A 70,721-nucleotide genomic window follows, 5' to 3' on the forward strand; every position below is an offset into this window, starting at 1 on the left:
TTTAGATCGGCCTGAAAGGCCTGGGTTCGACGGAGATACACACCGAAGCTTTCCCAGCTCCGGACGACTGCAACCAAAGGTCCAAAGCTCTAATCTACACACCAAAATGAAGTACAGAGAGAGAGAAAAAGGTTAGTACCCTTGGTTCGCCGTAGAACAGTCGAAGGTGACCGAAAAATCCTCTGACACTCACGAGTTCGCCGGAAAGATAGGTTTATCACACCCAAATTGATTTCGTTCCAAAACCTTGTTAAAAAGAAGATGAAACCCATCAAACTACATGCATGCATCGTCAACAACGATTAAAATGAGATCTAAAACTTACCCAACCAGAAAATTTAGGAAAAACTCGTCAGAGGTCCTTTTTCCTGGGTTTGCAGATCTCGTTACGATGGGAGAGAGAGACAAGAATGAGGTTTGATGATGATGATGGTTGATTTCCTTGTGCAGGCACGCAGTTGGGTGTGTGTGTGTGTTTGTTTCTAAGGGAAAATAGGAGAGAGTTGCAGATAGTTTCGAAGAAAGAGAGATATACAGGATAGGGAAGAAGGAGAGGGAGAGATAGAGAAGGAAAGAGGGGTCATGGGGTGGGGGAACCGAAAGAGAGAAAAGGGAGGTGAGTTAGGATGTTGCCACGTGGTAGTTTGGGGTAAAACCACATATAATATGAATAATTGGGGGGTGGTTGTAACAGATTAGGACGATAAGATTTACCTATGTTATAACACATGAATTTTAAAGGATATTACTTGTGTTTTTCAGTTGCTCATGAGGTATCTTCATCGTAAAAAATAGGGGTGTGATATCCACACATCCCATTTTACTTCTCCCACACATTTTTGGTTTTCGGCCGTCGGATCAGATGAATTGAAGAAGATCAACGGACAGAAATTAACAAGGGGTGTGTGAGAAGTAAAAAAGGGTGTGTGGGTAGCACACCCCAAAAAATATTATAATCAAAATTGTTCAATATCTTAGTCTTCATTTGAAGTTCATTCCCAAAAAAATCATTCGACTCGGAGTTCATTTGGTCATCTAAATGTATCAAATAAATAGATACTTCATCATGAATATGATACTTGGTGCCTTTTGGAACAAAAAAAAAAAATCACAATCCCATAGTGCCTACACCGTTGATTTATTTGAAAAACTTGGATGACTAAACGAACCCGATTCAAATTATTTTTTTGAATGGTTCTAATTATGAAACGTTTACAATGAAGATACGTTATTTGCAAATAGATGAATGAGTTTATCTCCCAAAAGGAGAATGCAAGCATTATCCAATTTTATATTAGTATTTTATCTTAAGATATAAATTCGTTGTTCACATAACTTTTATGACATTCTTATTTATATTAAAATGAGGCAAATCGTGAAAAAAGAAGAAAATTTTCAGTGTGCTCGAAACACGAGGCAAAATACTATATGTTATTAGACAATTAGAGGTGTACTTGAAAAAAAAAACTTTCATCTAATTGTTTAATGACATGTTGTGCTTTGTGGAGCCAAAAATATTCACAAGGCGACACGTGAATTTTTGACAAAAGAAGACAAAACTACCCTTGAGGCATACGGGGATTCTCACGCGCAAGCAGCATGCAATTATCCCGCAACCAAGTCAAAAGTGCCCAAAATATGTATCAACTTAAAACCTAATTTATTCATATATTTCCTATTTCATTATTTAGCTAATCAATTAGCTAAATATTATACCTATTCCATAATTCCTAAAACATTCCTTCTAAAATAATGATAATTAGCTAATTATTCCCTTAATTAGCATTTAGACCATTCACTTTACCCTAACTCCCACAAAAAGGCCGGCCACCTTTCATCCTTCTACCTTTTTTCCTTTATATGACAAATAATTAGCCAAGTTAATTAGGGAGTTATTGGCTAATTATTTTGTAACTCCTAATTAAACCCAAAAAACCCTAGCCACCTCCTATCCCTATAAATATACTCTCATTCTCACCAAAAAGAGGAGAAAAATTCCAACACTTGGGCAAAAATCCCAAAATTCTCTAAACACTCTTTCTCTCTAAATTCTAACTTTGGCATCGGAGGTTCTTTGGCCAAAGCCTCCCCATTCATCGTGAGCGCATAAGGCTCTTGGCCTTAACCTATGGTGTTAATTGTTTTGTAGGTGCAAAATTGTCCAAGATCAAGGAGGAAGAAATTTGCATCCACAAATTGGTGCTTTCATTGAGAGTTGAAATCCATACTCGTAAAAGACTCTCGCACAAAAAAGTTTTTTCTTTATTTTCTAGTCCATTTGAATATTTTTCATACGTTCTTATTATTAGAATTTTTTACTTGCAAAGGTTCTTTGATAAAGCGTATAAGCAAAATATAATGGCTAGAAATTTAGAAAATTCCACAAGTGAAAATTCTAATGTTCAAGAAATGGGATTGCGGAGATCCGTGAGGCTAAATGCCACAATAAGTGGAGCAGCACCACTACCACGAGTTTCCATCATGGGAACCACCACGGTGGCTACGTCGGTAGCCACCCGTGGCGAGGTCCATGGTGCCTTCACCACGGCCCAAGCCGTGTCATCCAAGGCTCACGGCACCAAGGCCACGGCCTAAGCCATGCCATCCAAGCTTGCACGTGTCCGAGCCCAAGCCGTGCCATCCAAGCTTGCACGTGTCTAAGCCCAAGCCTCGCATTTGCATGCATCACGCGCTGAGCAGCCTGCTCTCATGGCCCAACCTGCTCCCGCCAAGCAGCCTACTCTCATGACCCAGCCTGTTCCCGACGAGCAGCCCACTTCGGTGGTCCAGCCTGCTCCCGACGAACAACCCACTCTCGCAGCCCAGCCTGCTCTCATAGCCCAACCTGCTCTCGTGGCCCAGCCTGTTTTCGACAGGCAGCCCACTCCCGTGGTCCAGTCTGCTCTCACCGAGCAGCCCATTCTCGTAGCCTAGCCTGCTCTCATGGCCCAGCCTGCTTCCGCGGCCCAGTCTGCTCCTGTGGATTTCCAAGCAGCCCAAGTTGGCCCAAGACTATCTCAACTATCCGGACCTACCATTGAGCCGGGGGTATTCTTACCACATTTTTTCACGGATTTGACATTTCCCAACTCAAATCTCTCGCCCGGAGTCTACCACCCTTCCACTGCCCAAGGAGGCGCATTCATTCCAAGCTCTTCCAATCCAAATGGCGAACAACACTGTCTCAACAAGTCATAGAGTTGACGAGCGCCCTTGCACAACAGACAACCTTGGTGAATCAACTTTTGCAACGCATCGGGATCCAACGTGCCCCGGACGAGGTATCCCGAAGTAGGACAATGGCAGACGAACCTTTCCAGCAGCATCCCGACCAGCCACGAGCCGAGCGTTCGGGCAGTGTACATTCCTGATTGGGCCCTTGAGATAACGTATACTCCCGTCTTAGCGCGCGGATGAGCGTGCACTCTCGACTAGGTCCATGGATGAGCATACATTCACGGTTGGGGTTACACTCCGATAGTCAACATGAGCAACCTTCTGGGCAAAGTGTTCATTCGTGGCTAAGCCCGTAAGGAGCATCCTCCACCTCACATCAGAGTAGGCAGCACGACGGACGGAGAGAAACAGTCACTCAATCCAGCTCATGTTCAACCAGCAGCCTGCGAAAAACTCGCTTGCCTGCTAAGAACGCACCACATGCACTGCATCTACGGTATAAATAAGCCAAACACATGGAAGAGCAGCCTAGACCAGCAAGTCATGGCTGGGGGCAGCCGAGAGCTCCGCTACCCCAACAAAGGTAAATTCAGGAAGAAGTAGAGAGACTCTTGACCAAGCGATTGCACGATTTCCAATGCAATGAGGTCACCGACGAGGCACTATGACGGAACATGACCAACATAAGCAGGTCACCCTTCACGGATGAGATCGATCTGGAATCCATCCGGAATTTCTACAAACTTTCTTTGGTTTTCACCAAAGAATATTCATCCTATCACTAGATCAAAAAAAAAAAGTCTGACCATTTGTTCGACGTCAAGAAGAACCCAAAAGAGTCGCTTCGCGACTATGTGATGAGGTTCAAAGTAGAGATGGCAAGGATAGTCGGATGCAACGACTCGATAGCTAGAGCAGCCTTCTAAAAATGACTTCTAGCAGACCACCGGCTATTCGGAAAATTGAACATGAAAGAAGATCTAACTCTGGCAGACTTTTTCGCTCTGGCAGAGAAACATGCACTTTGGGACGAGGCTCGCCAATGCACATTCAAAGACTTGAAGAAGTACCCGATGTCACATCCCTACTATCTAAATCGGAAGTAGCGGAGGATTTATTCACGTGTTTGATGGTATCTAGACCAGCAATAAGCTCTATCATCATGCGAGAATAGCTGGGGGCCCAACTACCTGTATTCTACAGTTTAAAAGCTTTCTTTCATGCTATTAGAAATTCAAAAGTTAACTTTGGCAATATTTGTTGTAACCTGAAAGCTCAAGTTTTACCTTCAAACACACACAGTCATCATCATGACGCACTATTCCGCCGAATCCAGACACACGACAATAAAGGCGTAGACCTTGGCGGATGCAAAGTTTTCTGACGAACACAACAACTCGACCCAAAAGACACGCCAAGGGCAGACGAACACTAGAAGGAACACTCATAAGCAAGTTTTATCATTGTCGCCCCAGAAAATTCAACATAAGAGCAACATGTACCGGCAATTGAACACTACCTCCTGCTGCGTGTCACACGGCCTTAGCCGACCCTTGCTCAATTATTCAGCTCTAGAATGGCCCAATACCGGCAATTGAGCATCTACTGCCACATGTAACATGGCTCTAGTTCCATGGCTCCCTACCGCGCATTCACGCCTAGCCTTGACAACATAACAGAACGGCCCAATGACGCCCCGAAGGTAGCTGAGCACACTTCAGCTGTGCTTGCTCCACCCGATTAAGACTTCTGGCATTTGCATGTCAACAGTGCATCCAACTACAAAGGTTCAGAGCAGACGTGGTCTTTGTCACCCCAGGCAGTTTGATGCCCGAGCAGGCGATCATTCTAGGTTTCAAAGCATCTAACAACGAAGCAGAGTACGAAGCCCCACTAGCAGGCATTTGAATGACAAAAGACTTGGTGGTGAAAAACTTTCAATTCATTTCGATTCCCAGCTAATCACCAGCCAGACTACTAGGGGCAAATGCATGATGATCGTGGCAGCCGACTACTTCACCAAATAGGTAGAAGCAGAGCCCATGACGACCATGATTCAGACGGACATAGAGCGCTTCATATGGAGGAACATCATTTACCGATTTGGCATCCCTTAATCCATCGTCACCAACAACGGCCCGCAATTCGTGGGCAAAGATTTGGCGAAGTTCTTCAAAAAATATGGCATCAAGCAGCACATGTCTACACCAAGATATTCTCAAGGCAATAAGCAGGCCAAAGTATCCACCAAGATGATCCTCGACTGCCACAAGAAATCCCCCACCAGTAAGAAAAGAAAATGGCCGGACGAACTCCCTGGATGTCTATGGGCATATCGCACCACCAAAAGACGAGCAACCAAAAAGAGATGGCCACAAGCTTAAATCTGGCAGAGGAGAAGTGCGAGCAGACTATCACCCTCATCGCAACTTACCAGTAGTAATTCCTTTCCAGCTACAACAAAAGGGCCAAGATCTGGCAGTTCCAGCCTAAAGATCTAGTCTTAAGAAAAGCCTTCATCATTGCCCACAAAGAAGGCTCCAAAAAGATGGATCTCATCTGGGAAGGTCCGTACAAGATCAGCAGAATAAGCGGCAAGAGTAATTACACCCTCGCCACCATGAAACGATAAAAAGATCAAAAAGTAGTGGAGCTCCTACAATCTGAAGAAGTACCATGTGTGACCTCCCACTACATCAAAGCCCGAAGACTCAAGAAGCTCGGCGGGCAACCCCTCACAAGTCGAGGACTATCCAATTGTTATGCAGTTCTTACCTTACAGCTAAGTTCTCGTTCGTTTCACTCATTTTTCAATGAGGAATTCAGAAGTAATCACAACTTGGCTCGGTTGCATGCTTACAACAACTGATCACTCTGGCACTTCAAAAGAAGACTGCGCCCTTCTTAGGGACCCATCGCAAGAATTACGCCCCCCGAGGGACCAACCATGCTCTCCAGTGTGAGAGGGTAAACTAATTGCTCTTCAGTGGGAGAGGGTAAACCAATTCCCCGACACCCATATAGGTCAGCTCTCCAAGACGAGAGGATAAACTTTACACTCCGAATATCCAGACGTGGATGAGTCTGGCTGCCCTAGTATAACTAGATGCATGATGGCTTACGCCGGGATTCCCAGAATTAGCCATAATGGTCTTTTTCAAGGCTTAGCTAACTGAAGGATTTTGGGTCTCTTGGCCTAATCCGCAGAGAATCGGGCCCTAAAGACAGAGGGGGCACATTACGCAGTACACCCTATAGACGGCTGCCCTGGAACCCTAAAGCTGCTACCGAGTGCACTAAGGTAGCCTACAGATTCTGGAAGACTGCCTACAGCTTGCCCTTCGAGCAGTAAAGCCGTGCTAGACTTATACAACCGCACATTCTTGTGAAAGGTTAAACAAGCTAGCGCGCATATACGAAGTTTTATCCACTGCCGACATGCTACGTAGTCGATAAGCTTCACCTCTGCCAAGCGCGGAACAACCTACACCAAGTCCTAAAGTGTTGTGATACTTGCTACGCAACCTACGGAATTGAAGAAAGTCAAGGTTAACAGCCTAGTGGTTACGCGGACTTGTCTGCTTCTATAAGTAAGGCATCCGGCTGACAACCCTATGGCTAACAACTTTGCAAAGTTCTACACCAACACCTACGGCTGCATAGGCTACGCAAGCTTGTCTGCTTATAAAAAAGTAACATGTCTGCCACTGGTCTATCAAGTCTAAAGGTTAGGGCATGAACAAAAGAAGAGAAGATGAAGAAAAACGAAGGAAAACATGTTTATAAACAACTAGCAAAGGCCGAATGAGTTCAAGCAAAACAAGAGCTACAAGGAAAAACAAAAGGCTACCTAGAATACTACACTACAGTAGCTTGGACATCCCACGACTACTCGGTCGCCACACCTTCAGCAGCCGTAACGCTCTTAGCAGCGGCATCATCCTGCGATTCACCCCAAGCTACCCCAGCCTGGGCATTAACTTCTCGAACTACTTCACCAATGGAAGCCTAAAAAATAAAAGCAAGCAAGTTTTCCAGAGAAATAGAGAAGGTCTTGAAACCTCAAGCCCATCCTTCTTACTCTTCAGCTGCTCATTTTTCTTAAGCAGACTAACACGGACGCGTTACAGCTCATCCACTCCCTTCTTAGCATAAACAGCAAGTAACTTTTCATCATTTGCATAAGCAGCGAAATGAAGCTTAGAAATTGCAAACTCAAAATCTTGAATCTGAGGTATTGTAACATTCAATCTCCTTCTTTGTATTTTCATACTTAACTTGGATCGCATCAAGCCTAGTCTTCAAGTCAACGATCTCGTGGCGAGCGGTCTCAAGCTGTAGAGAAGTGAGGGCAGAAATATTAGACCCTTTCAAAGCAACGAGCTCAGAATCTGCCATAGTATTTGTCATCTCCTTAGCAGCCTTGCTATATCTGCATCATAGCAAGCAGAGCAGTCCTTCTATATTGGGTCGTATGCTTCACAAACGAGCTTGGGTAAACACCTTTTTGACGCCATTAACAAACGTGGCACAAGCGTCCATGTTTTCAAGAGATCTGGTTTCAAAAGCACATAGATCTCAACAGCCTCCCCAGAAGCAGGCTCAGTAAATTTCTCACAGCTGCCTACGCGAGCAGTTTCCTCATTCCCAGCAGGCGAATCAGTCTCAACAGCATAAGGAATGGGCCTTGGTGCCACTTTAACAGCAGAGTCCACCTTATCGCTCTTCATAATAGCAAGCCTCTCCAAAGGTGAACCGGACTTAGCTCCCAATAGACGTCTTTGTGCAAAATTCGGCACTAGGGACATGACAGGACCTTTATGCCGAACAATCCTATCAGCAATCGTACTAGCCATTCTTGACATGGCAGGCGCCACATGCTCAGATCTAGTAGCCTCATTTTTTGTCACCTTGGAAAAAGTCAAGTCAATCACAAGCCTGGAGGCAGTCAACGAACCCGCGCGAGCGAAAGAAATCTTTGGTTTTTTCTCAGCCGGCATCTCTTGAGCAGGCAGGGAATATCCATTTTCCCACTTTCACTTGCAGCAGAATCCACAACAGTGATTAGACGAGCCAATGCATCCACCTTGATCCTATTCACCTCCTCTTTTGGGAGCAGCCCACGTTTTTCCTGATGAATAGAGTTAAAGTAACCAACGCCATTCGTGGTACCTAGCAAGGGAGTTCAACCCAACATTCCAGCAGCTCATGAGGCCCGCAACCTCTTCATTTCTCTCAATCACCCGCCTAGCTCGCATCGTGTCCAAAAGCCTAAAAGGACATGAACCATGTGACTCACCTAGTACTGCGCCCTAGCACCACAATCTGCGGCCCCAGCCACACAAGCTGCCCTTGGTTCTAGCCAAGTCAAGCAGCTTAAAACAGTAGTCCCTGCCACAATACCTCATCGGCCTATGCCAGCCAACGTGCCGCACCACTCCGACGGCTGCCCCACGGTAGCACCATTCAAGAAGAAGACAAGGAAAATTAATTTTTTCTTACATCAGTGCGGCACGAAGAAGACGAAGAAAGCAACGAAAGACGGTCCTTTGCACGGGCAAGATGTAGAAGATTGCTAGAGGAGGGGGAACAAATATCCTCTAAGCTATCTCTCTCTTGTAGGGTAGAATAAATCGCTCTCCAAAGTTGATTTAATAACTACTTAAGGTGGACTTAAATAGGCTTTGAGAGAAATTTATTTCCCTTTCCTAGAAGGATCTAATTTCATATTAAAGAGAGAATCTACATCAAAATAGGAAGCAGTCCTAAGTTTCCTAAAGCAAGAAGATTTCTACACCTGCTGCCTTTTTCTGCGAGCAGCCTAACAGGTGTGAGGGCATTTGTGGAGCCAAAAATATTCACAAGGCGACACGTGGATTTTTGACAAAAGAAGACAAAACTACCCTTGGGGCATACCGGGATTCCCACGTGCAAACAGCAGGCAATTATCCCTCAACCAAGTCAAAAGTGCCCAAAATAGGTATCAACTTAAAACCTAATTTATTCATATATTTCCTATTTCATTATTTAGCTAATCAATAAGCTAAATATTATACCTATTCCATAATTCCTAAAACATTCCTTCTAAAATAATGATAATTAGCTAATTATTCCCTTAATTAGCATTTAGACCATTCACTTTACCCTAACTCCCACAAAAAGGCCGGCCACCTTTCATCCTTCTACCTTTTTTCCTTTATATGACAAATAATTAGCCAAGTTAATTAGGGAGTTATTGGCTAATTATTTTGTAACTCCTAATTAAACCCAAAAAAACCCTAGCCACCTCATATCCCTATAAATATACTCCCATTCTCATCAAAAAGAGGAGAAAAATTCCAACACTAGGGCAAAAATCCCAAAATTCTCTAAACACTATTTCTCTCTAAATTCTAACTTTGGCATCGGAGGTTCTTCGGCCAAAGCCCCTCCCATTCATCGTGGGCGCGTGAGGCTCTTAGCCTTAACCTATGGTGTTAATTGTTTCGTAGGTGCAAAATTGTCAAAGATCAAGGAAGGAGAAATTTGCATCCACATGTTTCATCTTGCATTCCAAACACATTGAGAAACCTCTCTTAAAAAAACAATACTTGGTTGATCAGATACTTTATTTTTATGAATCCACCCATTTTTTTAATTTCTTACATACTAATAAATGTAAGACATATTCGAAATGAACACGGTACTCAACCTTAGTACGTATTCCGTGAAGTAAACATTTGAAAGGAAAATAGAAAAAGAGTATTAAGGAATATAAAAATAGGTCCAAAGTGAATTTGAAAGAAGCATTTAGAGAAGACTTAAGAAGGATAAGGGCTTTTGGGCTTAAAAACTAAACTAATCAAAGTCGTACGAGCACGTAACGCCACCAAATGCCATTAAACCCACCAGAAAACCACCACGCGTCCTCTTCCCGCTTTTTACAGTTCTTGTGGGTTGGGACTGGGGACTTGAGAACCGAAAATTTATAACCCAACACGAAGTTTGGATTTTTCCTGGAACATTGGCGGAGAAATCTCTAGTTTCTGTCCGTTCTTCAAGAAGATCTGGAAATTCAATTCGAATTCTCATCTGTCGTCGCCATTTCCTCTTTTGGTTCAACCCTTTTGATCGATTTCAAAGCTTTGATGAAATTATTGGTCTTTTTGGAGTTTGTTTTTGGTGAAAAGCATCGAAATTGATACATAAATTTGATGTCTTTGGTTGAAAAGGAGATATCAAGCGTTGTTGGCTGCAGTGGTGGTGGTGGCTGTGTGGTGGGCGATGATGGCGACGACGATGACGAGGAATGCGGCGGCAGTGGTAGTGGTAGTGGTGGGTCGCACGGAAGATGCAGATGCAGTGAGGAGAAGGCAAAGAAGCAGAGAGGGTTTAGTGGTGGTGGGTTGTCAAGAAATTTCCGAAAGGCGAAGCAGGTGGTCCTGCATCCGTTTGGAAGATCCAAAAAGCAGCTTCCCAGAAAAGCCAAGCCAAGGGCTTCCGCTTCTGGTTCTGCTTCTGGATCTTCCTATTTTGCGCCGTCTTGTGCTTTTTCTTCAGGTAAGAGGTTTGGAGGAGGTGGCGGTGATGGTGGTGGTAATAAAGGTTGTTACTTTTGTTTCACGCAATCCCCAACTCTGGATTCCCCAAGGGGGTCTCAGACCAGTGACCCTGAGCACCCAAATTTTACTTTTGGGATGTTGAGAGCTTTTGTTGAGAGCAATGGATTTTATTCCAAAGATTGCAATCCCCACTTAGATATTGATGTTTCCTCATATAAAATGGATTGAATTTGAAGGATATTATTATCAATTTTTGCACTTTTTTGGTGTTTTTGCTGTGTGGAAGTGATGATCATTAAGAATTTTCTCGAACTGAACTGGGGAGGATTCCGAATTTTGATACCGATGGCAAGGGTGTTTGAATTTTTTTTTAAATTAAAAGCCTTTTGATCTCGGTGTCATGATAGTTTCCGTGCTTTTTGGCGGTTTTGATGGTGCACATTGGTTTTAAGAATATATGCTTTTAGGACAGCTTCTATGCAGCAGATGGAGAAACCAAGCTTTGATTTGATTTCAAGAACATATTCTTGTCTTTTTGTCGTGTGATTACAAATCTAAGCCTATAGTACATATGGGAAACCGCATTCGTCTTGCATTGCTTCCTGAAGAAATGGGGTGTACATTTGAAAGACGAGGAGTTTATTTTGATCAACTGTAGTAGTGGAAGAGGTTGAATTCTTTGAATTTGTAGTTTTTCGTTCATACATTGTGTTTTTATATAGTACTTTTTTTTTCTCTTTCTGTTATTGTGTAGATTGTAGAATGTAAAGTTTAAAACTTTGTCAACCCAATGACTGAGTCCGGGGGTGCCTCATTTACAGGCGTCTTGGATGAGATATTGCGGTCATGCTGTTGAGCATCTACGGTGTGCCCTTTTCTACCTTTATTCCGTTTTCACTGGACTTTGGTCATCTGAGTGGAATTCTTGTATTCTGTTTTGAGAATCTCTTTTTTTTTTTTTTTTTTTCCGGTGTAACGATGAGGTGTTGAGCCAGATGTTTTACAAGTTCATGCATTATTTTGCTATAATCTTTTCAGAATACCTAGATGTTTTTACATACAAATTAGGCTAGCAGCTGCCAATTTGTTGTAGATAATTGTCTGGAAAGGAAACCAGTATAATCTCTGCTTTTGCTTCTTAATTATCTTATAGATCATGCATTTTATGTTGAACATCATCAAAATAGATACACAGTTAACTAATGCCTCGTTTGGTGTCTAAGATTGGATTCGTTTTGGATAAATCATTATGATTAAATGTATATATGAAGGTGGACGTAGATGATTTTTCTTTTTGAGGGGATTAGATTAGAAGGGATAATTTCCCTTCGGGACTAATACGTTTTCTTCCTTCAAAGTTGGACAAAATTTCATTATTTCTTCCTTCAACTTCAATATAGTGAGTTATCTAGTTCAATCCTAGGCACCAAACGAGCCCTGAATTTTGGGCACTATCAGGGTTCGAAACTCTGGACGTAGCCTACTCCTACCCATCTCCTTGTTAATGGACAGAATCGGAAATTTGCTTCGACAAAGGCTCACCATAAAGAAACTTGATTCCTATAATCTTTGCGTGTGTCTCTGGCAGGAGCAGCTTACGGATACAATTTGTTTGATGCATCACTAGATTTTCAGTCCTTAAGCTCAAGAGAGCAGGATTAAGTTGTGTTTTCTGGGGTTGGTTATGATGGATGAACGATACCAATTGCTTTTGTTGGCCAGCATCAATTGGTGACCGTGGCAAGGTGGTGAGGGTAGTTGTGAGAATGTATATTGTTGTGATTTTTTTCTCTAAGCCTCCAATTGTCTTAGGATTTTTAGACACTATGAAGCTTAAAATTCAGGATTCATGACATCCAGATTGCATGGATTTTTTATTCACATTGGATTTTAAATTTTATGTTTATAAACCCGAATAAAGAAATTAGTACATTTTAGTTTGAAAGTGATTACTTTTGTGAAACTTTCAAACAGGGGTATACTTGCACTCCCATCTCAACATCAATAACTTACGTCGCAAGGAACCCGGTGGTTGATAACATTTACATGTAAGCGCTAAACAGTAGAAAAAGAGAAAAAAGTTTTATACTGTTTTTCCTTTTTTAGGTTTGTGAAGCAGGTCAGTGTGATAGGCTAATGGAGTCCGCAAGATTTAAATTGAGTAGTTAGGATTTCTTGGTCCGTCGGTTCAGACATAGAGATCGGGAGCAGATCTCAATTCAGGTGAAAAGGTTTGCATTCAACAATATCTTGGAGACTTGAACGGAGATGAAATGTGATCAAAATCCAAAATCCGATTTTGTCCCCACCCATTACCATTTCACAGAATCTGCAAAAGTAGCCCAAAACTTTATTTTCTGCATTTGGCAGATGATGACAAAGGAAAAGGAAGACAACCACGGGGATGGAGTCTGGACCACGCACAAGGATGGGCCAAATCTCGTGGTTCCCCCTCTAGTGCCAGTTACTAGGAGATTCACCCTCGAGCAGAGGGACGGGCCAACACCCAAAGAGACTAAGGTCATCTCCAACCGAAGGGTCTAGAAGATCGAAAATAGTTTTAAAATCGTTTCTAACTGAGGCCAAGCCAAAGGGCTTGTGGGATCCACTGGACAAAAAAGGGCCAAAGGGCCAACTGGCCGACCCAAATGAGCCAGTCAGCCGGTCCCAAGTCGAGCTGGAATTCAAATGCAACGGTTAGCTAGCCGTTATTTTTGAATTTTTATATTTATTTTATTTTTTACAAAATTTGTTTAAAACATTTTAAAAACTCTTTTTTTTTTCCTATACCTTCCTAAACCATTAAACATTACATAACATTAAGTAACATGAAACAATATTAAACAACGTTAAATAACATTAAACAACATAAAAAAAAACATTTAACAATATGAAACTTAAACAACATTTTTAAAAACATTTAACAACATAAAACTTAAACGTCTACTTCATGCTATTTTTGGCCCAAAGATGTGGAACAAGATCCTGTTGTAGATACTTGTTTGTGGCACGGGAACGTATCATTCTATAGCGTCTCATGTACTCATTTATAAAGATACTACTAGCTCTTGGATTGAAAGGCAAATTAGGCCCATCATATATTTTTGCACGAGCCATTCTTGACCTATTTGAATTGTCTTGGTAGTCATCAGACTCTCCATCAATATACCCATTTCGCTCATCCTCCACAATCATATTGTGTAATATGATGCAAGACATCATGATAGAGTCCAAATTTTCTCAACTCCACCCTCTTGCCGGTTCGCTAATGATCTGTCATCGTGCTTGTAGAATACCAAAAGCTCTCTCAACATCTTTCCGGCATGCCTCTTGGTGTAAGGTAAACAACTTTTCGGCATCATTCATAGGGTTTGGAATTGCTTGGACAAGTGTTGCCCACTTTAGGTAGATGCCATCTGCCAAATGATATCCCATATTGTACTGACGACCGTTAATGTAGTAGTTAAGTTGAGGTGCTTTACCTTTCGTTAGGGTATTGAAGAAGGGTGAATGCCTAAGAACTGTAATGTCATTTTGGGATCCAGAGACTCCAAATAAAGCATGCCAGATTCATATGTCATACGAGACAACCGTCTCTGACACAACAATTGGCTTTCTCGACCTTCCGTAGAAGCCTCATTGCCATCTGGTGGGACAGTTCTTCCAATCCCAATGTATGCAGTATAATGACCCTATCATGCCTGGAAACCCACGGTCTTCAGTTTTGTGAATGAGCCGATCCCGATCTTCTTGATTTGGCTTACGGAGGTACTCATCTTTGTAAAGCTGAATAATTATGTTATAAAATCCAGCAAGAGTATCAAGGCATGTAGACTCAGACATACCATGGGTTTCATCCATCGAATCAGGCCATCATTCAGAGTGCAATAGTAACCTTCTGATAAGGTGAGAAACCAGGGCAGCCTGTTTTGTCCCATTTTTGTCGAAAGTATGGATTGACCTTCGAATGGAGGATTTGACCATTACGCAAGAAGAGATACAAGCACATGTCCAGAACACCACAATGGATCAATACGTGCAATATCATATGAGCAAAGTTACAAAATTTAAGTAAAAAAACATACTTACGACTCGATAGTACAACGTTGAGTGTGAGAGCACATGGCATGCGTATCCTCCATCACCAAAAATATTATAATACCATCCAAAATCCGATGTTGTACAGCCAATCGGATTGGGTTACTGCACGTGATCCTCATAAGCCCCCCCTGCTCATCTTTTGTTTTCATCACATTGAAAAACTGAAGTTCCAAATGCCAAAGCCCACGCCCTTCCCATTATTCTTCCTTTATCCCAGATCCTAGAAAATCCCAACCCTCCCCCTCTTACTTCCCCACTCTCTGGAAACCTAACTTTCCCATTAGTTCATGAAGTAATCATGGAGCAGCTTAACTGCGCCATTGATGACAATACTTTAACCTGTATATTCTGCCCAATGGGTTGCTTTCTCTTTCCAATTTTCAGTTGGGAACCGCCAGATTTCCATGGATTGATTGGAAGGGGAAGTGAGAGATGATGGTCTTTGCTAATTATGGCTGTCAACAACTAACTCCATTTACCCATTTGGAAAGGGTACCTAAAACCCTCATCCAATCCCTCCCCACCAAATTTGGTAGCTTTTTCCTGCTGCAAAAACCCATCTCCATTGTTTTGTGTTTTTGGAGTGGACCCATCTCATAGTTTTTGCTTTTCTTAAATTTGTACTCTTTTTTTATTTTATTGTTATTTTACTAAAGGCGGTTCCTTTGTTTACTAACAGTCCAGGGACAGATGAGGATGGGATTGAAGGTTCGAGACTTCAGTGGACAATTTTTTAATTCAATAACAATTTTGTAGTAATCCCAAGTTTTTGTCTGCCAGTTTGGTTTTTCTATAAGTAGGGTTTGCACCTGAGAGACTTAGTTGAGCTCTGCTTGCTTGTACTGCAGCTGAAGAAAGGTTAGGCTGTACGCAATTATTTTCTTGCCTAATTTATTTATTTTTTAATTTTTTGTTTAGTAGCAAATATCTGGTTCTGATCACTTTTAGGAAGATGGCTGTTTTTCTTTTTGATGCTAGAATTGTTGTTGACTCCTAGTTTTTGATTTTTCTGATACAAGCGAATGAATAAACGATGTTCTACTTTAAACTAATCCAACTTGAAGGGAATTTGAACTCGGGCTCATAGGGAATTTAAACTCATAGTCTTGATTTAGTTACTTTGGCTGCTTGAATTACTAGTTGTTTCTACGTTTTTCTTACCTGTGTTTGCTTTAATGAAGTAATTGGTTCTTAGATAATTGTTCAAGATATCAGATCAACTTGAAGTTCAGTAATTGCTCTACATTCACTAAAGTTTCTGTAGTAATTAGTTTCACTTGTTTCTGTCAGTTTTTGTAAACGCTAAGGATCTTTGTGTTTATACTGTTTTGAGAAGAAAGAGGTCTGTTGATGCAGTCGTGTAAAAGTTTTGGTATTTTCAGCATCATTAAAGCTTATTAGTAAAAAATCCTGAGCTCTGCTACTGATTTTTTTCGTCCAGTATTCCAATGATCCGAACGGCGATTGATATGATGAAAATAAACTCAATGATTACTAGAATCAGCCTATACTGTTTTATGGATCAATGCTAGCAATATCTTCAGAAGGGTTTCCAACTTTTCGTGTTACCATGCTTCTTATATCTTTCTGATTAGTTTGTTTTCTGTTCGCAGTTTGTGCGAGAATGTCTTCTTCTAGACCTAGTAACTCATCAAGCAATCCAGGGCGGTCTAGACACAGCTCTAGAATCATTGCTCAGACAACTGTTGATGCAAAGATTCATGCCGATTTTGAGGAATCGGGTGGTTCCTTTGACTACTCGAACTCAGTCCGTGTTGGCAGTTCAGTTGGTGGAGATCAACAACCTAGGTCCGACAAAGTGACCACTGCTTATCTCCATAACATACAGAAAGGCAAGACGATCCAACCGTTTGGATGCTTGCTAGCCTTGGATGAGAAGACTTTCAAGGTCATTGCATACAGTGCGAATGCCCCTGAAATGCTGACGACAGTCAATCATGCAGTCCCAAGCGTCGGGGAATCCCCTGTTCTTGGCATAGGAACAGATATAAGAACAATTTTTACCGCCCCTAGTGCCTCTGCACTGCATAAGGCCCTCGGATTTGGAGAGGTTTCTCTCTTAAATCCCATCTTAGTTCATTGCAAGACCTCTGGCAAGCCTTTCTATGCAATAACTCATCGAGTAACGGGCAGTTTGATCATTGACTTTGAGCCCGTGAAGCCATATGAAGTGCCTATGACTGCTGCTGGGGCGCTGCAATCGTACAAGCTTGCTGCCAAAGCAATTGCCAGATTGCAGTCTTTGCCTAGCGGGAGCATGGAGAGGCTTTGTGATACAATGGTCCAAGAGGTTTTTGAACTCACCGGTTATGACAGGGTGATGACTTATAAATTTCATGATGATGATCACGGAGAAGTGGTCTCTGAGCTTACGAAGCCTGGCCTGGAGCCATATCTAGGGTTGCATTATCCATCCACTGACATACCTCAGGCTGCACGGTTCCTATTTATGAAGAATAAGGTCCGCATGATTGTCGATTGTCGTGCGAAACTTGTGAAGGTGTTTCAAGATGAGAAGCTTCCGCTGGATCTCACATTGTGCGGTTCAACTCTGAGAGCCCCACACAGTTGCCATTTAGAATATATGAAGAATATGAATTCCATCGCATCTCTTGTTATGGCAGTAGTTGTTAATGAGGGGGATGACGAGGTGAGAGATCCTGATTCTGTTCCGCCTCAAAAAAGAAAGAGACTTTGGGGTTTGGTAGTATGCCATAATACTAGTCCAAGATTTGTTGCTTTCCCTCTCAGGTATGCCTGTGAGTTTTTAACTCAAGTGTTTGCAATACATGTCAATAAGGAGATAGAGATGGAAGATCAGATGGTTGAGAAGAACATCCTGCGCACCCAAACGCTGTTGTGTGATATGTTATTACGAGATGCACCCCTAGGTATTATGTCACAGAGCCCTAATGTTATGGATCTAGTGAAATGTGATGGAGCTGCCCTATTGTACAAGAACAAGGTATGGAGACTTGGAATGACTCCGAGTGACTTTCAGCTTCATGACATAGCTTCATGGCTCTCCGAGTACCATATGGATTCTACGGGTTTGAGTACAGATAGCTTGTATGATGCAGGATTCCCTGGGGCTCTTGCTCTTGGTGATGTAGTATGTGGAATGGCAGCTGTGTGGATAACTTCCAAGGACGTGCTCTTTTGGCTTCGATCCCACACTGCTGCAGAAATTCGATGGGGTGGTGCAAAACATGAAACAGGTGAGAAAGATGATGGTTCTAAAATGCACCCTAGATCATCATTCAAGGCTTTCCTTGAAGTTGTCAAGACGAGGAGCTTGCCTTGGAAGGACTATGAAATGGATGCAATTCATTCTTTGCAGCTTATTCTGAGGAATGCTTTCAAAGATGTTGAAACTACCTTGGAAGCAAACACCAAAGCAATCAATGTAAGGCTTAGTGACCTCAAACTTGAAGGGATGGAAGAACTGGAAGCTGTGACAAGTGAGATGGTCCGTTTAATTGAAACAGCCACGGTTCCAATTTTGGCTGTTGATGTTGATGGGCTGGTTAATGGGTGGAATACAAAAATCAATGAGTTAACTGGTCTTCCTGTTGATGAAGCAATCGGAAAGCATTTGCTCACACTCGTGGAGGATTCTTCGACTAGCGTGGTGAAGAAAATGTTGGACTCGGCATTGCATGGTATGTCACTCATTTACCCTATTTGACAGTTTAGGCATTTTAGATTTTCAATTATTACTGGAAATAGCTATATGCTTGTATGGATATGTATTAGGTTTTCAATTATAGTCCTCTGTTTGTATTAAACTCATCCTTTTTTTTCCTGGTCAGGCAAAGAGGAACAAAACATCCAATTCGAGATAAAAACACATGGTTCTAGGGCTGATCTTGGTCCCATCAGCTTAGTTGTGAATGCTTGTGCAAGTAGAGACATTCGGGAAAATGTTGTGGGTGTGTGTTTTGTGGCACAGGATATCACTGGTCAGAAGAATGTGATGGACAAATTCACCCGGATCGAGGGTGATTACAAAGCGATTGTACAAAACCCTAGCCCCTTGATTCCCCCAATATTTGGTACAGATGAATTTGGCTGGTGTTCTGAGTGGAATTCAGCAATGACAAAGTTAACAGGGTGGAAACGAGAGGAGGTAATGGATAAAATGCTTCTGGGAGAGGTTTTTGGGATCAACATGGCATGTTGTCCTCTCAAGAGCCAAGAATCTTTCGTAAATCTTGGTGTTGTACTTAACCATGCCATGACAGGCCAGGTGTCCGAAAAGCTTCCCTTTGGTTTCTGTGCTCGTAGTGGAAAACACATAGAATGCCTGCTGTGCGTGAGTAAGAAATTGAACAGTGAGGGCTCAGTCACTGGGGTCTTTTGCTTCTTGCAGCTTGCTAGCCCAGAGCTGCAACAAGCACTTCATGTCCAACGCTTATCAGAACAAACTGCTGTGAAGAGATTGAAGGAATTGTCTTATATTAGAAGGCAGATCCGGAATCCTTTAGCCGGTATAATATTTTCTCGGAAAATGATGGAGGATACTGAGTTGGGAGCAGAACAACAACGGCTTCTGCATACGAGCGCCCAGTGCCAGCACCAGCTCAACAAAATACTGGATGATTCAGATCTTGATACCATCATTGATGGGTATGATTTAGTCGTTGAAGACTGATTTATTTTACCTTGGATTTTTTTTTTTTAATTCACATTAAGCTACACAGATTGGATAATTAGTTTATTGTAGATCTGTTTGTCTGAAACAACTTACATGCTGGCACCTTGATATCCTTACAACAACCCGCTTTAGGTTCATAGAATGGCAGATTAATCCGAAACATGTTCTTTTCTGGAGAAGCTATTGACTTTGTTTATTCTGACTGGACAATGTTTCTTTGTTTTTCTGATCCCTCGACAGCTACCTGGACCTGGAGATGGTCGAGTTTACATTGCATGAAGTACTGAATGCCGCTGTCAGTCAAGTCATGATTAAGAGCAATGCCAAGAGCGTCCGCATTGTCCACAATGCAGCGGAAGATATCATGACTGAGACGTTATATGGGGATAGTCTTAGGCTTCAACAAGTCATAGCTGATTTCTTAGCCGTATCAGTTAGTTTTATGCCAACTGGAGGCCAGCTTACTATCGAAGCTAATTTGACCAAAGATCGGTTAGGACAATCCGTTCAGCTCGTGCATTTGGAGCTCAGGTACAGCTTCACAATTGAATTCATAACCTACTACTGATTTCATGTGTAATTTGGTTGCTTGTATTACAAGTTAAGCAATTATCACGAGATGCTGATTTGATATATTGAAACAGGATCACACACGCCGGTGGTGGGATTCCAGAAGGATTGCTGAACCAGATGTTTGGAAACAACGGAGACATATCTGAGGAGGGCATTAGCCTGCTCATCAGCAGTAAACTAGTGAAGCTCATGAATGGAGACGTACGGTATCTTAGGGAAGAAGGCAGGTCAACCTTCATGATATCCGTAGAACTCGCTGCGGCACACAAGATGTAAGTCCTAAGACAATTTTCAATGGCAGATGACACAGATCGTCAAGTGTACATACAACTTTTTCCGTTGAATCATTCGTGTTGGTTTTAACCTGCAAATCCGCATGTCTGTCTCGCGTTCTTTAAATGGTCTTGGTTTGTGGTGGATTTACAGAACTTTAGAGCAATGTGTGAAGAAGAACAATATAAAGAGAAACGGTAAGAGATGTTGCACTTCCTGCTGAGGATGAAGTTTGTAATTGTCCGCCATTTCATGTTTTTTGGCTTAATTATGTCTTCTTATAATTTGTCAACCTAATTAAATTTTATTTCGGTCTGTTTTCTCATCCGAAAGTGGTAGGAAACTAAAAGATTTATCCATATAAAGATGGGAACTTTAACAAAAAACTACGGTACTGTTTATTTTAATGAAAAAACATATTTTTACACAAAAAAATCAATTTTGGTACTATTCATTTTATTCTTTATTTTGTCTTTATCGTTAAAAATCAAAGTTTTCAAACTTTTTTCATTGGTTTTCTTTATAAAGATAGGAGTAGTGGTTTATTGTTATTTGTCACTAAAAGTTACTTCACTTTAAAGTTGAGCAGAAAAAAAATATTTGGTAAAAATAAAATAATCTGCTTATTTTAAAGGAAATGACTTTCATGCCTATAGGTTGCTTTTGAAAGTTGTGTTAACAAAGTTGAGCCTTCAATGAATATTTTCAATTCTTGTAATACGTTCATTAATTGCAAACAAATAACATTATTTATCCTTCTAGACTTATTGGAAAGCAAAGTGATCACCATCTTTCATTACAGACCCTAACCTCTTACACCACCAATGCCATTATCACCACCATTGTTGCCATCACCACCACACCACAATCACGCCACCACCACTAAAACCACCACCACAACCATACTCACCACCTCTACCATCATAACCACAACTGCCAATCCTTGTCGCTGCCACCACCACCACCCTCACCATAAATGTGGATGCAAAATTCTTCATGCTTGATCTTGGACAAAATTGCACCTACAAAACAAATAACACATTTGGTCAAGGTCAAGAGCCTCACGTGCTCACGATGAACAGGGGGGCTTTGGCCAAAGAACCTCTAATGCCAAAGTTAGAATTTTGAGAGATAAGTGTTTGGAGGAGAATTTTTGAGTGTTTAGCACGAGTGAAAACTTAGCTTTTTAAAGAAAATGAGGTCAAATATATAATGCATGGCCGGTCCCTTTGGGAGAGAAGGTGACCGGCCTCTTGTGTATTTTTTGGTTGTGATTGATAGTTTAATTGGCAATTAATGGATTAATTAGGTAATAAATCCATTAATTAGCCAATTAACATAATTTAAAAGGAATGTTTTGGGGGTTACTTGTGGAGAAGATGAATGAAATAGGTTTCGAATAAATATCTATTTTGGGCACTTTTGACTTAATTGTGGGATGTTTGCCAACTGCTCGTGCATAGGAATTCCGGTGCTCCTCAAGGGCATTTTTGTCATTTTTACTCAAAAATCCACCAGTCGCCTCTTAATTATTTTTTTGGCTCCACAAGAAACACAACCGCCATCATTGTCAACACAACCACAACTGCCATCATTGCCAACACAACCATCGCTGCCACTATCACTGTTGTCCCTGCCCTTACTACCATTATTACCTCAGTAGCCCAACCACCACACCACTTTATTGGTACCACCACCACCACCATCACAACCATTGCCTTCACCACCATTGTTATTATAAATAATTATATCACTTTCACATCAAAAAATTTATAAATGCATTTACATTGCTTTTCACACCCAACACTTTTAAAAATACAATTACCAAACGTTCAACTGCTTTATTTTAGAGCTGATATTCTTAAATATCAAAACAAATTTTTTGAACTCTAGGCCTGATTGCGGAAAGAAAATTGTGACGGCCCATCGGTCCGTTAGTTTTGACTCGCTTTTAGTGCGCCCACTGAATCAGCTGTGTCTGGTTTCGCACATCGTCGCCGTCGTTTGCGTTTCTCTCTTCATCTCATCTTCTTATTTAAATCAATACATTTACAGCAGCCAATCAAGCAACAAGTCCAGGAGCAAAATCTACACCTTGGATTCAGATGATGGACATTAAGGCTGTTTCGTTCGCCGCCGAGAACCCTCCGCTCGCGGAGCTCCTCGCCGCCAAGCTCGCCGGAATCTCTCTCCCCACCGACGCCTCTCTCCCTCCCGATTCCCCTTATTCTTTGCAATTCTCCAATGGGTAAACCCTAAACCCTTTTACTATTTGCCCCATGAAATTTGTTTGTACCATTTTTTTTTGTTTTTTTTTGTTTTTTTTTTTTTTTTGCAAAAGGTTAAACTACATTTTCAAAGCATCTCATAAATCTTTGGATTTAGGTTGAAATTGCATGGAAAAAATGTACTTCTCCGATACATCGGCCGAATTGCGAAATTGTATGGTGACAATCCATTCGAAGCCGGGAAGATTGATGAGTGGCTTGAGTACGCGCCTGTGCTTTCACAGGGTTCTGCGTTTGAGAGTGCTTGTAAACATTTGGATGACTATCTGGGAAGCAGTACCTTTTTTGCTAATCAATCTTTGTCCATCGCCGATATCGCAATCTGGTCAGGTCTTGCAGGTATAGCTTTGCTTCTCTCACGGTTTGTTAGTCGTTAATTTTGATCTTTATATGGCATGGTTACGAATAAGTAGAAATTTAAGGACAAGTAACATTAAAAGTAGTGCTTTTTGGAGGTTTGGGTCTGCTTCTGTAAGAAGCACTTCTGCTCGAGAGCAATTCTGCTAGACGTGCTTTTATTGTAACCATTGTCAATTTTTATTAAAAGAGGTACTTTCTGAAGGAGCACCTAGCAGGTGTTTTTCCAGAAAGCGCCTCTGTGACCCGGAAATGCTTTGTAACTTAATCTACCATACTAGTTAGAAGCGCTTTGGCTGTCAAAAAGGCAAATCCCGAACTGGCCCTAATACGTTTTTCTTAGCAGGAACTGGGAAAAGATGGGAGAGTTTGAGGAATTCAAAGAAGTATCCAAACCTTTCTCGGTGGTTCAATTCACTATTAGCCGAATATGGTGATGCCCTGAATGAAGTCACAGCTACCTTCATTGGCAAGAAGGGCTCAGGAAAGCCAACCGCAACTAAAACAAAAGGCACTCAGGCCGATCAGCAGTTGAAGAGTGTAAATGGAGATGCATCTGAGAAAGGTAAAGCAGGAAGCAAACCAACATCTGAAGTAGATCTTCCAGAAGCGGAGGTTGGAAAGGTTCGACTGAGATTTGCACCAGAGCCCAGTGGTTATCTTCACATTGGGCACTCAAAAGCAGCATTATTGAATCAGTATTTTGCTCAGCGGTATAAGGGTCAGCTTATTGTGCGGTTTGACGATACAAATCCTGATAAAGAAAGCAATGAGTTTGTGGACAATCTTCTCAAGGATATTGAGACTTTGGGTATCAAGTATGAAACGGTTACCTATACTTCAGATTACTTCCCGCAGTTGATGGAAATGGCTGAGAATCTGATTCGCCAGGGTAAAGCATATGTTGATGATACGCCACGTGAGGAGATGAAGAAAGAAAGGATGGATGGCATTGAATCAAAATGTAGAAACAACAGTGTAGAGGAGAATCTAAAATTATGGAATGAAATGATTGCTGGGTCTAAGAGGGGTAAGGAGTGCTGTGTCCGTGGGAAGCTGGATATGCAGGATCCAAACAAATCTCTTCGAGATCCTGTTTATTATCGCTGCAATCCAACACCACATCATCGGATTGGGTCCAAGTACAACTTATACCCAACTTATGATTTTGCTTGTCCATTTGTTGATTCTATAGAAGGTATTACACATGCACTTCGATCTAGTGAGTATCACGACCGCAATGCTCAGTACTATCGAGTTCAAGAGGATATGGGACTGCGAAAAGTGCATATCTATGAATTCAGTAGGTTGAACATGGTTTATACGCTTCTTAGTAAGCGCAAGCTTTTGTGGTTCGTTCAGAATGAGAAGGTTAGTGGATGGGACGATCCTCGTTTTCCAACTGTCCAAGGAATTGTGCGCAGAGGTCTCAAAGTTGAAGCATTAATACAATTCATTCTTGAGCAGGTAGGACACTAGTCTGTCGTAGTATTATGCATCAAAGAAGTTATGAGCTATGCCTATAACATATAAATATATAATGCCTGACCAATGCTCCTTTTATGTCCTTAATTTCACAATTGTTTTTCCTTACTTGGTACTATTTTGTATACAAAAGGCGAGAATTCAATTTATAATCTTCTGAATGATTAATTTTGTAACTGATTTTATACTATTATGTTTTAGGGGGCTTCAAAAAATCTTAATCTCATGGAATGGGACAAACTCTGGACTATTAATAAGAAGATAATTGATCCTGTATGCCCAAGACATACCGCCGTCATCGAAGAGCGGCGCGTGTTGTTGACCCTGACTAATGGTCCTGAGAAACCATTTGTCCGCATCATTCCTAGGCATAAGAAGTACGAAGGTGCTGGGGAGAAGGCAACAACATACACAAGGTGGATATGGCTAGATTATGCTGATGCGGAGTCCATCAAAGTAGACGAGGAAGTAACCCTAATGGATTGGGGGAACGCCATTGTTAAGGGAATTGAGAAAGACACTGACGGAAATCTCAAACTCACAGGGGTCTTGCATCCTGAGGGTTCTGTCAAGATGACAAAATTGAAGCTCACCTGGCTCCCTGAATCAGATGAGCTAGTTAAGCTCTCATTGATGGAGTTTGATCATCTGATAACAAAGAAGAAGGTATGTCGCAATCAACGAGTATTAAGTTATTACGTCTTAGCATGTTACTTATGAATTAATCTGTGGATTGCAAACACCTCGGATTTTCTTTCCTCAAGGACAAAAACGGAACTTGGGGGTCTATGGCTTATCTGTAGTAAGCTGATTCTTTTCTTTAAAGTGGTGTATATTACGTACAGGCTGAGTTATCTTTTCTGTTTTTGTAACTTGTGACCTCAGCTCGAGGAAGATGAGGATTTCGTCGATGTTGTTAACCCATGTACCGAAAAGGAGACCGCAGCGCTTGGGGATTCCAACATGCGAAACCTTAAGCGTGGGGATACATTGCAGCTGGAGAGGAAAGGATATTTCCGATGCGATGTTCCCTACCTCAGGCCTTCAAAACCCGTTGTTCTATTTGCAATCCCCGACGGCAGGCAGCAGACTGGATCGAAGTAAAACCTTTACAATTTTCAGGTGCTTTATGTTCAACTGCATTGTTGATTTCGTTTTGATTTAACAGTTTTTTAGTTGGAACAGATTGAAATGTTTTATCTAAAACTTGAAGTTATAGATGAATTGCCGTTCATGTTCTGCTTGTATTCGAACAGGGACCTGATTTCTGCACTTCACGTGTGCCTGCATGCTCCTTTCTGGCTTTTGTGTTGAATAAATCAAAGGCGAAACGACGGGCAAACACAAGGGGAGGAGTACAGAGGGAGAAAAAAAAGTGCGCGGAAATCATTTTCCATCCGAATATTGTATACGTAACCGTAGTTTGAATGTTAATGCATCGCCGTAGTTTGAACGTTAATCCAAAACAAATAGGTCCATAATTTCACTGCAAGCTTTGTGGTTGATTGAGTTGGAAGAGAAAAGTCGAGTAAATACGAAGAGAGCAAACGCGTTTTCTTTTCTTTCGACTTTCTTTTGACCGAAACGTTGCGATGATAGTTAAACAATAGTGTCATTAGCAACAGCTAATCATGTTTTTAACCTAATAGGGTTTATTTATCATATCCAAATTAAGCTTTTTAACATGTTTAGTCATATAATGCACCTAATCCCTCCCAACTCATGCTAATTGTTTATTCTACATTATTGTTTCTTTGCCATTACCATACAAAACATGTGAGCTGGATGTGCTTTTCAATTCAGGTGCATTTTTGCTCACCACCCTCAAGTGGTGGTAATGCTGATCACTTTATTTATTATCGTTGAATGAATTTAAATTTCGATATTTGTGTCTTTCTACACAGATCTCAAAATTTAAACTCATTTGACGGCGATGAATAGGGTGGTGAACAAAAATATTGCCTTTCAATTCTTATATAGTTTGGAACAAATAAATCTAACAATTGTCACTTAATACTACGGCCTAGTAGTGGTGGTGTTCCTCTTCACATGCAAGTGAGAGGTTTTAGGTTCGATTCTCGCAAGATGTGAATTTGAACCACATTATTGCTAGTCCATTATGAGGTTTAGCTCACTCATCCACCCCTGAGGCTTAGCTCACTCATCCCCCCCTGAGGCTTAGCTCACTCATCCACTCCCTTAATGTAGTAAATATTGTATGTAAAAAAAAAAAAAAGTAACATTATTTTTGTAGATGACGCTTTACCGCAGTGTCGGAAAAGAATAATCCCTATGCACTCTGGCGTGGGTTCATTCCCCACCTCCCCCAGTATGTCAAGTCAGTAACATCTGCCATGCATTTTGTTTTAACTTTCTCGCTCAATAATGATATAGCCATAATGGAGTCCCCGTTGCTTATAAGTACTTCTCGTTCTGAAGTCCATTGTTATGAATAGAAGCCAACAAATTTAACTCAAGTGAAAAATTACATGTAAAAAATCTTGAAGGAACAACCACAGAAGCAAAAATGTAAACAACTTTTGATTAATCAAAGAGAGAGGCTGCATACAATGATCACCATCCCACCAAACTGTAAAACAAACACAAACACAAACACATACAAATTCAAAGCCTCTCTACCCTTCCCTAGGCCTTGGGTGCAAGCCTAGACTTGATTTTCTTAACCTCCTTAGTTCCCACCTGGAATGTCTTAGTCAGCACATGATCCGGCACCTCCGGCGTGGCCGCGAACAATGTGAGTGCAATGTTCACCGTGCCCTGCAGCTGAGAGTTGAACCCAGCAATCACGGAAGCCGGACCCTTCCCGTTGTTGTTCTGGAAGTGAACCAACCCTTTGGGGAACACAAAGACTTCACCTTTCTGGATGGTTTTGCTGATGAGCTTGTTTGCCGTGGTGATGAATCCGACGTCCAATGCTCCTTCAAGAACGTAAACAATTTCCGTGGCTCTGGGGTGGGTGTGAGGCGGGTTAATTCCACCGGGGGCGTAGTCGATTCTGGCGAGCGAGACGCCGAGGGTGTTGAGGCCGGGGATTTTTTGGACATTGGCTGCTGTCACCAGGGAGCCGAATGTGTTGTTGGTGAGGCCTGGTTTGGCTAGTCCGGCGCTGAAAAAGTCCTCTGCGGTTGCATTTGCTGCGTCCTTGCAGACGAACCCATTGACTTTCACGCCTGTTACCGCAGTTGAGTTGGATTAAGCAAAACTTGTACTTAATTTTCAATTGGGTTTTCTTAATCAGGTTCTTGTGTGTTAGTTGGTTCATGTGCTTAATTCTTGGGGCTAATTAAATCTAAGGTCATGATTAGCTGGCTTAATAGCAAAAAAGTGAGAGAAAGTAAAGCTAACCAACAAAAAGTAATCAAAGAAAGGGTAATTAATCATGGTTTTTGTTCTAAATTTTTCCAGAAATCAAGAACTGCTCAATGTGATTGATCCATGATTACTGGGCTTAAACACAATAAAATAACCAAAAAAAAAATTATAAATTAAAGAAAAGCTGGAATATTCGACACAAAACTTTCCAGAAATCATTTACAACATGAAAAGCAACTAATGAACAGAGTCAACTTTATAATGGAGGGGACAAGGAAAAGTGGCAACTTTGTAGTCTTTTTTCTTTTGACATGAACTTCTGTGCTCACTTTTAGCAGTAGAATACTGAAACACTGGGAATATAGATAAAGAATTGATGACGAAGAAGAAAAGGGAGTTACCGGCGGCGTAGTCGGCAACGCAAATGTCCTGAAGCATGTCAGGATCAGCGGCAGAGCTGCCGAAGACGGTGGCAAGAGCCACAAGAAAGAGAGCAAAGACAGCCGCCATTGTTGGTGGTTGTAATTGGGAAGAAAATGCAGACTATTACAACAAGAAGACCAAAAGGGAAGAGAAAAGTGGATGTGTGAATGAATAGGAAATGATGGGTGGGCCGAGTACTTATAGCAGAGGAGTAGTTGATTGTTGAAGCTTTTGGTACGTATTGGTAAATAATTATTTTTGAATTATTATTGCATTCTCACTTACAAATAACGTATATTTACAGTACAAATTTCATAATCGTGACCGTTTAATTTCTTACTATCATTTGAAGATTATCCATACAAAAAAAAATCATTTGAATCGGACATCGTTTAATTATCCAAATGTTTCAAATAAATCAAATACAAAGTAATATATTAATGATAAACCGTCAATTTGTCTACATATTTTGATGGCTAAACGATCTCCTATTCGAATGATTTTTTGTACCGATGATCTTCAAATGAAGATTAAGAGATTAAACGGTTCTGATTATGAAATTCGTACAGTGAAAATACGTTAACTGCAAGTGGAAAGATGAGCACATCTCAAAGAACCCCATAGGCGGAATGTAAGTATTTTTATGCACATGTTTGTTTATTTTTGTTTCTTGATTCTTATTTTGATTTATCCAATACATATATCAAAACTAAACAGAAGTTTGCATGAAGTAAAACAAAATGTGCATAAATCATTTTTCAAAATCCAAACACTAAAAGTACATAAGAACGTGCAGAAGAAGAAGAAAAAGACGTGTGCAGAATTCACTTCCCGTAATTGAGACTGTCTGGTTTAGCTAAGCTGGTAATATTTGATTATTTGATGTCGATGTTGTGAGTGAAGGTAAAGGCAAAGCATGGGGCATGCCTTCGCCTTATGAGAGATTTGAACCCAAAGCTAAGTCATGATTCACATTTGAGTCCTTGACCATCCCTCTGTTTTTTGAGCAAAGCGTTGACCCCATGACCGGCCCTTCGCGACTACAGCAGATCTGACCCACATAAGATTTATGTTTTTCTATTTTTTATTTTTGAATATTTTTGTTTATTTTTATTTGTTCTTTGTCCTTAATTATAATTTGATGATAAATCGTATGAACGATTCTTCTCAACACGATTGTCTAATTCTATGATTCTTTATGCATCTTTTTTTTTTTTCAGTTTGTAATTTGATCCTGTGAGATGTATTACACAGTTTAATACGTGTGCATATTTTGTTTATTTATATTTTTATATATAATTGAACAGGTGTGCCAAATTTTGCAATGATAATTAACTGTTATGCGGTAGATATTCTGTTACAATGTTTGCAACCTAAATGTATAAGTGAGAAATCACTTATGAGAGCATTTTTGAAATATTAAGGCTCATACTGTATTGTCATCTCGAAGCTTTTTATTTGTTAAATAATAATATGAGCTAACTCTAAATCATATTTGTTTCTGATATAAAAATAATGGCATGTATAGTGCTACATGTGTTATGATTTTATTGCTTTTAATTTGACATTTTAGTTTTTGTAATACATTTTTTAAATTTCAACCAACAATTGAGAAGCAAAATTTTATTTGCTTCCCATTGGTAAGTAAGCCTTTGTACTTTTTCAGTTTGCACCTTTTTTTTTTGTGATTAGCTAGGTTGTACTTTTGTTTGAATAATTCAACTCATGGAAGGGGCGGGATTTGATCATTTGAGCTTTTTTTTTTCAATTTTATTATTATTAAAAGAATGAAGAATTCGAAATTATTAAAATAATTTAGAAAATGAGAGAGTTTCTAACTTAGGATGCATGAGTAAAAACTCAACATCTTATTTAAGAAAATATTGGACCACATGCATTTGATCATTTTAGTAAATACCAAGTAAAAGGCTACGAGCCACCTCATTCTATTCACTAAAGGGTAATGTTACAGAGACTAAATGTGTAGATTAAATTTGTAAACTAAAATCACAAGAAATAATTGGATTATCACTTAAATGTTTATTTTTTATATGTGACATGTTATTCATTTTCCAAATTTAGTCTACCTAACATTACTCTACATATAAATTGACCTTTTAACTTCAATGTGATGAGTCGATACATTCCATCTTTTTTTTTTGGTCAAATAATAGATTTGTTAGATTAGCCACCGACAGTTCGATAAATTCCATCTACTTTCCTTTTTTCAGACAACAAATTGTGAAACAAAAATTAGATGAAGTTGAAAAATAATTAATTTTGTCATTAGTTGTTCTTAATGTTGAACAAATTAGTTGTCCATTTGTTTTTTTATTACCAACAAAAGTTGGTACAATTAAAAATAGAAAGAAAAAAAATGGATAGGGGAATCGAGAATATGGATATATATTTCACCAAGCAAATAGGACAATCCATAAGATCTAAATTAAGATTTTAATACTATTATCAATATAATGCAATTGCAATATGAAAAATGAAATCTAAACATATAGGCAAAGAATATGCGAGATTAGCTATTCGGCAATAATCACGTGTGTGACACCTACTCTACTCTCTTCAGAAGAGGAGAGGGCCATTACACCCTCTGCATGTCCATCATCCACCAATTATACATGAAAGTAAACAAAAATGATTCAAGCACGGGGACTATGACAAGACCCGCAATGACAAAAACAATCAATGAAAACAATAATAAGAACAAAACGAAATTTCACGAGTATGAGCAGAGGCTACAAAATCTGAAACTGTAGACCACCAATAATAAGCATAAGTTTTTGCCTCAAAAGAAGTTAAAGCTTTTGCAACTTGATTTCCTTATCTATGAATATGTGCACACCTAAATCGCATTTGACGAAGTCGCCAGAAACAATTATTCCAATCCATCATAAGAAACCACGAGACCGCATTAGGAGCCTTAAACTAATAGGTTACTTGAAAGTATTATACGGGGCACCACAAGAACTACTTGGGCTACACCCGCCCGACGAGTGTAACTAAGTTGGTTAATGCAACGTGTCATCTTTTGGCATTTAAATTCGAATCTGTCTCTGTAACTTAGACAATATTAACTCAAATAAATGAATAAAAGTATTGTTTGCATGTGGAAGGTTGCCAATGCAATTGTTGTTTCCTTTGGTTGAGTTGTTAGAATGTATGCAAAGCTAAGACTGCCTCTATCCTCCAGTGGGGTCTCACAAACTCCTTTGTTTAGACTCCATTGTTTTAGACAATCTCTATTTTTTACTTCTCAGAATTGTCATGTTTTGGAGGTTGCTTCCGGCAAATGTTTTTTCTGTTATCTGTTACCTTCATCTTTTTTTCGCATCTTTGGTTGGAGGGTCTTCATCTCCAACTTCATCAATCATTTTATTAATCCCATCACAAACACTTTATTAAGTACTAATGATCCTTCGAGCAGCTTTAAGACGACCACGTCGGCATCATTAAGCTCCTTCCAGGTTACATTTAGAAAATTAGAAAGAAACTTCCAAAAGCATATGCTTGTTTTGGAGAATATATCCTAAAATTACATAGTACTGACACCAAATTTGTTCATCAAATGACATGATAGTGTTTGATTGATTAAATTTTAATTCCATGTAAACCTGATTTATTTGTGATAAATAAAATACTGACGTTTATATTGAGACGTCGTTTGGTGAATAAATTTGGTGCATAAATTTGATGATCCGAGCATGCATTATTCTTTTTCTAAACGGCTTTTGATGCAGCGATGGGACAGACTTGCTTCTGAGTGCAGCTTATCAATTGGAAGTCATGAATCAATTTGCATAACGTCTCACTTTGATTCCTGATATTGAAAATCGATAGAAGTGGCCGTTGAGTTTGTCAACCGACAATCATTTTGGTCATTCGGTGAAAATGTTCTGTTAAATGGAATAGCAAGTGAAAGGGTTGGTTGGACAAAAACACTTAAATCAACGGAAATTTTTCACAGAATGACCAAAATAATTGACGGTGGACAAACCAGAGAATATTTCTATTAATTTTCAATCTCAATGATCAAAATGAGGAGTTATGTCAATATCCTAGACCATTTTAGCTAAAAAAACCTTAAAATATGAGTTTAATATGCAAATCTATGGTTAATTGCCATTCCTGCTCTGAAAAAATATACTTGTTTTCCCAGTTCTTCTATAAATCTGAAAGAATTGACTTTGAACGGATAAGGATGAAGATAATTTGGAACCCTTCTTCAAGGGAACAAAAGGCATATTTTCCAAGTATTTATTTATACTACTACGTGCTTCAAATCTACAACTTGCAGATTAGATTATGAACTTCCAGTGTTCTGCCTCACCGTGTTCATTTTATTTGTTTTCTTCGAGAAATTACGATGGCACGAGGAAAATTTTATTGGATGGAAAAAAAATTCTCATTTTATTCAAATCACTTGGATAAGTTACCAATAATCTTTACATGAACATAATCCACCCTTGAAGTGATGAAACCGAACACGATCCCTAACAATTATTTCTCGATCGAAAGCTTGTGAAACAAACTTTGTAAACGAATGGCAATCTCTACAAACTCTCAGGTTCTTAACTATTCGTAAAGGCGTTCCTTCTGGAGTTCTTGCCAGGCCAAAAGTGATTGCCAGCTTCTCGCTGTGACATGAAGCAGAAGTTCCTAAACAATCTGTGTCTATGAAGGGAAACTCAGAAGTTGTGATAAGACATTTCTCCTGCACATAACCGTGCAGAGCAGCTCGATGAACAACTGCTCTCAGTTTCCGATAAATTTCATTAGTGTCAGGATGTGACTTGTCGTCCACAACAAATTTGTGAACCTGATCGCCAATTTCAATCCAGCTCCAACCAGGAGTTGTCTTTACTCCCTCGGTTTTAATCAACTTTCTCATCTTTGCAACACCATCTGCATTTTTCTCTTTTGAATAGATTGTAGCAAGAAGTACGTAGTCCCCTGCATTCGATGACCCTAGCTGGATTAGATTCCTCATGGCAATTTCCCCTATTTCTACATTCTTATGAATCTTGCAAGAGCCAAGCAGGGTCCGCCAAAGGACTGGATCGTCCTGGGCGTGAGAAGTCCTAATAACTTGAAGTGCCCTTTCGAGCATCCCAGCTCTGCCAAACAGATCCACCAGGCACCCGTAATGCTTAATTCCAGGCTTAACATTGAACTTAGAGATCATCACATTGAAGTACTCAACACCCTTCTCTACCAAGCCTTGGTGACTGCATCCACATAACAAACCAAGAAATGTGATGGAGTTCGGCTGGACTCCTTCCACCAACATACGCTCAAAAAATGAGATTGCTTCGTCCCCACAACCGTGTACTCCATACCCAACAATCATGGAGTTCCAAGTAAAAACATCCCGCTTCCGCATCCTCTCAAACACACTACGAGCACTATCCAAATTACCACATTTAGCATACATATCAATAAGCGCATTCCCAACATAAACATTCCCCAGAAGCCCCTTTTCACTAGCGATTGTATGCATCTGAACTCCAGTATTCAATGCTCCCAAGTGAGCACAAGACGAAAGCAATCCAACAATCGTAAACCCATCAAGACCCAAATTCTCATTCCTCATCACATTATACATCTTCAACGCCTCATGGTGAAGGCCCTGTTGAGAGTAACACGAAATCATAGAATTCCAAGACACCAAGTCTCTCTCAGGCATATTATCAAACACCTTCTCTGCACTCTCAATCAACCCATCTCCCGCATACGACCTCATAAGATTGGTGCAAACAACGACGTCACTCTCGTACCCAAATCTTACCACAGCTCCATGAATCTCTTCAAACTTCTTCCGGGCCTTCAGTTTCTCACAGGCCTTGAGCACGAAGGAGAAAGTGTATGTATCAGGGGAAGAATCGGAACCAGATGAAAGCATGCGATTGTAGTAAAAAATGGCTTGGAGAGGAGAAGGGCTGTTGGAAAAGCCTCTGATGAGGGAATTCCAGTCTTGGGTTTGTGGGTTTTGGAGGTGGTGGTGGAAGAGCAGCTGAGCGTAGGGCAAGCTGCCGGAGACGGAGACGGCGCAGAAGTTGAGCAGCTTGTTTGAAATGGCGGGGTGGGGTTGGAGACCGTTGGTGATGACGTGGGCGTGGATTTTTTTGAACCGTTGGAGGCTGTTGCATCCTTGCAATAAGGATAGGATGGCTTTGGTTTTTGAAGTTTGGCACATTTGAGTAATTGTGGGTTTGGGATGGAAGTGTTTAATGTTTTAGTAGAACGTACGTACGGCCGTTTTGTTAGGTAAACATTTTAAAATTTTTATACAAGCGGTATTGGGACGGGAGAATTGAACATAATAGTCATTTACAATAGGAGAAAGTCGGTTTGAGAAAGTGATCTGATACCTAGTTGTTCAAGTATGAGATAACCGTACTTAATATAAGACCTACCTTTTCAGGTAAGCAATTTACCTGAAAACACGAAGAAATGAAGCCTACATTAGCAGCTTTGCAGCCGATACTGGACCGGGAACGAGCAACAACCACAGCACGAGACGGTTCTGATGAGCCTGGGATTCGACATTTCAGTGGTTGGACAATTATGGTTTTGAGAGATTGCCACAAAGGAGACTTGCACACCAGGTCTGATCTCCTTAACCTCCAATTAAGATGGCGTTAAAACACTGCATAATATCTTCAAATTTGATAGAGATGGGCTGAGGCATAAATTAATCTTGCATACCTAACATAAAAAGAAAGTGCGCCAACCGTAGGAGTCTGCTCAACTCATGGACGGAGCCAATGAAGACTCATTGGGGGCAGATGCCCCCACTCAAGTAATTCATTTGTTTAGTTGCAGACTACAATTATATAATATATATGGGTTATCTTTAAAGAAAATATATGTATCTAATATCCAACATACATTCATTCTACTTATACTCCACATCAAATATTATATGAGCAATAGTGCTCTTGTTCTGTTATTCAAACCGATAAAACCCTCTCTTGCCTATCATGTACTTATATTTTTCTCATCACTTCGCCACCTTCCACTGCTATATTGAAAATTTTGTAACATTGGAAATGTGATACATCATCATTTGAAATCATCCTTAATATCATATTGTGTATAACCATACTGTAATAAAGTTTTCTTAGTTGTTTTCGGTTGCCCTAACTAGAAAAAATTTCTAGCTCCGTCCCTAGCTCAACTCCATCTCATTTGAAGTTATAATTCAAGTTTAAATTATAAAAACTAAAAGAGGTGCATGGTTAGCACTGCACTTTTTATATTCAAGTTTAAATTCCTCTTCCGTTTAAGTTAGAATATTTTAGAATTTCTCCTTGTGAAAATGAAGGTATTCGTCTCTCTAGAGCATTGGATATCTTTCTTGATCGTGCAAGCATCTCCTAGCAATATCGATGGTACCAATACGAATCTTGCTTCCGGCACAGCCGCACAAGAAGTGTGGAATCACCAAAGACTGTATGCGAGAGTTCTCACTGTTTTGTGGAAATGATTTCTGTTTATGGCCTCATACATAAAATGATTTGATGAATATGCAATATACAATACAGGCAGATGCTTATGGTCCCACAGGGTCTCCTTTTAGGGTTACCCTAAGAGAATAGACGTGTTACATGAGCAACTTTTTGGTTTGATTGTTGTAACCTCCGACTCGCTTCTATTTTTGTTGGAATTGAATATAGATGGGAAATCTGTGTGATATTTACTTATTAATATTAACCTCACAAAGTATATCAATCCACTCTCATTGACATCTATTCTAATCATTGAAAAACTTCATGGAGGAATCAACCAAAAAAATGAACGTAGAGTTTGCCGAGAGCATACAATTAATGCCATCTATAAGTTAAAAATTATCCTGATCTCCAGACATTTAATCAAACCTAATGAAACATGACATGGTCAAATGCAAAATGGACAAAAATAAAACACCAAAAAAGGTAAAAATTCCAAGTTGCATTCCTACATTTGAGGGATGCGCCATGATAAAAAGAGACACAAAGAGACAGAGAGGTAAAGAGACAAAGAGAGACAGAAACATAAACTTAGAGAAAAAGAGAGTACAAAGTTGAGAAAAATAAGGCGATCAATCTGATGCTTAAAGGTTAAATCCTAGGCCTCTTTGAATGCTATATGTTCAAGGCCTCTTGTGCCATAAAGCTAATATTCTCAACTTAATTTATTCTCAATTTTTTAGCCATGGTGAGTAAAAAAAACCCTAAATCTTGTATGTCTTCTGTGTTTTGGAGTTACTTTAGTTAATGTATTTCACAATGTTCTGCACACCAGGCAGAAGAGAATGCCAACCCAACCTACAGCTCCCTCGAGCCGATGGAGAAGAAGAAGGGAGGATTCACTGCCTCCAGCTTCATTTTCGGTAAGCAGCCATTCTCAGTAAAAGGGTGTTCGAAATCACTTCCGTCCAGAATTCTATCTAGTTATATGCTTGCTTTTGCATGCTTTGGTTTACAATGCATTTTCTTCTTGCCTGTGTAGTGTTGCTGGTGTTGGACCACATGGGATTCATGGCGATCATGGTCAGCATGGTGCTGTACTTTATATACGTGATGCACTTAGATCTGGCGCACTCCGCCAACCTTCTCACAAACTTCATGGGATCAACTTACCTCCTCGCCCTAGTTGGAGGCTTCATTTCGGACATATACTTGAGCAGATTCACAACATGCCTGATTTTTGGCAAAATTGATATACTGGTAACGTAAAAAATTCACATCATTTGGTTATTTTCTTCAAGTTCTCCAGTTTTACTTATCTCACAAAATTCTATAAAATTTGTTAAAATTTTAGGCTTTGGTGATGATGACAACGCAAACTTATGCAAAGTATTTGCAACCAAAATAAACTTGCACAGCAAATTCTGTCGAAGGCCGGATCGCTGCCATTCTCTTTGGATCCCTGTGCTTGTTGGCACTGGGATCAGGCGGTGTGAGGGGAGCGCTGCCCGCACTTGGTGTTGACCAGATTAACCGGAAAGAGGAAGGGAAGTCGCTCGCGACATTTTTCAATTGGCTTATGCTCAGTCTACAGTTGGAGCAACTATTGATGTGACAGCGATTGTGTATGTTAGCATGAATGTAGCTTGGTACTGGGGTTTCTTGATAGCAACTGTTGCATCCTTTATCGGGTTCACTGTTCTCGCGATGGGTAATCCGTTCTATCGTCTCCAAGTCCCCGGCGACAGCCCCATTATAAGGATCGTTCAGGTCTGCCTCTCTCTCTCTCTCTCTGGTCAAAGATCTGTCTTTCTATCTAATCAAACTCACTAGCACAAAAACTTACATTTTCACACGCCTATAACTAATGTGTCTAAATGTTGTGATAGGTTATTGTTGTCGCAATAAAAAACAGACATTTAACACAACCAGGGAGTTCTGATGAACTGTACGAAATTAGCGAAAAGGAAACAAATTATGCTGAAGAAAAAAATTATTCATACAAATCAATTCAGGTGATATTACATAATTCATAATTAAAGTTCACCAATAAATTAGCTCTAAACTTTCTTCATATTTGACAAAGAGAGAAAACACACAATTAAGGACAAAATTGATAATACAATCAAAAGTTTACCTCAAAGTTTTTGTGCATGTAGTAGGGCTTTGCCTTTGAAGGTGGACAATTTGTTGGACCAGGATACCTGTTTGTTGATTTGAGGGGTGACAAGGATGTGTGAAGTTTTTAAAATGAGTGATATTAGACAAACCATCTTTTTAGTTTATATATCATATGGTGTGGTGGTTGATGGTTAGATTTCTTCTTTGAATCAAAATGAAATTCAATCATCAACCACCACATTAGGTGGTTTACAAAAATGGTATTAAAAAATGGTCTCCCTGGCATTAATTCTTCTTCTGGAAGCTTATAATAATTTTTTTTTACTTGATTTAAATAGCAATTAAGTAGATCACTTCACTTTTTCTTTCTTAGAAAATGTGTAGTTGCAGATTGTTCAATCTACTCGAGGACATCCGTCAACTTATGTTGATTGTTGATACAAAATTCGTCAAAATTACCCTGATCACGTCCCTCACACTCGAATTTCCTTTGAAAATATGAAAACGAAGTAGAACTTTGTGAAAACTACAAGAACTAAAAACATGTTTTGGCCGTTTATAGGAAATTAGTGCCTTAGGTTTCGACACAGTTCACAAAGTTTCGACGCAGCAGTTCGCAAAATTGAAACTTTTGTTACTGTATTTTCAATTGCATGGAATTTTATCTCTGAGGACATCTGTCAACTACCCTTACCTTTTATGTGCTGCACACGTGACGATTTGCTAAAAGAAATTAGTACCTTTCGCTATGACACAATAATGTACTAATTACTGCCTAATGGTATTGAATCAGTTGTCTAGACAAAGCTGCCAACTCGGCAAAGACTCCAAGCCCCAACCATGGAAAGTTTGCACAGTAACACAAGTAGAAGAAGTGAAGGTCCTAACAAGAATGTTGCCAATTCTCTTCAGCACCATCATAATGAACAGTTGTTTGGCACAACTCCAAACATTCTCAGTCCAACAAGGAAGCATCATGGACCTCCACTTAGGCTCCTTCGAGGTTCCGGCTCCATTTATTCCCGTCATCCCTCTCCTCTTCATGTCTATCCTCATCCTGCTGTACGAGTTCTTCTTCGTGCCTTTTGCGCGAAAGATCACAAAGCACCCATCGGGCATAACGCAGCTTCAGCGCGTTGGCGTTGGACTAGTCCTCTCCGCAATCTCAATGGCAGTAGCGGGCATGGTGGAACAGAAAAGAAAGAATCAAGCCAACAAGGACATAACAAAGCCCATATCTCTCTTCTGCCTTTCGTTCCAATATGCTATTTTTGGCATAGCTGACATGTTTACCCTAGTAGGGTTGCTCGAGTCCTCTCCACAATCTCAATGGCGTATGCTCTGAATCGACTAATTTTTTGCTATTACTTTTCAGATTTTACTTAAGTAGATACTCTCTCTTCATTTTTCAGATGGTTGGCAAATTGGATGATGAAACCATGGTAATAGAACTTGGTCCACCTGATTTTAAAGAGGCCTTATAAGGTAATATGCTCTGCCTCAATTTTACAGAGCTTTTATTAGTATTTTCTTGCTCCTTTTTAACTCTTGACATGATTTCAGGATGTTGGAAGAGCCCTCTTACGAGCACATGTCGAGAGTCAACTAAAGGTTAACAAATTTGTATATTTATTATTTGTGCATTGAATAAGAATCAGAAAATGGTTCATGAACACAAAATGATTTTGGCATATATACAGAATGAGATAATGTTTTAGCCTGATCTGTTTGTGATGCCTCATTTAGAATTGCCACTTTTGCTTTTGGATCAAATGACATATGTTGTATGGCATCTTATCTTTGCACAGTATGTCGCTATTATTTAACTCCTAATGGATCTCATTTTTTTCAATAATTAGAATTTGGGGAATTTAGTTGGACTTATTTTTACGTTAGGCTGGTGAAGGGATTTTGCTCTTATCAACTCAGATTATCATTACACAGACAAAATGATGCAGCATTGTTCACATATTTCTTCCTAATGAGATGGGTTGGAAGGATTGAGATGCCAACCACTGTTCAGTAGTCAAAGCACTACATTTTTGAAGTACATTGGTAAAATAGGATCAACAACTCTTTATATGTATATTGGAGTTAGCGAACAACTACTATATATTTTATGTAAATACTTTGTACATGTTTTAGGTTTTTAGTTTTTAGTTTTACATATTTATGCACAATGCTTTTAGTCCCTTATTCTAACACTTGCTTACACTACCATTTGACATTATTTGGAGCTCATGGTTTTATAGAAAGGATATATATGCTGACATGAACGCATGCATATAGTATTTCCTCTTCAATTAAAGATAGAAATTCCTAAACGATAAGATATATTATGAATGCATGCATATATTATTACCTAGCAAGATACTAGAACACATTTAATGGCATTTAATTTATTGTCTATCAAGAAACTAGAAACTAGAAGACATTGAATACCATTAGAAATTTAAGATGCATTACCTTTTCATATAATATTTCAAAGTTCTTTCTGAGTCGGTGAAAAATTTATTTTGTGGACAATTTTTGGATGAAATATGATTAAGTATAATGCTTTCCGAGTTATTTTGTTTCGAGTTAGAGTAATTAGATTTTTCATGTGGTAGAAAGGAATTAGAATTTTGCATGAATAGAATTATTTGTTTTCACATTCCAAATTGAATGTAGTGTGTTTTATATATTGTTGTATTAGTGGCAAGGAAATAAAATATTTATGCATATTATTATAAATTTAATATATTTTCACCTATTTAAAAATAGAGATTAATTGTAAGTATAATTGTAGACATCGAAATTTCGGTAAATAAATGTTGACCGATAAATCAAAGTTTCGACGCTCATGTATTACATAAATTTTACACGTAGCGTATGTCTAAACAAAAAATCGAAATAAGTTAGAAAAGTCATCAAATAGGACACGTGTCAACACCTGGCAGAAATGACTTATTTCATCTGGCATATTATATTCAAAATTAGGCCTTGGAAATTTCTATAAATAGAAGTCATTTCATTCATTTTTGGGGGGACCAAAATCATTAGGCAAAATTCTTGAAGCTCTGAAGCTCTGAAACTCCGAAGCTCTCAAGCATCCAGGTTCCCGAAGAATAAAAAAAGCTCTCTTCGTTCTTCGTTCTTCGTTCATCGTTCATCCTAAGATCAAGCCCCAATGGCCCTTTGGATCAACAATCATCCACCAATTCAAGATCAAGCCCCGACGGCCCTCGAAGAAAGTGTTCTTTGTTCTTCGTTCATCGTTCTTCCAAGATCAAGCCCCAACGACCCTTTGGATCAACAATCATCCACCAATTCAAGATCAAGCCCTGACGGCCCTTGAAGAAAGTGTTCTTCGTTCTTCGTTCATCGTTCTTCCAAGATCAAGCCCCGACGGCCCTTGGATCAACAAGCCACCGTTCTTCAAGATCAAGCCCAAAAGCCCTTGAAGATCCATTCATCACTGTTCTTCAAGATCAAGCCTCAACGGCCCTTGAAGAAACACTCATCCTCAAGATCAAGCCCCAATGGCTCCTTGAAGATTCGCTCAAATCCACCTTCAAAGATCAAGCCCACGGCCCTTGAAGAAACTTCCAACAGTTCATCCAAAATCAAGCCTCGACCGCCCTTGGATCAACGAAACATCCACAAATCAACACCTTACGGAGATCGAATCAGAGGATCAAAATAGAGAGAGATTGTAACCCAAAATCATCAAATACAAATATTTGTTTGTGCACGTTGTTCTTGTCTCTTTCGTTTCAGGAATTTTCCGCGTTCACAAATTGGCACGCCCAGTGGGACCATCTCTACCTCTCATCTCTTTCTCCGTTCAAGGAATCCAAACACACCTCAAAGTCAATGGCATCAAGCAAGGGACAAGCCGTTCTCGCAAACACTGAGGGAAGGGTCCTAAGCACTTCTACCGTAAAAGGACAATCCATTGGCGCCACAACTGCTCCTCAACATGCCACTTCAAAGTTGGTACCGCTAAAAGAGCAAAGGGAGCATCAAAGGTATAAGTATGTCATCAACCTGACCTCGCTGGGGGCACACAAGATGACATCCCAAAACAGCCAACGACGTTCTTCGTCAGCATCTTGGATGTCTAAAGGAAAGTCACGTCTATTGGTTGCACAAGTCATGACCATCGGCGTTACCTCCATCGAAGAACAACTGGCTCAAATGAATGAAGCGATCGCAAGGCTAACACGGATTATTGAAGAAAAAGACTTGCAAATCGCTGCACTCGTCAGCCGACTGGAGCCACATGACGACGAGAATGCCGACCCAGAGAATGATCCACTAAAGAGAAGAGATGACGAAGAAGAGAAGCCTCAGGTAGAGAAAAACGATGTGAACCTGGAGCCAGACCAAGCAGCGGCACTCATGGGATCTCTTTCTATCCAGCAGCTGCAGGAGATGATCTCCAACACCATCAAGGCACAGTACGAAAGGGGCTCACATACCTCCTTGTTCTACTCGAAGCCCTACTCCAAGAAGATTGATGCCCTGAAGATGCCAATGGGTTATCAACCACCAAAGTTCATGCAGTTTGATGGAAAAGGAAACCCGAAACAGCACGTTGCCCACTTTGTTGAAACTTGCAACAACGCAGGGACCGAAGGGGACTACCTTGCCAAGCAGTTTGTGCGCTCGCTGAAAGGAAATGCCTTTGAGTGGTACACGGACCTAGAGCCTGAGTCCATCAACAGCTGGGAGCAATTAGAGCAGGAATTCCTCAACCGCTTCTATAGCACCCGCCGCACTGTGAGCATGCTAGAGCTAACGAGCACAAAACAATGGAAAGATGAGTCGGTCATTGACTACATCAACAGATGGCGCACTCTAAGCCTCGACTGCAAAGACAGGCTCTCGGAGACCTCTTCAATCGAGATGTGTGTCCAAGGTATGCAATGGGGTTTGCAATACATCCTTTAAGGCATTAAACCACGGACATTCGAAGAGCTAGCCACCCGCGCCCATGACATAGAGTTAAGCATCGCCCATCATGGGAAGAAATAACCGATCTCTGACTACAAGATTTACAAAGTTCTTGAGACAAAGGTGGAGAAGGCTGTGTGGAAATCCACCAAGGAAGCAATGACGGTTAACACAACTCCCGTCAAAATCCCTACACGAGGCAAGGCGATTCAAACCGAAGCTTTTCGTGATCAAGAGATGCGTAGACGCACTTTGAAGGAGCTTGAGGAGAAGACTTATCCATTCCCCGACTCTGATGTGGTTGCCATGCTGGGTTACCTGTTGGACAAGAAGGTGATCGGTTTGCCTGAATGCAAATGGCCGAAAGAGATGAATCGTACCGACAGTCCAAGATACTGTAAATTCCACCGCTTCATCAGTCATCCGACAGAAAAGTGCTTCGTGCTGAAAGATCTCATCATGAAGCTGGCTCAGAAAAGAATCATCGAGCTAGATCTTGATGATGTGGTGAAGTCAAACTATACCACCATCACTTTTGGCTATTTTGACACAAAGTTTTCACCTCAACCGCTAGGGGCATGCTCCAAGTCAAGCGAAGTTAAAGGATGGACTCAAGTCACTCCTAAGAAATTGCACAAGAAGCATACGTCTCCTCCACAAGTCCGCCAATCAGAAAGGGGGCAAAACAGCTCTTTTCAACCTTCAAAGCAACGTGAACGTGTTGAAAATGATGAAACTTCGACACGAAGATCGTTCGTCCCCATCACAATGCGCGATTTCTTGCCCAAAGACTTCTTTAATCACTCTGTCAAGGCTCCTTGCTATGAAGATTGTGAGGAACGCCTCTCCAAAATTGCTTGACAAATTCACCAATGCTACTTGTTCACACGAGCCTAAACTGCACGAACCAAAGCTCCTTGTCCACACGAACCTAAAACTGTAGGACACGAAACTCCTGGCCCGTAAGAGCATAAGCTGTGTACGGCAAAATCATCATCAAAATCACTGTTAAATTCATCACTCATTTGAACTACGTTTTGACTTGATCTCTTTCTTTGGAAGGGTATGTAGGCAGCTCGAGCATTCAATTTCGAGTTCAGTCACATCAAAAAAAAAAAAAAAAGGGTTTCATTAAATTTCATTGATGAAGGTCAATTTTATTACAAATTTATTTTGTTAAAAAAAAAATGAATACATATGTTATTATGTACTTACAAAAAAAAAAAAAAGGAAATATATACATATATATGTCTAGGCCCAGCAGCAACAAAAGGCACCAGCCCAGGCCTGGTTGTCTCTCGATCCGTACACCCCTCAAGCCACATGTCCTATCATCCTCTTCAATGCCTCAGAGATCCAAATTGTCTCTCTTTTTCTTCTCCTCCTCTGCAACAATAGAAGGGTGGGCCAAAGGTCAAGGAACTGTGATGTCACTCTCCTCATTGTTCCCCATAGAAGATGCATAGAAAACAGTGAAGCACGTTGAAGACACGATCACTGAGAAGCAGCAGCAGCTTGACCACCTCCAAGGCTTCACCGCCGACAACACCAGCCTCGTAAATCTCATCATGAAACTCCACCCGACGACCAAGCAAGCAAGCATGGTTTCGGCTATTCTTTCTCTGCCCAAACCATCTCCTCTGCAGGTTCAGCTTCATGCTTTTCAATGTCGACGACGACGACAGTAAAATGGAAAGCATTTGGCAGAGTTCTCAGCTCTCCCCAAATCATCAGCCCGCCTTCCCTATCGAAGGAAGACCTCAAACCATCGGGAAATGATGAAAAGTAAAGTGGTAGCATCTCAAAGAAAAAGAAACATTGCTTGGTCTGCTTTGCATGAATCATCCACTTCCACTGGAGGTTAAAACAGCTGATCAAAAAGCAGCAGCTCCGGCGAAGCCTAAAGTTGCAGCGAAGGAACAAGTGTTGAGGCTATGAATACTTGGTGGTTTTCGTTGACGGTGGCAACGTCCTCCTCCGTGACGGAGTTGAGACTATGAATGGAAGATCGAATCGTCGGCGACAACCGTAGCAGCGATGACTGGGTCCTCGTGACCGCAACAGTGACGACTGGGTCCTCGTGAGGTTCGCTTGGCGACGTCCTCCTTTGTTCTCCTCACCACTGCGCCGCTGCCGACAACTCCAGCTCTGCCATGAACGGTAACCATCGTCACAACAGTTGCGGTAGTCGTGAGCAGGACTCTTCATCACCATCTCTGCAACTCTCCCCTTCTGCCCATCAGTTCCAAGCAGCAACGGCGACGGCAAAGTCTCCAACATCAAGGCTGCACCGCTATTCTCTTGCATCCTCCTCCGTCTCTTGCCTCGCAGCTGCCAACAACTTCAAAGACCGCTGTCAAACGACTAGCCGGCCGAGAAGCTCTTCCTCAAACTCGAGCTCTAAGTTCGTCTTCATTCTTCCTGCAAATTCCTCTACCCATCACCCAAATTTATACAGAAAAAAAAAAAATATATATATAATAAAAAAAGGAGGTGGTGGTGCATCAGGCACCACGTGAAAAAAATGGGAATGGTGGATCAGCACCATGTGAAAGCAGACGAAAAATAAAAAATAAATAATAAAATAATAAAAAAATAAAAAAAAAAGAAGGTGGATTCTTGGTGGCTAGCACCATGCAAAAGAAGGGGAAAGGGTTTTGGAATGGTGAATCAGTCCACGTGAAAAAAAAATATACATACATACATACATATATATATATATATATAATATGTATGTATATAGCAAACAAAAAAAAATGCATTGAGAGAAATAAATTCCATTTCATTGATTTCTCTGGAAAATTACAGAGGAAACATTTACATGCCAAAAAAAAAAAAAAGTGCAAACAAACAAAAGCCTTCATTGATCAGGTGGCGCCTCAGTACTCGGCGGAGCCCCAGATCGGAGAGGCACCGGAGGATGATTATTCAGAGCCTCATCACTCGGCGGAACCCCAGGAGAAGGAGGCACCGAAGGTTGATCATTTGGAGCTTCATTACGCGGTACAGCCCCAGAAGACGAAGGCAAATGCCGTTGGAACAAACCCACGAACTTCTGATGATCAAGTAAAATCTGACCATCAGATTCCTGCATCTGGTTAATCTTCCTCTTCATGTTTGTGGCATAGTTATGTGCGAGCTTGTGCAACTGTTTATTCTCATGCTTAAGCCCTCTAATCTCCTGTTTGAGACTCATCACTTCAGCCGCCAATGATTCAACTTGACGGGTTCGAGCAAATAGGCGTTGGGCCATATTAGACACAGAACCTGCACACTGCACACTGAGAGCCAGAGAATCCTTAACAGCCAACTCATCAGACAGTTTGGAAAGTAGTCTGTTATCTTTGGGAGTGACAAGGTTTCGGGCCACCACCGCAGCGGTCATATCATTCTTCATCATCGAATCTCCAACGGTAAGAGGACCAATAGGGGATATGAATGATGGACGCCATATGTTATCTGGAGAAGGCGGGACTGCCTCTTCACCAAGGTTCAAATCAAAACGACGGTCGGAGGGTCCAGACATTTTCAAAGGTGTTGAAGAAAGAAAAGGTCGGACAAATCAATATCTTAGAAGTGCAAGAAGGGAGTTTTCTACAAGCAAAAATTCAAGTATGCTTTGAAACGAACTGCGTGCCTCTATAAAAATCAACACTCGACGAGATTTCAGAGATTGAAGAAGCGAGCTCAGAATTGGAAGAGGCCAATTCAAAAATCGAAGAGGCAAGCTCAGAAATCGGAGAAGCATCTTGCTTTTCCAGACATGTTAGCACCCGTCACGCGCAAACTCAGCTTTGCGGAAATCACGGGTAATTTGTTAAAGCGCCAATCCCAGATATCGAAGAGGCGCCAGTGTTTTTCAGCCTCGTCAGCACCCGTCACGCGCAAACTCAGCTCTGCGGAAATCACGGGCAATTTGTCGAAGCGCCGATCCCAAATATCGAAGAGGCACCAGTCTTTTTCAGCCTCGTCAACACCTGTCACATGCATACTCAGCTTGGCGGAAATTACGGACAATTTGTCGAAGATTTCTGATAAAGAAGAAAGCACGTGAAGCCATACCGATCAATCATGCATTGGTTCCCGACACGAGTGAAAGAATAGTACCTCTACAAGTATTAAAAGACTTCTTATAACTGTCCACCTTCACCTTCCATAGCAAGGCAGACATACAGAACCTTTCTTCATTTCCGAAAACCTTTCTTCATCTCCTAGAATGCCTTCCCAACAAAGCCTCTCGAGTCACTCAGTGTTTCTTATTCCTTAGGGTACCTCTGCAAACAAATGACATCAAAGCAAAAGTATCTCATATCACTAGGGTAGAAAGCAAGAGTATCTCATATCATGCTTTCTCCCTGTCCTTTCCTTTGTCCTTGTTCTTACCTGCAAAGACAAGGATAAAGAAAGCAATATGTCGGAACCTCCACTTAAACTCAAGTAAGGAATCGACTACCTGGAACCTTTGCATGGTTCCTTACATTGTATTACTCTCGAGTACTTGTCTTCCACTGCTGCTGTACTTCCAAAGAAGCTGTCATATCTGCCTGGAGAACAGATAAGGTAAGTGAAAATGATACCTTGCAGCATGTGGAGACAACGTGCAGAAGGAACAAGCAGAGAAGAATGCGGTCTGCACAGTCAACTCAGCAGAAGGAGTCGGAGCTGAGGAACCCAAGAAGCTGCCACATCTACCTGAAGAAACAAGCAGAGAAGAATGCAGCCCGCACAGCCAACTCAACAGAAGGAGTCTGAACTGAGGAACTCGAGAAGATGCCACATTCTCCCAGAAGAATAGATAAGGCAAAGGAAAATGATACATTGAAGCATGTGGAGACAAGCACAACAGAGCACGTGATGATTCATCCACAACTTCTTCAAAAGCAAAAGTACCTCATATCATCAGAGTCGAAAGCAAAGATATCTCATGGCATGCTTTTCCTTTACCCTTGCTCTTGCCTGCGGGACAAGTAGAAAGAAAGCAATCGGTCGGCACTCGGAAAGATTGAAGAAAGAAACAGACCAACACCTTCACCTCGTGCCTGCTTGTCATGTGTTCGAGCCAACCTTCAAGAATCAAGCCTCAATGGCCCTTGAAGAAGCTTCCAGCCAAATTCAAAAATCAAGCCTCAACGACCCTGGAAGAAATCACAAATCTGATTCAAGATCAAGTGTCCACCACCCTTGAATCTAACCCAGTTCAAGATCAAAGCTGTGGAAAGTCAACAAGCGCAAGAACAAATACGTGCCAATTCATCCACTACCAAAGCCAAAGATCATCTACCACATGAAGCTCCTTGTGGTCCAAATTCAACCTTCAAGATCAAAGCCTCGACGACTCTTGAAGAAATCTCAAGCCCAATTCAAGATCAAGCCTCAACGGCCCTTGAAGAAATCTCCAGCCCAATTCAAGATCAAGCCTCGATGGCCCTTGGATCGACATCTACAGTAAGAAACTTCAAAACCCATCTCCTACATGTGACAAGCACATGTATACGACGCGCCTTGAAGTGGGGGCATTTGTAGACATCAAAATTTCGGTAAATAAATGTTAACCGATAAATCAAAGTTTCGACGCTCATGTATTACATAAATTTTACACGTAGCGTATGTCTAAACAAAAAATCGAAATAAGTTAGAAAAGTCATCAAATAGGACACATGTCAACACCTGGCAGAAATGACTTATTTCATCTGGCATATTATATTCAAAATTAGGCCTTGGAAATTTCTATAAATATAAGTCATTTCATTCATTTTTGGGGGGACCAAAATCATTAGGCAAAATTCTTAAAGCTCTGAAGCTTTGAAACTCTGAAGCTCTCAAGCATCTAGGTTCCCGAAGAATCAAGAAAGCTCTCTTCGTTCTTCGTTCTTCGTTCATCGTTCATCCTAAGATCAAGCCCCAACGGCCCTTTGGATCAACAATCATCCACCAATTCAAGATCAAGCCCCGACGGCCCTCGAAGAAAGTGTTCTTCGTTCTTCGTTCATCGTTCTTCCAAGATCAAGCCCCAACGGCCCTTTGGATCAACAATCATCCACCAATTCAAGATCAAGCCCTGACGGCCCTTGAAGAAAGTGTTCTTCGTTCTTCGTTCTTCGTTCTTCCAAGATCAAGCCCCGACGGCCCTTGGATCAACAAGCCACCGTTCTTCAAGATCAAGCCCAAAAGCCCTTGAAGATCCGTTCATCACTATTCTTCAAGATCAAGCCCAAAAGCCCTTGAAGATCTGCTCATCACCGTTATTCAAGATCAAGCCTCAATGGCCCTTGAAGAAACACTCATCCTCAAGATCAAGCCCCAACGGCTCCTTGAAGATTCGCTCAAATCCACCTTCAAAGATCAAGCCCACGGCCCTTGAAGAAACTTCCAACATTCATCCAAAATCAAGCCTCGACGGCCCTTGGATCAACGAAACATCCACAAATCAACACCTTACGGAGATCGAATCAGAGGATCAAAATAGAGAGAGATTGTAACCCAAAATCATCAAATACAAATATTGTTTGTGCACGTTGTTCTTGTCTCTTTCGTTTCAGGAATTTTCCGTGTTCACAATAATACCTACAATATTTAACATAGCTTTTTTCTCAATGTCATTTTCCAATGCTTAACGTTTGCTTTTGTTTATGCATTTGATTGAAGTGTTATTTCATATTTTAACGCTTTTAATTGATTCATGTTTATGTTTGAATCGGGAAAAAAACGTTGCTAATGGTGTACCTATGATGATGCAACGTTGATATGCTTCTGTGTCGATTTGGCTTCAGTTATTTGGTAAGAAAACTTACTTTAACACCCCCCCCCAAGTTTAATTCATTTTGTGTATCAATTTTCTTAAGTGGAAGCAATAAGTATGTTTTATACAGCATATTTTAAATAATTACATAAAAAATTACTTTCTAAAGATTGATGTGAAAATTTATAAACTGAATTTAAATTTAAGAAACGCATGAATGAATTTAGCAAAAAATTGAAGTGTTATTTCATTTTTTAACGCTTTTAATTGATTCATGTTTATGTTTGAATCAGTAAAGAAACGTTGCTAATGGTGTACCTGTGACGATGCAACATTGATATGCTTCTGTGTCAATTTGGCTTCAGTTATTTGGTAAGAGAACTTACTTTAACCTTCCAGTTGAATTCATTTTGTGTTATCAGTTTTCTTAAGTGGAAGCAATAAGTATGTTTTATACAACATATTTTAAATAATTACATAAAAAATTACTTTCTAAAGATTGATGTGCAAATTTATAAACTGAATTTAAATTTAAGAAACGCATGAATGAATTTAGCAAAGAAAACAAAAAATGATAACTATTTTAAAATTTTTAAAATGTGTTATAGGGTTTAGTAAGAAAAGTTGTTCCATGAGTTGTGTTTTGAGGTTTACGTTTATGATGTGAATAGAAATATGAATGAAATGCACATACATTATTTTTAATATTTTAAGAGATGAAGTTTTATGTCTGGAGAAAATAACAGCATCATTCCTACTTGTTAAGTTTATTTATTATTTCAATTATTCTGGAGAAAATCTGAGGCCAAGTTCTTCGCTCTTTTCAGTTTCTGCTGCTGATCGGCTGTCATCACACTATGTAATGAACTCTTCTCCTTCAAATATATCATCTTCTGATTGTGTAATCTCCATGGTCTGTTTGGTCTATTCCATTTCCAATTGGATTCTCGCTGTTAGTTCTATGTTTGAAGTTGGAAAAACTCGTGTTGCTTTTACAGTTTGATTAACAGTTCTTAGTTAGAATTGGCAAATTCTTTCACTAAACATTTTTTTACTCATATTTCTAACGTTGGAGGTTCATTCTGATTTTGAGATGGAAATTAGTGTTATCAAGAGTTTAAAATGTGATGCAAGACAGAAACTATTATGGTTTTGTAGAGAAAATAAGCTTTTAAATGAAAGAGCTGTAAAAACAAAGTCAATGTTAGGTTAAAGGGTTTAAGAGAGTAAAATTGGGAAATCATACTTCTTTCTTCACACAAAAACACTAGGTAAACACGTTTTATCCTTATTTTGTTCATGATATAATTCTAATGTCTATAAATTTATTTCAATTTTTTTTCCCTTGCCTGAGGACAACTTTTAGTGTTGCAGTAAACAACATTTCCCATTAATGTTTTTGGACAGGAAGCAATTTGTGTTTTTTTGTATCCAAAGAACTTTGTAATATTTTTAATAAACGAAATAGGTTTCTCTTTTGATATTTAAATTTGTTTCATTCATGATGAGGTTGTGTATAATTTGCATTGGCATTGGTAACTCAGTTTTTGACTCAAACATTGTTTATGAAGATTGAAATTGCATAATCTTTCTTATAGTTTTCAATCCCGCAGCAACGTGCGGGTACAAATTCTAGTTGGAACTATTTGCATACCTTGCGAATCCCTTCTTGGTAGGTAACAATGTAAGAACAAATGTGCTCTCTCTGTATGCCTCGGTGTTTAAATCTTTATTTATGTAATTTAAATTAGGGCTGGTTTGGTATTGTTGTGCTTTGAAAAAAAACTGCTTTTGCTATGTTGTGAGAATAAGCAGCTGTGAAATAAAGCAGCAGGGTGTTTGGTAAACTTTTTTGTAAAAGTACTTTTGGAAAAAAAAGCAGTATAATAGTGTTTGGTAAACTTTTTTGTAAAACAGCTGTGACTGTGTGAAATAACCAAAAATGTATAATACTATATGTGCTATGACAAGCCACGACGTTGTTCATTGGCAACCTTCTCCCTCCTCATCTTCTCCTTACGCACGGTTGTCGAAAATGGGACCCACCTCCTCACCTATTTCGTCGACCGTGACCCTTCTCTCAAATCCCTCATCTCTTGCCTTGACCTCTCTGGCGCCGACAATACCAACCACCGTTCTCCCAGATTTCTAGCCGAGTCATCTTCTCCGATCTCTCTCCGCTGTCGACAACGCCCATTTCTTCACCTCACTCGCGTTGAAACCTTAAACGACGATTTCTTCTCCGGCGATGACGATGACACTCGCTCCCTCTTTGGCCCCAATCGGATCTCCCCAATCCTCATTTTCTCCTCCTCCCCGCACTCCACCTCCAAATTAGGGTTTAATGTGTTACAACCACCCCCCAATTATTTATATTATATGTGGTTTTACCCCAAAATGCCACGTGGCAGCATCCTAACTCACCTCCCTTTTCTTTCTTTCTATCCCCTCCAACCCCAAGACCTCTCTTCTTCGTCTCTCTCATCTCTCTCCCTCTCATCCTCCTGTGAGCCTCACCCATTACCAACCATGTACCTACAACACCTTCACCATCATTACCCTATCGTCTCTCCCTCTCTTTCGTCGCTGCGGGACATGGATGATGTTGGACATTGTGTGATGAGATTTACATTGTTTTCCAAGGTTTTGAAGACGGGAGCGGCGCGGGGGAAACTTACCCATTTTTTCGGCGAACCCGTGAGTTTCGAGGGAATTTCTGGTCACCTCCGGCCGTGTCACGACTATTCGAGGGTAGCAATCTCTTCCCTTCATCTTGCTCTTCATTTTGGTAGTTAGATCGGGGTCTAAAACCCTTGTTTGCTGTCGACCGGAACTGTAGCAGCTCCGGTGTTCTTCCCTGATCTGCACCCAAAGCCACCAAGCCATTCGGCATTCTCAATCAACCTCGGGCCTTAGCCCAGTTTCCTTTTAATTATTTGGCATGTGGGCCATGAGTGTGTGCACGTGTGGGTGTAAGTTGGGCCGTGCGTGCGTGTGTGTGTTGTGTGTGTGTTTTGTGTGTGTGTGTGTGTGTGTGTGTACCGTGAGTGTGTGTGCATGTCGTGCATGCTTATGCATGTTGTGCATGTGTGTATGTTTGTGTGGTGTGTGTGCGTGTGTTGTGCACGTGTGGGTGTGTGTGTATGTTGTATGTGCAGGTGTGTGTTTGTATACTATGTATATGGGCCGTGTGTGTGTGTGTTCAATGCGTGTGTGTGTGAGTGTGGGTTGGGTTAAGCCCAAACCACCCTTCTTCACCCTAAACCCTTTTAACCCAAAAACCTTAGGATTCTAAAACCCATCAGACTTTAACCCATTCAACCCAAATCCTTTATTTTTATTTAGTTCAAGCCCAAATCCTTTAGAAAATCCTTTTATTTATTTATTACCTTTTTGTGCTTAGGTAAAGTTGCTAGTGGAGAAATTCTTAATCCTTATCCGCACAACTCTACTGCTAAGGAGTATCTGTGAGTGGACCCTTTCTAAAATTTGCATAATTTCCTAGTTTAATTTCATAAATGAAATGCATGCCTTACGAGTTTATGATTTGATTTTATGTTAAGCATGTTTATGAAATATGTGCTTTATCATCTCGTTTTTTGTGAGGAATTTATTTGTTAGCCTATATTGAGCTATATTTTAAAATATATTATTTTCTATAAAAACCATGAATTGGTAGACTATGCTAGAACATGTTTTAGAAACCCCTCTTTATAGTATAGACGATGGATGACTTTATACTATGAAGTGGTTATTGATGAGAGACGTAACTATTTGTGCGTACCTAGTGGACACTATGCCGCCTCGGGCGAGGATCTGATGTTGGCAAATAGGCTGGGAGAAATAATCCCTAGCTACGGGCTGAGGGACACGGAGCAGGCATTGGGCCGGGAGTTGGTAATCTCTGGCTACGGGCACAGAGACCACGGTGTTGGCATAGGGCTGAGAGTTATATTTATTCAGTGATATTTCTAGCAGTACACCGCGCTTACGAGACGATCTATGAGACGTTTACTGTTTTGATTTCCGCGATGTTATTCTGTGATATGACTTTTGAGATATTTTTGGTATGCTAGGATTTCTATTAAATCCTTCACTTTTTATGCTAGTAGTTTTCATTATTATATAAACTGTGGGGGTTAGTACATTGATAACTGTTTTATTATTATTGTATATATGAACTTGGTCCACTCACCTTTGTTTTGCGCCCCCATTCAGGTCTTAGAAACGAGGAGTACAACACGACGTACAAGGCATTCCCCTACCAGTAGCAATCTACCACTCACTTGTGTGATATCTTGTGATGATCTTTCCTTTTTGTGAATCTTGATTTAGATTGTGTTATGTGCACTCTAGACACTTCCTTAAACTTTGTTTATTACTTCTAGATTCTAATGTTTATTCATGAATATTTTCTCCTAATCATTACTCTTGTAATCAATTAATGGCTTTCATCACCCGCGGGTGTCGGCCAGCACATGTCTATCCTGGTATTCGGGGAATATCAGGGTCGGAGCGTGTCATAATGGAACTTATGGGACTAGGGTTTCTGAAATTGTGCGCTCCTGCCTCACGTTCAAGGCTGAGAAATTCACCATTTCTGATGACAGAGCTAGAGGCAGGGATGGCGACAGAGAAAGCAATGAAGGAGAGGAGAAAGGCGACGATGAAGAAATGGACAATCGGGCCATCGATTTGCAATTCTTGATCAACGGATTGGAGCTGGGTCGCCAGGACATGGCGACGTTGTTCTTCCTCTTGAAAGTGTGAGGAATCAGAAGAAACTTTGAAAATACTCCACTTTTTGAAGCTTCCACTTTTTAGTTTTTTTTCATCTGAAACTTTGAAAAAAAACTGGTTTGGGATGTTTACCAAACACCAAAAACTCTTCCAGTTTTTTTTCATACCAGCTTTTTTTAAAATCACCTCAACCCCAAACCATACCTTAGTTTTAAGAAGAATAAGGCTTACATAAAACAAATATATCTTTTTTTAGTCTTCGGAGTTGGGGTTAGCTAGTGATGATGGTAGGTAGAAGTAGGCTAGGTACAAGGTTATAATACTCCAATGTAAAAAACAAAAAAAAATCCATATTAGTTAAGATTCTTGAGACGCTTTTATTGTATAAATAATTTATAAGTGATTATAGGGCCAATTCTCTTCTAACACTGTGTAGCAGCTAGCAACTCTTGCCGGATAGGAATTCTCTCCCCTCATTTTTTTCCCTCCCCTACCTCCCTTCCCTCTCCTCATCTCATAGTTTTGTTTCCTCTTTCTCTACAAAATGAAATCTTGAGCGTTCAAACAAAAGGAGAGAAAAAAATGCAAGAGAATCCATATCCCTTTTACCAGATGCCATTGGGGTTTTCAACACGCAACAACCATGCAGAATCACACAATTGAAAGTGAACAGATGAATCCTTTTCATGTCACTGCCTGAAAACATGTACTTGATATGAAGAATTTGTGCTGTTACAAAGCTGCAGGAAAATGAAAGGGATCATCTCCGGATCCCTTCCACCAAATCTTCCTCATCAACTAATCCGGATCCTTGAAATTCGATCCAACAGCTACAAACAGAGGTCCACTTTAAAAGTTATAATAATTTTAGTTGTTGGATCAAATTTTCAAAGATCCAGATTGTTTGATGGAGAGAACTTGGTGGATGGGATCCGAAGAAAATCTCTTTCTACAGGAAAAAGGCTAATTGAAAGGAGAAGGTAAAATCTTGAGGTAAAAGCAAGAGAAGTCAGAGAGCGCGGAGAAGGTGGAGCATGCACATATGCAACAACTTTGGAAAAAGCCTGTAGAAATTAAATGATGAAAATATAAATGGGAGGTGGGGCAGCAATCTCTGTGACCAACTTTTGTTGCATCAAACAAACCATTTTTGAGGTAAGGTCCAACTCTTTATGATCGAGGTGCGCCCATTAAAGTTGAAGGTGATATCAAATTATTTGATTGAACTTCACATCACCCGTGCTGACTGTTGATGGAGAATTCCTAACTATAATTGGTTGTCTCAGATTCTTAGAAATATTCTTATATCACTGGTTGCCAAAAAGGTATCGTCTCCAGTTCCAATCAATCCAAGTTTATCATGCCATTTTATAAGATAGCATCAGGTCCAATATCACAATTGATAGGCTGTTGAATACGTCATTGGTTCGAGATTTTTTTTCCTCTGAATTAATGTAACAGTTTCGAATCTTTTCACTTCTCTTTTTGTAATTTTTTTTTCTTATAATAAAGATTGATAGACAAAAAATACTATCACCGGTTGTATATATATTTGTCTAAAGAAATTCTGTTGGATCACTAATTATATTAAGTCACAAGATAAGAAAGATAAAGACAAATATATTAGAGGTATTCATCAATTTCCCCCTTGAACTTGTGATCATTGGCCAATTTCCCCCCTCAACTTTAATTTTGGCCAATTTCCCCCCTCAACTCTCATAATTAGTCAATTTCCCCCTCAACTTTAATTTGGCCAATTTTCCCCTCAACTCTCATAATTAGTCAATTTGCATCCTATTGTTAATTTTTTTTTAATTTTCCATCTATTGTTTTTTTAATTTTCGATCTTTCTAATAACTTCCAACAAAGTACTAAAATTAACATAAACTCACTTGCATAATATAGGATAAAATGTACAAAAACATAATACAATTAGTATGTGATATGGGTTGATTATAAGAAAAAGTTATGAATCGGGTTTAAAGCAAGTAGAAGAAGAAATAATAACAAAATGAAATAATAATCCTAAACTCATGGATCATGACCTATTTCAATAAAATGGGTTATTCTTAATAAGGAGTCGAAAATTATGAATTGACTAGCCATTTTTGCACTAAAGCTCGATTCTCCGCAATTTACTTGAACTTAGCTTTCACTTTTATAAAGAAAATTGTATTCACATACAAAAATTTACACATCAATCATTTTCGTTATCAATTTTGTATAAGTCAAAAATCAAATAAAATTACTCCATACTGATTTATTATGACTAATAATATTATCTATGATAAATTGTAAAATTCTAAATTTTAATCTATTTGTAATAGGATAAAGATATACGAACATGATTAACATATATACATCTTATTTAGTTTCTTACACACACTTGTTTAATTATGATCAAAATAAAAAATTAACAGTAGGATGCAAATTGACTAAATATGAGAGTTGAGGGAGGAAATTGACTAATTATGAGAGTTGAGGGGGGAAATTGGCCAAAATTAAAGTTGATGGGGGAAATTGGCTAATGGTCACAAGTTTGGGGGGGGGAATTGATGAATACCTCAATATATAAAGGGGAATATCCTTCTATTGCCACCTAATGCAAGCAACTTCTGAAGTATATTATTGGATGAAAAGGGTGAAAAGAAAAATATTTGGATTATTAGTATAATATGAATGTGCCCATGATCTGACGGAGCTCTTGATGAAGTTGAGTTCTACCTGTGTGTTAAGTCTAGGGGTGGAAAAAAATACCAAAAATAGTGCAACCAACCGAACCCAAACCGAAAAAATTCCAAAAGTAAGAGTATTTTAAATTGAATCTCCCGTATGTTAGAGTATTTTATAGCATCGACTTGTGATATTTAAGGAATATTTCTGGAGAGTTTTGATATCTTTCTTAACCTTGTAATTAAGGAAACAGCTCATGCAGTAACTAGCAAGAAGTGTAACTATCAAAGTATATACGTAGCCAGAGTTCACACTGTTTTTCGGAAACTGATTTATGCTTTTGGCTTCATATGTACTAAGTTATTATCAGGCTGTTTTTAAACCACAAATACTTGAGAAAATGAAATCTGTTGAAGCTTTGGTCCCAGAAAACATGATGAAATAAAATTCCCTTCAGCTGTATGGTCAACTACTACTTCTTACGATGGTCGACTTCATGTGCTTCCCCTTCAAATTTGCAACGGGGTAGATGCTTTCTTTCTTTGGTCCCAAGGTTTCCTTAGAGCAAGTCCACCCCTAAAAAAATGCGTCAATACCCATCCTATTTAATCCATTTAGTGAGCAGTGATAGACTTCAATGAACAGTAATAGAACAAATGCATCTCCACCCCTAAAACTAAATAGCCTAGTCAATTTTATTACAATTTTATTAATTTTTATTTTAAAATAATAAAAATTAATCCCTCTCTCCCTCACAATCTTCAACCTCATCTCAATCCCTCTCTGACTCACCCAATTCCCACAATCCAATCCACACCCACATCTTCCTACATCTCATTTCACAGCTATACTCCGCAACCGCAGTCGTAGTGGGACGAAATCTCGACGTTTCTACATCTCCACATCTTCCTCGCGTTGCCCCTCCATTTGCTTCATCTTCCTTGCTTCACCCATCCCACTAAGCTCGTCTCGAGTTTTTCGCTGTTCGGAGAAAGCCCAAATACCACAGCCCAATTGAAAATCGGTCGGCAAGATCAATAGAGAAGCAGAGAAGGTCGATCGTCCTCAATGTTGAAGATCAACAGTAGCAGCGGAAGCAATAGCGACTTAATGGGCTTTGATATTAGGTTGACGCAAGCCTGACATCAGATGGCCCGACTCTTGGGTCTGTCGATTCTAGGTCGGCCTGTGGCCTAGCTTGGGCTAGGGTGGAGCAAATTGAAGGAAAACTGGTCCATTTTTTGGCCTGGGTGCCGACCAAAGAGCAGTGGTGGAACTGCTCTTATAGGGTTGACCAAAGAGAAGAAACGTTTTACACGATCTGATTGTCGTGTCAACGTATATGGTTCGTTTGGGAAATGTTTTTGATTGATTAAAAATGATTTTAGAGAAAATATTTTGAAATCAATCCTTAGTTAAAATGCAAGTTAATTTTGGAAAAACATTTGAAGTGCATCTTGCAAGAAGCAACTATTGCTTTTGGAACCTAAAACTTTTTACCTAAAAGCGTTTTCCGTCATTTAAAAGCACTTTCCAAACGAGCCCAAAGTGTTAACAATTATTTTTTTGGTACTAGATGATGCCTACACACTATATGTGTGTAAATATAAAAATTAAAAATTAAAATAAAAATAAAAATATATGGAACAAAAAGAAGTTGCAGGAAAATGTGAAAGAGAGAGGGAATGTGGGAGTGGGATAATATTTATAAAAAAAAATAGACATGAGTTAATGACATGTGAGTGAGGGAAGAAGAAAAAATTTTGGACGAAATTACTTGTGATATTTTATTCAAACATAGTATTTTTCTTGGTTTTTTGTTGACAAAAAATGTTCTATTAATAAGTAGTATAGATAACAAACAAATAATATTTATAATATACTTATTAATTTTCAAATATGTATTATATCAATTTATTTTATAATTATGCATGAATCAATAAAATCATTTGTTGACGTGAACGGTCACATTCAAAACTTTCTTTCTTTCTAGAAATGGTAAGGATACTCTTTCAAAAATAGAACTCTTTATAGACTTTATGTCATCTTATATTTTTTGCACAATATTTTATAATATTGACACGAAAATTATGCCAAAAATATAAAATGGCGAAGAAGAGAATCCCAACATTTCTCCTTTCATAATGAGGATGGGAAAAAGATGATGTAGACAATTTCAAATACCAGAAAAGGCAAATAATAATATAAGTTATAAAGTTTGATAAGGTGTTAGATCGAAAATATATTTTAATACAATGGTGCATGCACTGAGGCAGTGACAAATTCAATAACAATCAAATTGGCCAATTACCAATTATGATCATGCCAAACCACCACCAACGTATTATAATGAAATGTACTATGCAACTGCTTTATTAGGATTTTCTACGAGATATATTTTTTAAGTTCTCATTTGCTACTTAGGCATTTGCCTCAATAAGATCTGTATTTGGGTGAATCATTAAGACTCACATCGGATTCTTGACAAACAAAAATTCAACTTCACACTTACTGTACATAATTTTTTTTCATTTACATAAAATTTGGTCATTGGTCTATATATCATAATAGTTTTACTTTTTAAACCCACACAAGACGGTCTGAAAAAGCATGACCCCAAAATTTAACCATCAACCACGCGCAGAGCGATTAGAAGATGTTTAAGTTCCTATGAACTTAGAGAGAGAGAGAGGGAAGAGGGGGGGAGGGGGGGTGAAACAAAGTTGACAACACTACGGCAATCAATCTGATACCTTAAAGGAGTTAAATTCTAGGCATCTTTGCATGCTATATGCTCAAGGCCTCTTGTGCGAAAACAAATATTCTCAACTTAATTTATTCTCCATTTTCAAATATGGTAAGTAAAAAAGGAAACCTAAATCTTCTCTCTGTTTATGTCTGTTGTTTTTGTGTTACTTTGGTTAATATGTTTCACAATGTTCTGCACACCAGGCAGAAGAGAATGCCGAGCCAACCTACAGCTCCCTCGAGCCGACGGACAAGAGAAAAGGAGGATTCACCGCCTCCAGCTTCATTTTCGGTAAGCGGCCATTCCCAGTCTCAGAAAAGGAGTCTGCAGAAATCACTTCCTAGTACGCTACTTATATCCTTGCTTTCGTATATTATGGTTTACATTGAATTTTATCCGTGTTTTTGTAGTGTTGCTGGCATTGGACACCATGGCATTCGTCGCAAACATGTGCAGCTTGGTGCTGTACTTTCTCTACATGATGCATTTGGATCTGGCGCACTCCGCCAACCTTCTCACAAACTTCATGGGATCAACTTACCTCCTCTCCCTTGTTGGAGGCTTCATTTCGGACACATACTTGAGCAGATTCACAACCTGCCTGATTTTCGGCGCGGTTGAAATACTGGTAACAAAAAAAAAAAGTTCACATATATTTTGTTATTCTTGTTCTAGTTCTACTTATGTCACAAGATTGAGTATACTTTTGTTACACACCTTTAGGCTTTGGCGATGACGACAGTTCAAGCTTACTCAAAGCATTTGCACCCAAAAGAAACTTGCCTGACAAAGTGTGTCGAAGGCCGTATCGCTGCCATGCTTTATGCTTCTCTGTGCTTGTTAGCACTGGGAACAGGCGATGTGAGGGGAGCGCTTCCCGCACTTGGTGCTGATCAGTTTAACAGGAAAGAGGAAGCAAAGTCACTCGCAACATATTTCAACTGGTTTATGCTTAGTACTATAGTTGGATCAACTATTGGTGTCACAGCCATTGTGACTGTGAGCACCGAAGTAGCTTGGTACTGGGGATTTTTAATATGCACGGTTGCACCCTTTATCGGGTTCGCTGTTCTTGCTATGGGCAAGCCTTTCTACCGCCTCCAAATTCCCGGCGACAGCCCCATCATTAGAGTCATTCAGGTCTGCCTTTCTCTCTAACCAAGCTCAATTAGCACACAAACTCGTTTAATTACTAGTTAACAAGTGGATAATGTATGTGTCGAAATTATGTGATAGGTTATCGTTGTAGCAATAAAAAACAGAAATTTACCGCAGCCTGGGAGCTCTCATCAGCTGTATGAGATCAGTGAAAAGGAATCAAATTATAATGAAGAAAAAATTGCACATACAGATCAATTCAGGTAACATTACATTACTGTTTTGCTTAAAAGTTCATTAATAATTTGCAATAGTTCAAACAAGGGTCACCAAATCGTATGTCCCCGGCTTGGCATGCCAAGATTCTTCAAAATTTACAAGAAAACATAAGAGAAACATATGATTAAGAAGGAAATTGATAATATAACGAATAGTTTACACCAAAGTTTCTGTGCACGTGCTAGTGGTTTGCTTTTTGTAGTGAACTTGTTGGACCATATGCTCTGTTTGGTAATTTGAGGGTGAATAGGATGTGAAGCTTTTGGAAGCTTTTAATCATTTTTTGTTGACTTCATTAGACAGCAATTTACAATGTAGATCAGTTTTTTTTTTTTTTTCTTCTGGAAAAAGCTTGACTCTTTGGTTATGACACAGTAGTGTACTAATTACTGCTGATGATATTGAATCAGTTGTCTAGACAAAGCTGCCATACTTGGCAAAGACTCCAAGCCCCAACCATGGAAAGTTTGCACAGTAACACAAGTGGAAGAAGTGAAGGTCCTAACAAGAATGTTGCCAATTCTCTTCAGCACCATCATCATGAACACTTGTTTGGCTCAGCTCCAAACATTTTCAGTCCAACAAGGAAACACCATGGACCGCCACTTAGGCCGCATTGAGGTTCCGGCCCCATCAATCCCCATCATCCCTCTCCTGTTCATGTCCATCCTCATCCCGCTCTACGAGTTCTTCTTCGTCCCCTTCGCGCGAAAAATCACAAAGCACCCATCAGGTATCACGCAGCTTCAGCGCATCGGCGTTGGACTAGTCCTCTGCGCAATCTCAATGACAATAGCCGGCATAGTAGAAGTGAAGAGAAAGAACCAAGCCGCATTGAGGGATATCGGCTTTGTGACGTGACGTCACAAAGCCAAAAGAGGGATATCGGCTTTGTGACGTCTTTTGGCTTTCTTTCCAATATGGTATTTTCGGCATTGCTGACATGTTTACCGTAGTAGGGTTACTTGAATTCTTCTACAGGGAAGCTCCGGCGGGCATGAAGTCGCTTTCCACTTCATTCACGTGGATTTCGTTTTCTTTCGGGTACTTTTTGAGCTCGATTTTCGTCGCAGTGATCAATAGCGTGACGCGAAGAATTGCACCGAGCAAACTAGGATGGCTACATGGAAAAGACCTAAACAAAAACAATTTGCATCTTTTTTACTATTTTTTGGCAATCCTTAGCTGCTTCAACTTTGTGAACTATGTCTATTGGGCTTCATGGTACAAGTACAAAGCAGATGAGGCAGATTCTAAGCTGCAGCTTAGGGCTTTGAATCAAACCCCTCTCTGTCACAATGACTCAAGTGTTTTACAAGAAAGTAGAAGCAGGGCTAATGAAGCTGCTGCCTCGATCCACTGAGGAAAAAGAAAGAAGAAAAGCTGGCAACTTTGTGAAACACAAAGGAAAAGGAAAAAAGAGAAAGCATAACTAAACAAACCAAGGACCATAATTAATGGATTTTATTTTTCAGTCTCTATTTTTTGTCTTGTTGTTGTGTGTTTGGAATTGTAAGATATAGTTTTTGGGTTTGGGACTGACAATATGTCAAATTTACCCTCTTCATATGATAAAACAAATGTATTGATTTTCTCCATTTAATAAATTTTTCCTTGCAAAACAACATTGGCATTTTTGCTTTCATTTTATGTTATTATGCTGGTCTAAACAATAAAAGCGGTTAAGACTTGTTTGAAAATGCTTTTAAGGTAGGGTTTTTATCATAAATGGTCATTGAGATTGACCAAACTCATTATTTTGGTCCCTCACTTTCAAAATCAATCAATGTCGTCCCTAACATTCACTACCACGCATCAACTTGGTCCTTCCATTTAGATTCCGTCAATTATTCTGTTAGTTTGTATGTGGGATCCACAAATCCAATAAAATGGTGACTCATGGATTATACAAACAAAGGGGTTTTATCGCAATTGGTCCGTGACATTGATCAAACTCATCATTATTGTCCTTAAGTTTCAAAAATCAATAATTTGGTCCCTGATTTTCACTATCGCACATCAATAGAGTCCTTCCATTAAAACTTCGTCAATATTTTTTGTTAGAGTGCTGATGTGGTCTCACTAGTCCAATCATATGGCGCCATCAACTATAAGAAACTAATTTTTTTTAGAGTGAACCAACTGGTGAGTATTCCTCGCTGACATTTCTCTCGCATCCCACAATCCCGATTGGAAAATAAGATTCAATCTAAATTCAATAAAATCGAATCCAAATTCAATTCAAATTTGATAGGATTATAACCAACTAGAAAGAATGAGAAGTGAGTTCACGGAGGACAAGAGCTTTAGTGGTGTCATGGTGCCTTCCTTTTCTTTTTGAGCATACCTATATGAAGACAATGATTTTTTTTAATTTTAGTTTTAGTTTTTAATTTCTTATAGTACTTTTAGTTTTAAATCTTAAAAAAAAAACATTTTTTATGGTTAATCCATGTGGCGCCATATGATTGGACCAATATGACCATATTATCACACTAAGAAAAAATATTGACAAAAATTTTAACGGAATGACTAAATTGATGTGCAGTAGTGAAAGTCAGGGACCAAATTTATTGATTTTTGAAACTCAGGGACCAAAATGAGGAGTTTAATCAATGTCAGGGACCATTTGTGATAAAAGCCTTTCTTTTGTGTAATCCATGTGTCACCATTTTATTGTATTTGTGGGTCCCACATGCAAACTAACAGAAATAGTTGACGGAATCTAAATGGAAGGACCAAATTGATGAGCGGTGGTGAATGTCAGGGACGACATTGATTGATTTTGAAAATAAGGGACCAAAATGATGAGTTTGGGCAATCTCAGGGACCATTGGTGATAAAAACCCTTTAAAATAAATTTTGTAACAAACAATATTGTTAGTTGTTAGGAGGGAGGAGAATCAGTGGAAATTGAACTCACACCAGAATGCAGAGGCATCATTACTTTCTGTCACTACCATAAAACGCTTGTAAAATAGTTAAAAACACTTTAAATGACAATGTTTAGGACTAGTTTAAGATTGTGGTGCTTTAAAAAAAAAAACTTATTAAAAAATATAGAACAGTAGAAAAGCAAAATCATAGTCTACAGTGCTTAAAAAAGTGTTTTTTTTAAGCACAGTAATCAATTCTCATTTAATGAAATTTTTAAATAGCAAAGTATAACCTCACATATTTTATAAAAATACAATCATTGCCCCTACATTATTTTTTTTCTTTGACAATTATTATGTCATATTAAGTATCATATCATTTATAGTCATTTAACATATTCACAACAATTTATATAAAAGTTTACCAAATACTCAAACACTGTCTTTTTTTTTTGTTAAAAGCACTTTTACAAAAAAAAAAAAAAAATTTACCAAGCACTCAACAATTTTATTTTACAGCTATTTATTCTCACAACACTGTAGAAGTAGTTCTATTAAAAAGTACAACAATATCAAACTAGCCTTTAATTGATAAGGTTAAAAGTACTTTCACGTTAGAAAAAGCGCTTTGAAGAGATAATTTCTGAGTTTAGTACGAGTTGCATATTCGTATTTGCATTTGTTATAGGTTATGTTTAGAATTTAGGCTAAATCAATTAAAAATGTAGTACAAGGGAGATAAAGGGATTTGAAATTCTACAATGTATTGTATCTGATAATTTGAAATTCCTTCGTCTAATATTTTGTTGCTCATTCATTTCACTTCTAACTAAGTTTTCCTATGTCCATTCGTCTCATGCAAAATCTCTCATCCCTCATCCATGTCGTCTACGTGCCTTTGGTAAAATATTTTACCGGATTACTATGCCTCAACTTAGCTCAGCCCAACCTGTAAACATGATAAGACCCAAATATGATGGCCTCACCTTCTAAATTTTTTATTTTTCATGTTTTATTTTTTTATATAACCATATATTTACTCTAAAGGGGTGAAGAGAATAAATTGTATTGAACTTGTCATTCGATCACGATATTTGAACCTTACTCTTATTTAGAGCATCCTCCATGAGAGCTTTATCCTCCTTGAGGCTACTACATTTGTAGCTATAATGAAAAATTTCATCCTTAATGGGCTAAAAAATGGACTACATTCACCACATAGGCTAGCAACTTCAATTTTTAGGTAGCAAAAAGTTAGGCTACATCTATCCCCAAAAAATAAGGGGACCCACACCAAATTGAGGGTCCAATCTTAGTTTTGTATTTTATATATTTATTTTTAGTTTAGAAATGGGTGAGCCCCATTTTAAGGGTTTATTTTTCAACCGTTATAGAATTATAAGGGTTTATTTTCAACCTTTTGTTTGGTTAAGAAAACATATACAAACAACTATGTTTTGTGTGAATGATTAAAAAAAATGTAGTGCTTTGTGTTTAATTTTCTAGATTGAATTTTATAAAAAAAGTGATGAAATTTAACATTGGTTGTTTAGAGACCTAAACCAAAACTATAAACAAATAACATAGCTAAATTGGATAAGATAATTCCATCCAATGGTTGTTATGAAATGAAAATTTTGTTTGATTTCAAAGAATGTGTCAATCATAAAAATAAACCAACGGATGAGATTGAGATAAGATAAAAATCCAATGGTTGTTTTGAAATGAAATTTTTTTTTTTCTGATTTCATAGAAACAAATCAATGAATGAGATTGAGATAAGAGAGTCTACAACAATACATAAGTGATAAAATCTAACTTTGTCAGAATTTGAATTTTTTAAGGGTTAAATTAAAATTTAGGATAACATGTCCAAAAATCAAGTTAAGAAAAGTTAAGACAAAAATAAAATTACGGCGTAATCAAATTGCTACATAAATAAAATATATAGCCCCATATAGAGCTCGAAATATATATATATAGCCCCTTATTGGGATAGAATCTTTTTTACAGCCCCAAATATTCCTCGGAGCTCTAAATTGGGCTATATCCACCACTTTTCTAGGTCACTATCTATTCTTCCACTAAAAGCGAGGATGTTTGAGATTGTTTAAGCAACTCACGTAATCGTTGACCTCTTGCCAATTGATTCTCAGTAGCTTTATCAAGACTAGAAACGAATTGTGCAAAGGCTTCTAATTCTGCAAATTGTGCCAATTCCAATTTTGATTTGCTAGGTACCTGTTTCATGGCTTTAATTTGAGCTGCGGATCCTACCCTAGAAACTGAAATACCCACATTAATGGCCGGTCTAATTCCATAATTGAATAGGGCTAGAAAAGTGGTGGATATAGCCCAATTTAGAGCTTTGAGGAATCTTTAGGGCTTTAAAAAAAAATCTCTCCCAATAAGGGGTTGTATATCTTTCGGGCTCTATATGGGGCAATATATTTTATTTATGTAGTAATTTGATTACGCCGTAAATTTTTTTTTGCCTTAACTTTTCTTAACTTGATTTTTGGATGTGTTATCTTAAATTTTAATTTATGAACTTTTTAACCTAAAAAATTCAAATTCTAACAAAGTCAGATTTTATCACTTATGCACTGTTGTAGGCTCTCTTATTTCAATGTCATCCGTTGGTTTGTTTCTATGAAGTCAGACAAGATAAAATTTCACTTCATAACAACCATTGGATTTGATTATCTTATCTCAATCTCATCCCTTGGTTTATTTCTCTGATTGACACATTCTCCGAAATCAAACAAGATTTTCACTTCATAACAACCATTGGATATGATTATCTTATCACAATTTAGTTCTGTTATTTGTTTATATTTTCGGCTTAGGCCTCTAAACTACCAATGTTAAATTTCATCACCTTTTTATGAATTTTTCAATCTAGAAAATTAAACACAAAGCACTACATTTTTTTTTCTAATCAATCACACAAAAAATAGTCGTTGTTTGTATATGTTTCTTAATCAAAGAAACGGTTGAAAATAAACCCTTAAAATCATGTTTTGGAATTAAAAATGGGGCTCACCCATTTCTAAACTAAAAAACAAAACAAAAAATAAAGATTGGGCACTCAATTTGGTGTGGATCTTCCACTTTTTGCAGCTAGATGTAGCCTAATTTCCAATGATTGAAGTTGCTAGCCCATGTGGTGGATATAATCCCATTTTCCGGTCTATTGGGGATGAAATTTTTCATTATAGCTACAAATGTGGTAGATTAAGGAGGATAAAGCCTCCAGTGGGAATGCACTAATAAAGCCCCTCATTGGGAATGCTCTTACAAGTGAAAAGAACTATTACTAGACTGTAGTATTAAGTAGTCTCACCTTCTAAGATTTGACCTAAATGAAACCAGTTAGTGATTATATTGACTCTTTCTCCAATTGTTGTTGTCCTGTTACGAAGTCGGAGCAGACTTGTCATAAGCTGGGTTCTCTTGTGGCACTGGTATTGCATGATGTAATTGCTCTGTATTCGTTTCATGGATCGGTTTCTAGTGAGCCTGTGATTATATCAACAATATAATTAGTATGGGCCGAACCCTCCTCTTTGAGGTGGTATTATTGTGCAAATAAATATATAAATAAAATTAGCTTATCAAGATGCCCAAACATGATGGCCTCAACCAGACATTTTGTTTTTCGCTTTTCCATATGACGAATTCTCTAGTCTAATCTATAAGGAGAGAGATTAGAACTCCTATGAAACCGACATGCAAATTGTCTTAACTAAATTCACCATTCCATCTCTTTGCGTTATTAAGTTATTAGGTCAAACCAAAGTTAGCATGAAAAGGCAAATGAAGTAATTAAGCAATAACATATCAGGTCCCAAATTGAAGAGAAAGTGAAGCAAAAAATATAGTGAATAAGACTTCCAACATATTTGGGCCTTAAATTAGGTTTACCTAGCCTTAGATTGAAATTAGGCTTAGATTGAAATTAGGCGAACGATGGACTTGGAATTAAACTTGTAAAATAAATACTCAACATAAATAAATAAATAAAATATTAATTTATATTTTCTTTGGTTCAGTTTGGTTTGGTTTCCAAACCACCAAAACCGAGACTGAACCAATAAGTTTTGGTTCGGTTCAATTTTCTTAGTTTTTGTTCGCTTATATATATATATATATATATATATATTGATAGGTGCATTATTTATCATATTTTCATATTAGTTATCCCTAAGTTTTGTTAAAGAATTGATTATAAAAGAGCCTTATTATTTTCCTTTCCTTAATTTCAGCCATTCTGTGCACTTAGAATGTTTTCGACTTTCCGGAGGAGTTTTGATGCAAGGCCAATTGGAGAAGGAAGCTAAGAGGCTGAAGATTGTTATGTTCGAATTTCATAATTTTCCATGGAGCCATTCATTCCAGTTTTACAAATCAATCCCGCAGAAGTTGTTTTCCCGTCAGAACTGCACAGTTGTAGGAGAACGAAGATTTGAAGGCTTTCCTGATTTTTCCTAGTGGTGTTATGCTTGGAAAGATAAGAGATAAAGCTACGTTTCCTATATTTTTACAGAATTTTCCAGAAGACAAATCGACCCCAGCGTGCAAGACAGATGACATGTTTCCTAAGCCAACAAGGATTCTTTCCTAGTTTGTGTCATTAATTGTTTAGGAGTTTGTTTTATTTAGGAGAGTTTCTCCCATACCTTTTAGGGTTTTTCTAGTATAAATAAGGTGCCCTAAGATCTGTTTGAAAAGACCCCTGCATAACCCATATCACCCACACCACTACACCATTTACCATCTCCGCAATTTGTGAAGAAGAGCTTAGGGACGTGCTTTGCCATGGATTCCGGGTTCTATCTTTCTTTTATTTTTATTTCTATGTGTAACTAAGTTATTTTCTAAGGTTTATGATGAAGCCATGACATGAATATTTCCAAAGTACTTTGTTCATTATTATCTGATTATATGCCATGTTATATTCTTAATCTTTGTGGGTATTTTATTCTGGATTCGGATTTCTAATGACTGATTACCTTTAGGAATTTTGCATCTAGATATTTAGATTGGTTGACGTGATTCTTCTACACTTAATGGGTGTTTATGTGTTTAATTGTATGCCTAACCAATAAGATATAGTTATAATTTAGAGATACAAGAGTTGATACCTGACCATAGATTAAGGGTTGGTTTGGTATTGTTGTGCTTTGAAAAAAAGTTACTTCTGTTGTGCTGTGAGAATAAGCAGTTGTGAAATAAAGCAGCATAATGTTTGGTAAACGTTTTTGTAAAAGTGCTTTTGAAAAAAAAAAAGCAGTATTATAGTGTTTGGTAAACTTATATGTAAAACAGATGTGAAAAAGTTGGTTTTTCGAAGCTGGGTTTTGCAGCTTTGTGTTTTTGGCTTTTTTCACCCAAAATTGTGAAAAAAAGCTGAAACCGAATGTTTACCAAACACAAAAAAGCTCCCAGCTTTTTTTGATACCCACTTTTGTCAGAATCACCTCAATACCAAACAAGGCTTAATTCATACCTTAGAAAGAACAACCTTTAACATTGACATGGTAATTGGATAGTAGTTGGCTCTAGGAAAAGTAAACAAGATTGTTATTGGTGAATTGATAACCTTAGGTTTTCTTGTGTCATGTGTTTATTTTAATTAATTGTCTTTTCTTTTTCTTGTTAATTATAGTCTTAATCAATTATTCGATTCAATCTAACCTTTATTTGTTTAATTAAGTCTAGCGTGATTAATCGGTTAAATTGGTGTTAAAGCAATCCCTATGGGATCGACCTCGTATTTGCATATATATATATATATATATATTACTACAATTGATTCGTGCACTTGCAAGTTTAATTTGGCTAAAATCAATCTATCATTTAGGTTAGTTTAAGTACACATCATATATATATTTCGGTTCAAGTCCTTAGTTGTTGAATGTTTAATCAATTTTAAATGATAGTTCATAATATAGGTAATGAATAAAAAGAATTACATCCAAGTGGGAGAAAACTAGTCAATGTATAGAAGATTAGGCAAGTCAGACTACACATCAAGATCTAGACTGCGGCTACCAAATCAACCTACCCCCTTCTCCCGCTCAGGATGCCAAAGAGTCCTTAATCAATGACAAAATAACTTAAGATCCAACGACTAAGAATTCTGAACTATGCAATAAATGAATCAGTCCCTTCAAACATTTTTTTTTTTGTTCTTGTTTGTTTAGGACTTGGCTGATGACTTCTTTTTTCGATTACAAAAAGTTTAGGAGAGGGGAGACTACCCCATTTCAAGTGCAGGGTACACCACAAATCTCTTTAAAGACTTACAGAGGGGTCTTAGCCCATGTTTTGGTGTTTAAAAATCTCCCACCAAGAGGGATTGCCGATAGCAAAACTCGAACCTAAGATTTGATTTAGCGAAGGGAACGATCCTTACCAACTCAAACAACCCTCGTTGACAACTTGAGTAGTGACCTCCACAATGATATTAGGAGTAATTAGGTTTTCATCCTTATTTTTACTACTCTATTGATTAAAACCTTATTACTTTTCAATTTTTGATCAAGGTCCTTTGTATTAATAATATCATTAATTATTTCAATAATAAAATATTTTTTATTTCTAAATATATTCATTTAATATTAAAAATATTACAATTAGTATATTTATATTTATGGCTAAATTTTTTATCATATATTTTTATTTTTAGTTTGTACCCATTTTTAATTTGCAACCCTTTTTTAATTTGTACCAATTTTCCTTTCAGTTTTAATTTGTACCCATATATTAATTTCTTTTTGTGCCCATATTTTTTAAAGTTTTATTTGTATT

At 39.0% G+C, this 70,721-nt stretch overlaps 6 protein-coding genes, 1 long non-coding RNA gene and 2 pseudogenes across 10 annotated transcripts; 7 read left to right on the forward strand and 2 right to left on the reverse strand.

Annotated features, from left to right (window-relative positions):
• The first annotated feature begins 9,972 nt into the window (after positions 1–9,972).
• On the forward strand, positions 9,973–12,533 carry LOC126594433 (uncharacterized). Of its 4 annotated transcripts, none has more exons than XM_050260737.1 (3): positions 9,973–10,716; positions 11,540–11,583; positions 12,307–12,533. In XM_050260737.1, the coding sequence occupies exons 1-2, from the start codon at positions 10,371–10,373 to the stop codon at positions 11,572–11,574; spliced, it is 381 nt and encodes a 126-aa protein (XP_050116694.1). In that variant the 5' UTR covers positions 9,973–10,370; the 3' UTR covers positions 11,575–11,583; positions 12,307–12,533. The 4 variants fall into 4 exon arrangements, with proteins under 4 accessions (XP_050116694.1, XP_050116696.1, XP_050116697.1 ...); XM_050260739.1 differs by having other exon boundaries at positions 12,313–12,533; XM_050260740.1 differs by lacking the exon at positions 12,307–12,533 and adding an exon at positions 11,702–11,758.
• A 2,429-nt stretch (positions 12,534–14,962) lies between these two features.
• On the forward strand, positions 14,963–20,658 carry LOC126593213 (phytochrome A-2-like). Its single transcript, XM_050259205.1, has 5 exons — positions 14,963–15,677; positions 16,433–18,502; positions 18,653–19,469; positions 19,738–20,028; positions 20,142–20,658. The coding sequence occupies exons 2-5, from the start codon at positions 16,444–16,446 to the stop codon at positions 20,344–20,346; spliced, it is 3,372 nt and encodes a 1,123-aa protein (XP_050115162.1). The 5' UTR covers positions 14,963–15,677; positions 16,433–16,443; the 3' UTR covers positions 20,347–20,658.
• Positions 20,659–22,160: 1,502 nt separating this feature from the next.
• LOC126593055 (glutamate--tRNA ligase, cytoplasmic-like) lies at positions 22,161–26,035 on the forward strand. The gene is made up of 6 exons (XM_050258920.1): positions 22,161–22,591; positions 22,729–22,970; positions 23,335–24,455; positions 24,675–25,139; positions 25,359–25,595; positions 25,730–26,035. The coding sequence occupies exons 1-5, from the start codon at positions 22,449–22,451 to the stop codon at positions 25,575–25,577; spliced, it is 2,190 nt and encodes a 729-aa protein (XP_050114877.1). The 5' UTR covers positions 22,161–22,448; the 3' UTR covers positions 25,578–25,595; positions 25,730–26,035.
• An 881-nt stretch (positions 26,036–26,916) lies between these two features.
• On the reverse strand, positions 26,917–28,410 carry LOC126593056 (rhicadhesin receptor-like). Its single transcript, XM_050258921.1, has 2 exons — positions 28,208–28,410; positions 26,917–27,664 (listed from the first exon to the last, which is right to left on the reverse strand). Exons 1-2 carry the CDS (start codon positions 28,314–28,316, stop codon positions 27,120–27,122), a joined length of 654 nt encoding a protein of 217 aa, XP_050114878.1. The 5' UTR covers positions 28,317–28,410; the 3' UTR covers positions 26,917–27,119.
• Positions 28,411–32,622: 4,212 nt separating this feature from the next.
• Positions 32,623–34,905, reverse strand: LOC126591956 (pentatricopeptide repeat-containing protein At3g56550-like). The gene has a single exon (XM_050257692.1). The coding sequence runs from the start codon at positions 34,435–34,437 to the stop codon at positions 32,674–32,676; it is 1,764 nt and encodes a 587-aa protein (XP_050113649.1). The 5' UTR covers positions 34,438–34,905; the 3' UTR covers positions 32,623–32,673.
• Positions 34,906–36,364: 1,459 nt separating this feature from the next.
• LOC126592311 (protein NRT1/ PTR FAMILY 4.5-like) lies at positions 36,365–39,432 on the forward strand (annotated as a pseudogene).
• A 10,005-nt stretch (positions 39,433–49,437) lies between these two features.
• On the forward strand, positions 49,438–50,566 carry LOC126591957 (uncharacterized). Its single transcript, XR_007612553.1, has 3 exons — positions 49,438–49,528; positions 49,784–49,862; positions 50,318–50,566. It is a non-coding gene; the product is annotated as an uncharacterized LOC126591957 (long non-coding RNA).
• An 880-nt stretch (positions 50,567–51,446) lies between these two features.
• On the forward strand, positions 51,447–53,456 carry LOC126592312 (uncharacterized; annotated as a pseudogene).
• Positions 53,457–59,619: 6,163 nt separating this feature from the next.
• On the forward strand, positions 59,620–62,654 carry LOC126593859 (protein NRT1/ PTR FAMILY 4.5-like). Its single transcript, XM_050260020.1, has 7 exons — positions 59,620–59,760; positions 59,856–59,943; positions 60,063–60,280; positions 60,376–60,792; positions 60,889–61,013; positions 61,440–61,860; positions 61,901–62,654. The coding sequence occupies exons 1-7, from the start codon at positions 59,695–59,697 to the stop codon at positions 62,390–62,392; spliced, it is 1,827 nt and encodes a 608-aa protein (XP_050115977.1). The 5' UTR covers positions 59,620–59,694; the 3' UTR covers positions 62,393–62,654.
• The last annotated feature ends 8,067 nt before the right edge of the window (positions 62,655–70,721 follow it).

This window comes from Malus sylvestris, chromosome 12 (assembly GCF_916048215.2).
Source record: "Malus sylvestris chromosome 12, drMalSylv7.2, whole genome shotgun sequence".
Classification (NCBI taxonomy): Eukaryota; Viridiplantae; Streptophyta; class Magnoliopsida; order Rosales; family Rosaceae; genus Malus; species Malus sylvestris.

Bases quoted from the DNA above. Each gene is read 5' to 3' on its own strand.
- LOC126593859 (XM_050260020.1), top strand. From the start codon at position 59,695: ATGCTCAAGGCCTCTTGTGCGAAAACAAATATTCTCAACTTAATTTAT. The intron at 59,761-59,855 runs GTAAGTAAAAAA...TCTGCACACCAG, and splicing joins ATTCTCCATTTTCAAATATG to GCAGAAGAGAATGCCGAGCC. The intron at 61,014-61,439 runs GTAACATTACAT...ATATTGAATCAG, and splicing joins GCACATACAGATCAATTCAG to TTGTCTAGACAAAGCTGCCA.
- LOC126591956 (XM_050257692.1), bottom strand. From the start codon at position 34,437: ATGTGCCAAACTTCAAAAACCAAAGCCATCCTATCCTTATTGCAAGGA.
- LOC126594433 (XM_050260737.1), top strand. From the start codon at position 10,371: ATGTCTTTGGTTGAAAAGGAGATATCAAGCGTTGTTGGCTGCAGTGGT. The intron at 10,717-11,539 runs GTAAGAGGTTTG...CCTCATTTACAG, and splicing joins GTCTTGTGCTTTTTCTTCAG to GCGTCTTGGATGAGATATTG.
- LOC126593213 (XM_050259205.1), top strand. From the start codon at position 16,444: ATGTCTTCTTCTAGACCTAGTAACTCATCAAGCAATCCAGGGCGGTCT. The intron at 18,503-18,652 runs GTATGTCACTCA...TTTCCTGGTCAG, and splicing joins GTTGGACTCGGCATTGCATG to GCAAAGAGGAACAAAACATC. The intron at 19,470-19,737 runs GTATGATTTAGT...ATCCCTCGACAG, and splicing joins CTTGATACCATCATTGATGG to CTACCTGGACCTGGAGATGG.
- LOC126593056 (XM_050258921.1), bottom strand. From the start codon at position 28,316: ATGGCGGCTGTCTTTGCTCTCTTTCTTGTGGCTCTTGCCACCGTCTTC. The intron at 27,665-28,207 runs GTAACTCCCTTT...CTGCGGTAACAG, and splicing joins CGTTGCCGACTACGCCGCCG to GCGTGAAAGTCAATGGGTTC.
- LOC126593055 (XM_050258920.1), top strand. From the start codon at position 22,449: ATGATGGACATTAAGGCTGTTTCGTTCGCCGCCGAGAACCCTCCGCTC. The intron at 22,971-23,334 runs GTATAGCTTTGC...TTTTCTTAGCAG, and splicing joins AATCTGGTCAGGTCTTGCAG to GAACTGGGAAAAGATGGGAG. The intron at 25,140-25,358 runs GTATGTCGCAAT...TTGTGACCTCAG, and splicing joins ATCTGATAACAAAGAAGAAG to CTCGAGGAAGATGAGGATTT.